Here is a 72,089-nt window from a genome sequence, read left to right on the forward strand (position 1 = left end):
GAGGTGTGCATTCTGAAAAGGAGAATAATTTGTAATTCCACAGTAGGGAAGCCTGACAAATATGACCTGATTCAGGTGATCAAGATTAACTAATATCAGTAATGATAAGGTATGTTGAGGGCAGTTATCCTTGATATGATATGATTAAAATGGTACTTTATCTGTGGGGTTTTCCTCCCAAGAACATATATCTATAGTGTAATTATGAGACAGATCTCAAATGAAGGACATTCTATAAAATACCTGTTAGGACTCTGCAAAGCTGTTAAGGTCATAAAAAATATGGGAAGTACAAAATACTGTCAAAATCAAGAGGAGTCTAAGGAGGTATGACTATTGGATATAATGTGGCATCTTAGATGGGATCCTGGAGCAGAGAAAAGACATTAGGTAAACATTAAGGAAATCTGAATAAAGTCTGGACTTTAGTTAATAATAATAATATTGTATAGCACTATAAAATTATGTATCAATATTTTTATATAACAGTATCGGTTCATTAATTGTAACAAACATACCATAGTAGTGTAAGATGTTAATAACAGGGGAAACTTGGTGTAGAGTATATGGGAGCTATCTTTACAATTTTTTTCTGTCAACTTAAAACTGTCTAAAAGAGTTCATTTTTTTTAAAGGTAATTTTTGGAAATGTCTTCTAGGGTAGAGAGATGGTAAATTCAGGCTGATAGCCACTGTCTATCTTACTCTGGAGCGTGAGAGGAGGTACTTCACCTGTAGGAAAACAGTATGTACTGAAAGGTTTCAGAGCCCGTGGTATATTATTCAGGTTCTTGATGTTCACATGAAGAAGTGAAATGGCCTCTTAATTACCTCTGCCGTCTGCACTCAGTGGTACTGAACTGGAGTGAAGCCACCATGTTGGCAGTGTTTTGATTTTGTTACAGTAATTGGGAGATGCACAACTGGCACTTAGTGGGCAGGAAGTAGTAAATGTTTAATGTGCTGAAATGTGTAGAACAGCCTCATACAGTGAAGAATTGTCCCATATCCTGCATGACTTTCTAAAGTGGCTTTGTCTTTTTTTTTTTATAACTCCTTACAAATATGTCTATTTATGTGTCATAAATGTGACTAACATGCTTCCATGTTAGTCAGAAGAACATTTGTTCCTTGAGTTAGAGACTATATCATTAATAAACACACATACACAAATAACTTACTATGTTATATGTTATATATTTTATGCTTTAGGTATTTTTTTTTTTTTACAAATAGTTTATTGTCAAATTAGTTTCCACATAACACCCAGTGCTCATCCCCACAAGTGCCCTCNTTCTGGCTTGTTTCTTGAGGTAGCCATTAGACGGCTTTCTCAGTGGCTTGTTTCTTGAGGTAGCCGTTAGAAGGCGTTCTCAGTGGAGTCTGCGTCCTTTCTCTCCCAATCTCTTGGGTGTGGTATGGTTTCTGATGGCTTCAGATCTTTTCCGTGTGATGCCTGGGCGCGAGTGCAGGTACGGAGCTCCCTACTTCTCCGCCATCTTGCCCCTCCCCCCAAGTGGCTTTGTCTTTTATTATGCACTGAATTTTCCAAGAATGTCATATCATATAAATTCAAGGATACTGTATCCTGTTTTGTCCAAAAGAGTTGTTCACCTCTTTGGAAAATTTACATCTCTGATTGTAATGTGGCTTTTGATATTTGAGTCACCAATCTAGCACGCTTGAAAGAAACATTTGTTTTTATGGTGTTTTACATAAAAGTAGCATAATAGTACCATTTATTATCCATAAGAGACAATTTTCAGGGTAGAAGGGGTGCTTTTAATAATTATGCCAGGGAAATGGCATAGACCAGAATTGTCCCAGAAAAACTGGGTTATACATGTGAATCTGGGAAATGTAGTTTTAGGTTTCTAGCTTCATAGTATAGGAAGATATACTAAAGTTTGATTAGAATAGAGAACAAACTGAGGACTGATGGGTGTGGGGGGGGGAGAGGTGCATGGAGGAGGGCACTTGTGGGAATGAGCACTGGGTGTTATATGGAAACCAACTTGACAATAAACTATTTGTAAAAAAAAAAAAAATGAATAGATGTTTACTGGGAAAATCCACATATCCTTTGTGATATTTTTGTCTTTTTGATCTGTCAGTCACTAAGAGAGGTGTAATAGCTTCCCTCTGTAATAGTGAAATTGTCAAATTTTGTGGTTTCTTTAATTTTTGCCTTAGATCTTTGCTTTATATCTTACATCATGGGATTATACCTTCCTAGTGAATAATCCTTTTTTTGGCCTAAAATGTATTTTGTCTGATAAGAATATCTCATCGTTCTTTTAATTAGTATTTACTTGGCATATTTCATCTGTTTAACTCTTTCTGCATTCTTATTCTGTATCGTTTTCTGTTTTTTTATAGTTAGCATATAGCTAGATTTAAAAATGACCATTTTTGCTTCTAATTGGAGAACTTAATCTATTTCCCTTAAATCATGATTACTGTTTGGTTTGGGTTTGTTTTTATCTTATTATATGTTTCTCACCCATGTTTTCAGTGTTTATTTCTTTTTGTTTTGTGTTGATTAACACCAGTTGCCCTGTTTTTCTACAATAGTTTGGAAATGAAATACTATATTCCAGTGGCTTTAATGGTTACCTTAGAAATCTTAACAGATATATTTAATTTAAGAGTGTCTAAAGATAATTACTGTCTTTATTCTCCTTATATATAATACAAGAAATCAATGCCTTAACTTCAATCTTCTTCTCTCTCTTTTATTATAAATTATTATTGCTGTGACTTATTAAGTTCTACATTGATCTTTTAGCCTCATAAATGGCCATAATTTTTATTTATATAGTCAGTGTTTATTTATGTTCACTCGGTGTTTACTAACATTTACTTTTTTCTCCTGTCCTTCTTGCATCTAAGATCTACTTTTTAGGATAATTTTCTTTCTTAAATACATCTTTTAGAAGATTCCTTAGTGACTTTCTGCTAGTAGTATACTGTTTTGATTGTTTTTGAAAATGTCTTTATTTCACTCTTAGTCTTTAAAGTAAATTTCATTTGGTAGAGAATACTAGTTTGACATTTATTTTCTCTCAACACTTTAAGGTTATCATTTTTATTGGTTTCTGGCTTATGTTGTTGCAATTGAGAAATCAGCTGTCAGTGTAATTTAAATTATTTACAGGTAATCTTTTTTTCTGTCTGCTTGTTTTAAAGATTTCTTTGCTTTTAATATTTACAGATTCACTGTAATGGGTCAGGTTTGTTTTTTTCATTTTTTCTTTCTTACCTCCATTGGGCTTTATTGTACTTCCTGAATCTGCAGATTTTTCCCTGGAGAAACACTCAGTCATTTTAGAGAGAGAGAGTGTGCATGCATGCATGTGTATGAGTAAGGGAGGTCCAGAGAGAGAGGCGAGAGAGAGAATTTTAAGCAGGTTCCACACTCCGTGTGGAGCCTGATGCAGGTCTCAATCCTATGACCCTGGGATTATGACCTGAGTTGAAATCAGGAGCCGGATGCTCAACTCACTGAGCCACCCAGGTGTCCCTATCTTCCGTATCTTTTAACCTCTGGCAATTTTTTTATCTCTGTATCTCCACGTTGTATTTTGTGTGTTTTTCCAACCTATATTTTAAATCTCCTTCTCTTGCCATTTTATATAGTTTCACTCATCAGCTGAATTTAAAATTTCAATTCTTGCATCCTTTTATTTGTAACAGTTCTATTTTCCCAATCTAAATTATTAGGTTTGATAAGCTTTCTTTTTCCTAGTAATGGTCTCAAAACATTGAAAAGTTTCTTTAAACACATTCAATATATTTATTTAATGTTCTGTATCTGATCATTATAATATCTGTGATGTATATGGTTCTGATTGGGCAATTTTCTCTTTCTTCTGATTCTTTATCATGGTAGCTTGTTTCCTTGTATGTTTGATGATTTTTGATTTTGAGCTGTTGTTTCTGGAAACTTTGTGAAAAATCCTTGTAGAAGCTTGAGTTTAAAGTGTGTTCCTCCAGAGAGGATGTGCTTTGATTTTGTACAACTAACCCAAGACATTTAAAGTGAAGATTTCAACTTAAGTTTTTCAGCCTACATACAGTATGAATATTTGTTTCAACGAATGTGAACTTGCATTTAGGGTGTTATTGGGGAAAAAAATCTTTTTCCTGTTCCATCCAGAATCTAGTTTGAATTACCCAATATCTTTTTGGAATACCAACTTCTGTCATGCTTTTCTTTTTTTCCTGAGGACTACCCTTTTGGAATCCTGACTTTATGCATTGATCTCACATCTGATCTAACCGTACACAAGCCCAGACTTACCCTTTTGTTCCCAGAACTAATTAAAATCCAGGGTCTAAGCTACAAGGAATTGGCAAGTTTCCCCAGGATTCTAGTACTTGCTTACCCTATATATCTGAACTGTTGTATGTGGCTAGTACAGAAACCTATGTTGATTTGGATTGCATGAGAGAGAGATGAGATTTTTTTCAATGTAACTTGCTCAAGTGTAACAAGTGGAGGATAGGCTACAGGCAGGCATTCAGCTCAGTATAAGGAAGACTGCTCTCAAATAAAGTGAGCTGGTCCATGAGGTAGTGAGCTTCCTGGTCACCAGAAGGATTCAAGGATAGGCTAGACAGCCACCTACTGGGGGTGCAGTAATGGGAGTTAGGTATGAAGGGTGTACTGGTTTGGACAAGTGTGCTGCCATCCTCTCTTTCAATGTGCTCAGTGCTGGTTTGCGTGCCACAACCAAAGCTGTGATATACTCAGGAAGAAGGCTCCTTTCCCTGGCCATCTGAAAGTTTAAAGTAATGTCTTGCCAGGTCTGCTGTCTGCCCGTAAATGGCTCCTGGACACCTGGCAGCAGAGCTGTCTGGGCCTGACCGTCTTTGCCAGAGCATGCGATGCCTGGACTGCCTGGGTCTGCTGTTCACGTGGTCACGTCTCTGGGCTCTGTCGGGTGGCCATGGTTTGTCTTGGCCACAGTGATGTCAAGGGGGAGGTGGACTGGGGGCAGGATGAGTGAGCAACAGGTGTTAGCAGGAGTCTAGACAGAAAAGTATCCTTATACCCAGAGGAGCATTTGTTTAAAATAGCTCTTTCCCCAAATATTCTTCTGATGGCACTGGGCCCGTCTGTGCTGTGGTTTAAGATCATTTGGCAACTCTCATTCTTGCAATCAGAGAATGGCTTCTGGGGCTATAAAATCATCAGTGAGCTAAGCCAATTAGCTCAGCCAGAAGAGGATTATACACACCAGCTCTGGTACCAGGGCAACTTGACACAGCTGATTTTACAAAGTTTCTGTTTTCCTCCAGGGCAGTCATAGTTCAACTGGGACTAGGCCCTGGCAGGTGATGCCTTTGGGTACTTTTTTAATTGCCTGCGGAGAAACTGGGTGAGAAGTATTCACACTCTCACGCTTGGGGTATTAAGGAAAGGAGCACTGTCCTGCAAATGTGGTCAATTAGTTAGTTTGTTTGTTTTTCTTCGTCTTCTTCTTCTTCTTCTCCTTCTCCTCCTCTTCCTTCTTTCTTCTTTCTTCTTCTTCTTCTTCTTCGTCTTCGTCTTCTAAGGATTTTTAAAATTTATTTCTTTATTTTTGAGAGAGAGAGAGGGACAGAGAGAGAGAGAGAAAGCACTTGTTGGGGAAGGGCAGAGGGAGAGAGAGATTCCCAAGCAGGCTCCATGCTGCCAGCACAGAGCCTGATGCAGGGCTCAATCCCATGAACCATAAGATCATGACCTGAGCCAAAATCAAGAGTTGGACACTTAACTAACTGAGCCACCCAGGCGCCCCAGTGGGGTATCTGTTCCTATGAAGAGAGTAGTAAAACTTTCCCAGTTGGGGGGTAGGGAATTGGATGCTCTCACAGAGCTCAGTCATGAGGGACTAGAATAGGGTCTATCAAGAGTGATGGGGGTCCTATGAGCACTAGATGGAATAGAAGCTGATAATGAAGTTAGCACCAAGGGGTATGCTCTGTGTTAGTGAAAATTAGCGTTCTGGGTTACATGTGAGATTGTGGATAGATAATATAGTGTTATTCTGGCATGCAAAGGGCAGTGAGTGCATAGGTGAACTTGAAAAGCAAGGGCTCAGTTTGTAATTGGATTCTGCACCCCCTCCCCCAATCCCTCACCCTCAATAGTTTTCTTTTTTTGTTTTGGTCCTTGCTATGATAGAACCTTCAACTGTGCACAGAAAAAAAAAAAAGATAAAAGAGTATAGAGAAGTCCACCTACCTAGAGAAAACTACTGGTAACATTTTGATGTATATTTTTCCAGATCCTTTTCTTCATGTATGTGTCTATGTGCTTCTTATTACAGAAGTGGAACCACACTCTTGTGTTATCTGCTTTTCCACTTCTTATATGATTCACTCAACTGATGTTTAATGAATGATTACTATATCCCTGGCCCTGTTTTAATCCTTAGCGGTACATTGATGAACAAAACAAAGGCCTTGCCTTCATGGAGCTTATGTTCTAAGATCTGTAGCAAGCATGTTTTTGTGTGTATAGATCCATTTGTGGAACAACATTTTGGGAAGCTACATACTATTCCATGATATAGATAGACTTTAATTTATTTGTCTACTATTGTTGAAAATTCAGATGGTTTGCAACTTTTTTGCCACTATAAACGATGATTCAATGATCATTTTTATAGCTAACATCTTATTTTATCTTTATGAGAGATAAAGACTATAGTGAAAAATTAATAAGACTGAATGTTCCCTCAGGTGGAAGGAATACATGTGTGCTCTCTGACTGTGACCTGCAGGCAATTAGTCCCAAAGACACTTGAGCCCAGAGGGTATTGCTGATAGACTTGGCTGACTGCATGGCTTGGGTTGGGGCAGACAAGCCAGCTGACCCAGGTGAACTGCCTGGCAGCCCTTGTACTATGGATTAATTAAGGACATGTAAGAATTTCAGGAGTCCTTAGAGGCCCAGCTACTTTCTTGTGGTTTTAAAAAATAAAAGTATGCTGCATCATGGTGATTAGCTACCTGAAGCCATACTTTAGCAGCACACACAGACGAGTTGGGTACAGCTGGCATTTGGGCATGTGCAGAAGGACCAGCTCTCATGGAGGTCTTTCTTAGTGCTGAGCCCATGTGTGCACAGTGGGAGATGGAGAAATGAGAGGGAGTGGACCCTAAGAACTAAGGGATGCTTTCTCTGAGCTCCCTTACTTTGCAGATAGGCACTCTCAGGCTTTAGATTATCTACATGTTTCCCTGGTATGCTCTGATGCTTACTGAAGGGAGAGTGTTCTTTCCTTTGCTGAACAGTTGGCTACTGTCTTATAAGCCCACAATACTGGAATAGTTTTAAATCTTTCCTCCTTCACACCCCTTCTCTTCACCAGACTTTCTCCCAGACAAAATCTCTTGAATTTGTTGTTCAAGCCCCAATTCTCTCTCCCTTGAACAACCGCATGAGCTTTCAGGGGCATCCTCGTCCTGCTTCCTCCCCGTCTACTTCCAACACAGTGACCGAAGTTATCTTTGTGACATGAACTTTGCATCTCATCCCTGCCAGGTTAAGAGGCTCAAATGGTGGGGCACGTGGGTGACTCAGTTGGTTAAGCATCCGACTTTGACTCAGGTCATGATCACTGTTCATGGATTCAATCCCTGCATGGGGCTTTGTGTGAACAGTTCAGAGCCTGGAGCCTGCTTTGGATTCTGTGTCTCCCTCTCTCTTTGCCCTTCCCCCGTTCATGCTTTCTGTCTCTCTCTCTCTCTCTCTCAAAAATAAATATACATTAAAAAAAAAACAGAAGAACCCTGAATGGTTTTCCATTACCTGCACAGTGAAATCCAAACTCCTGAGAGACTGACAGACCTTCTAAGTAGCCATAGCCTACCTGTCCAGTTTTGTCCCTGGCCATACCTCACACGTATTTTCTAGCTGTGAACCACTTGTAGCTTCCTGGGGGTGACATGTTCCATCAGGCTTCTGGACCTCTGCACATGCTGTTTCCTTCTGCTAGGGATGTTTTCTGTATTCTTGGTCCTGTCAAGGCACCCTCTTCACTGTGACCCATTGCATTGTGTCCATCTTTGTATTATAGTTTATCATGCTGCTCACTTACTTGTCCAGTTATCTCTATCCCCTCCTGGATTGTGAACTACTTGAGAATGAGGACTGGCTCTTATTCATTTTTGTATCTCCTATCCCACAGCAGTGCTCAACATGTATTTGTTGCTGAATGTAGGAGGAGTTGATACAATCTGGACTGCAAAATGCTGTCTTTGATGTGGATCAAACCAGAATGAATGTGTTCACAGTACTTAGTTCTGGTTTACATTTTCAGACATCTTTTTAAAGATCTTTATTCTAAAGACAATCTTGTTACATAAAGGATATTTATTAGATAGGGTTGGTTCTTAGATATGCCTCCTCAGACATGATTTGGTGTTGCAAACACACATACACAGTTTTTTTCAATTACTTAGTGATAAGTTCAAACACAGGGACTTTGGGGCTCGAGAGTGTGCCCTTGACTTCTATGCTCTAACGCTTGGAGGTGGGGGTATTTTGAGTCCAAGAAAGGGAGTTGAAAATGGAGAGAAAGGGAAATGTGGAAAAGACCTCTCATGACTTTCTGTGTGTTTACATAGAAGTTGAACATAGGCAATTGCTTTCTCTTTCAAAGTCTTAGTTTCCGTATTTGTCAAATGTGAATAATAATATTCTCCTTATAAGACAGTGGTTACGACTAGATAGGATAATGTATTATATAGGGTAAATGTCAAAAAAAGTAGCAATTGTATTTTTTTCTTAGAATTCCTGGCTTTCTCTTCTTCTACGTGCTTAGGAACCCGTGAGTGGGCCCTAACAGAGGAATCTCTGTTAGAGGAAAACTCAGGACTATAACTGATGAGAAGTAGACAGCTATCAAATATTTCTTCAGGAGTTTCTGAAGACCTCCATGCCCCCTATTCCTTTTCAGTCCTCTTATTTCCTTCACGAAATCCTTCAGTCGGATTTCACCTACGACTATGTTTGCAGTTAGTATTTGTGGGTTGATACTCTTACTAGAGTTAACAGGGTAAAGCTTTTACTTTATACTTCATTGGGATTGAGTTTTGGGTTCCTTTCCTGAAAGAGGTTTTTTGTGTGGTTTTTTTTGTTTGTTTGTTTGTTTTTTTCCCTTGAGCAGGAGACCTGAGGCTAAGCTTGGGGAAGAAGTATCTGATGAGGAGAAGACTGAAGAAAGGAAATAATCGAATGAAAAGTTCTGCAGAAAACTACATTGGATATTCCATCCAAGGTTGGCTACTGATCTTTCTTCTTCCTGATATCTTGTTTGGGGTTGTCTCTTGAACTATTTCCTTAACATTTTAGTTCAGTTCTTTGATATAATCTATTGGTCAATTTACTTCCCTCTAGGTGTGTGGGGAAGAGGTTTGTTGGGGGGAAAGGATGAGGAAGAAAAGCCCTTCTAGTCCTGACTACACATTCTGGAGACAAATTGCTGAGCTCATTGGTAGACCTGGGTCAAGGCACAGCCTAAGGGGCAGAACTGATGGGAGATAAGATGACTTCACAGGCTGGGGGATATGGTTGAGAATTTCACTTTCCCCAGCTGCTTTTTTTCTTTTTAAAATTGTGGTAAAATATACATAACATAAACCTTAACATTTTAAAACATATGGTTCAGTGGTGTTAAGCACATTCATGTTGTCATCCAACCAACACCACCATCCATGTCCAGACTTTTTTCATCTTCCCAAAGCGAACCCCTTTGCCCTTTAAACAATAATTTCCCACCCTTCCCATTTCCCCCAGCCCAGTCCCTGGTGACCACCATTCTATTATCTGCCTCTGTGAATCTGACTACTTTAGATACATCATCTAGGTGGAATCATACACCTGCACTGTTGTGATTGGCTTATTTCACTTAGGAAAATGCCTTTGTGGTCCGTTTGTGTTGTAGCCCCCAGCTGCTTTTGGCAGCTGCTTTGGGAATAGGAAAAGGAGTAAGTTGACCACTGGCAAGTGGGTTTAGGCCCTAGGCCTGAGTTCAGAAAGGGGTGCCTGGATGATCATTTCCCTTTCAAGAGGATTAGTGATGGCCATGTTAGCATTTCCTGTACACTCAGAAAAAATCTGCTGGCCATTTGTGTTGCCTGCTGTCTTCCCCTTTTCAGGGGCTATTAAAATCCAAAGCAGCCCAGTCTTCCCACTGAAAAGCCTCTGCAGGCTTGGAAGTGAGGCTGAGCACTATTGGTAGCCAGGACAGGCTCTGCTCCTGTTTAGGAACTAGGCCACAATTTACCATGTTTGTTTCCTATTCACATTTTGAAATGGCCTTTCCTTGCCTCCAGTGGCTTCCGCCCCACCATACAGCGAGTGACTTCTGTGGTGGGCTATAGGGAGACTGCCACTTTCTTTGCTGGTCATGCTGACAGCCACGTGGGGATATTGGTAGAACTGCCTAGTGACTGCCAGTCTCCTGGACTGTTGCCTTGTCTACTGCTTGGAAGTCTTGTCATGTCTGATACGGCAGCGTCTGATTTCTAGAGGAAAGTTTCCTCTGGGATTTGGATGCAATCTGGGCTGTCCTGTCCTATCCCCAGAAAAATCTGAGCAAGCAACAACTGTAATTAATACTTGGTGGATCATGCCCACTGGAGGGTTAACTCCTGACACCCCAATGTTCTGAATGAGTGGAACACATGATGTCCGTTGGGTGCTAGCCATGCTTGCTAATGAAGAATTCACCTTACTTATTTTGGCCTTGGGGTTAGTCAAGGATAGAAGCCCAGAAATAAGGTAGTGCCCTAGAAGCTGCCTCTTGCAGCTCTGATTGCTTTTCTTCCTCCTCCTCCAGGGGATTCAACTCACTTCTAACTTGCTTTGATATATTTTAACTTCTGAGTATGACAATTCTTAAAAAATTTTAAAGTATAACGCATATAAAAAGGACACAGATTGTAAGTGAACAGGTTAATGAATTTCCCCATGTACAACCCATGTAACATACAGATCAAGAAATAGAATATTCCCAGAGTTCCAGAAACCTCCTCATGTTCCTTTCCAAGAGAAACTACTACCTGACTTGTAATACCCAAATTAGCCTTGCCTGTTTTTGAACTTGAACTTTGCCTGCTTTTGAATCACCAGTACATATATTTTTGTGTCTGGCTCATTTTACTTAACATTATGTTTGTGAGATTCATCTACTATGCTTTTGTATGTAGTTGTAGCTCATTCAATCCCACTGCTGTCTAGTATTCCACAATTTATTTGTCTCTTCTATCAATTCTGTGCTGAGCCATACTGGAGCCTGAGGTAAAGGCAAAAATCAGTAATACTGATCCCGCCTCTTTAAGAAAATGTGATATCTTGCTCAACATGGGTGTTTTGTATAATTTTGATTGAAAAGAATATTGCATTAAAATATTGTTTATCTTGACTATGAGTTTTTTTTGGCACCCCTTTAAATTTTGCTCTTGAGGTAAGTGCTTCCTTTACCTCACTATAGTCCCAGCCCTGTCTACTATTGATGGACATAGCAGACTGTGCATAGTGTTGGCAACTGTACATTTTGGCAACTCTGAATCGTGTTGCTCTGAACATTCCTGTATGTGGTTCATGGTGAACATATGTATGCATTTCTGTTAAGTATATACCTAGGAGAGAAATTTCTATAGGCAACTTTGCAAAATTTTTTTAATTCAAGTTTTCATTTTTTACTGAGAGAGTGAGAGCATGAACTGGGGAGAGGAGCAGAGGAAGAGAGAGAGAATCCCAAGCAGGTTCCATGCTCAGCACAGAGCCCAATATGTGGCTCAATCCTATTACCCTGGGATCATGACCTGAGCCAAAATCAAGAGTTGGACACTCAACTGACTGAGCCAACCAGGTGCCCTTACAGGCAACTTTCTGATGGGAAGATTGAATGTAGGGCTAGAGGGCTTTTATATTTCCTTCCACGTACCAGCCTTTCCTATCAAAGTTGTTTTGAGAATGTATTCAGCCTTAGTACATGAGGCCAAATATGTCTTGAGTAGGTGAGGTTCAATGGTGGCAAGAGGACAAGCATGAGACTCATTTGCACGTGTGTCCATCAGAGCCGAGGAAACCAGGAAACATACAATGTGTGAGTATTTTGGAAAGTATGGTGTGAACCCCTTACCAGGGAGAGTCTTTCACAAACAAGTTTCCCTGAGGCTAATTGGTTGAGTTTTGGTATCAGTTAGTTCCAAGCACTAAATTGGGTATCTTTTCATTTTTTCATATTCTATGCAAGTCACTGTTTATTGAAAGTTTGAGGGAACTTACTAATAAACCCATTTATGGGCGCCTGGGTGGCTCAGTTGGTTAAGTGTCCGACTTCAGCTCAGGTCATGATCACGTGGTTTGTGGGTTCAAGCCCCGCATTGGGTTCTGTGCTGACTGCTAGCTCAGAGCCTGGAGCCTGCTTCAGATTCTGTGTCTCCCTCTCTCTCTGCCCTTCCCCTGGCTCATGCTCTTTCTCTGTCTCAAAAATAAATAAGCTATAAAAAAAAAACACATTTATTAATGTAATCATTCAGGGGCGCCTGGGTGGCTTAGTTGGTTAAGCGTCCGACTTTCGCTCAGGTCATGATCTCGGGATTCGTGGGTTCAAGCCCTGCGTCGGGCTCTGTGCTGACTGCCAGCTCAGAGCCTGGAGCCTGTTTCAGAGTCTGTGACTCCCTCTCTCTCTGACCCTCCCCTGCTCACGCTGTCTCTCTCTCTCTCTCTCTCTAGAAATAAATAAAACATTTAAAAAAAATTTTAAAAAAAGGAATGTAATCATTCAATATGCATATTTAAACATTTTCCCATGGATATGAATCTATTCATGTTTGCTATATTTTTGAGTTGACATTTTCTCAGAAAAGGTCCACTTCATTAGGATTTTCACATGTGTTAGTACATTATTAATTTCTTCTCCCTTAATAATATTCTTCTCTCTTCTCTCCGTATTCTGATGTTTCTGTGTATGTGCGTGTCTTAGAGTTTTTTTCCTTTTATTCTTGAGTTAATAAAGGATATTACCCTTTGCAAATATTTCTCAGGGTTTTTGTTGTTATTTTTAAAAATCTGTTTTTGACCAACAAAATTCAGAAATTTTATTTGATGAAGTGTTTTAATTTTTTTCCTTTGTAAACTTCTTCCACTGTTTCCGTGTTTTGAAATTCCACCCCTATTCAACATTAAATATTTATCTATTTAAAAGTTTTCTTAAATCTTTAAATTTTTAAAAACATTTAAAATTTATCTTTGAGAAAGACAGAGTGCCAGCAGGGGAGGGGCAGAGAGAGAGAGAGAGAGACAGAATCTAAAGCAGGCTCCAGGCTCTGATTTGTCAGCACAGAGCCTGATGTGGGGCTCAAACCCACAAACTGTGAGATCATGACCTGAGCCAAAGTCGGTCACTGAGCCACCCAGGTGCCCTATTAAAATTTTTTTTATATATTTTTTAATTATTTAACTATCTGGAATTTTCTTTGATCTAAGGTAAATATTTATTTTTTTTGCACCAAAATTGCTAGCTATTTTTAACATTATTATTATTGTTAACTTTCCATACTTTTGGTTTATATGATTCCTTTATTATATACTAAATTCTTACACATACAGGTATTTATGATTTAATGCAATATGTCTTCCTGAAAAACCTCTCATTCTACTAAATGGTGCACTAAAAATTACAGGATTTATGAGAAAAAAAGGTGTAGAGGCTAGTCACTAAAGACCTAGCATACTTCATAACAATACCGTTGTAATCTTCATGAAAAGTCTTTGTAATGGCATTTGTATCCATTCATTGGCAGTCCATCATTTTCACCTGCAAACTTTAGGGCTTTAAGATACATATATTTGGAGATATTTACTACAATAAAGACACATTTTATCAAAATTAAAATATGATAAAGGTGTTCCTTAAAAAATCAGTTTTAGGGGCGCCTGGATGGCTCAGTCGGTTAAGCATCTGACTTCAGGTAATGGTCTCACGGTTCGTGGGTTCAAGCCCCACATTGGGCTCTGTGCTGACAGCTCAGAGCCTGGAGCTGTTTCAGATTCTGTGTCTCCCTCTCTCTCTGACCCTCCCCTGCTCATGTTGTCTCTATCTCTCTCTCAAAAATAAATAAAATATTTAAAAAAAATTTTAAAAACCAGTTTTATTTCTTCCTTTTAAACACAAGGGAAATGACATTGTAGTTTCTGCAGCTTCATCAACATTGCCTTGTTGTAGAAGACTGGTAGGTCTGGAAGCCATCAAGACAACCAAGAATCTCAATGAAAGAAGACATTTCTGCGGAATTTTCAACTGTTTTCTGATGTCCTACATATATCACTAAGACTTTCCATTTTGTGTTTTATTTTGTCAGAAGATGTCTATTTTATTGTCCTCCTTATGCTAATAACCAGCTCCTAAGTTTTTAAGTTATAATGATCTTCTCTTTTATTGGTTCTTTGGTTACTGCTCTTCACCTTCATTTTAGTTTATTTCTTGGGTGGCTGTGGTCTTAAAAACTTTTTAAGTTACTCAGCTTAATGCTCGATTCATTTATTTTCAGGCTTTTTTGTTTAATTAGTATTACACTATTATGTTAGGTTTTGCATACTAGTATAAAGGCTATGGATTTGCTTTGAGCACAACTTGGCTATAATTTTTTTAATGTTTATTTTTGAGAGAGAGAGAGAGAGAAAGAGAGAAACAGAGTGCGAGTGGGGGAGGGGCAGAGAGAGGGAGATACAGAATCAAAGTAGGTTCCAGGCTCTGAGCTATTAGCCCAGAGCCCGATGTGGGACTTGAACTCACCAACTGAACCTTAGCTGAAGTCAGACACTTAACCACTGAGCCACCCAGTTGCCCCATAATAATTTTTGATATTTAGTATTCTCACTAGTTCAAAAATAGTCACTGTGCACCCCCTTTTCGACTCCATATTACTTAGGAAAGTTTTGTCTTTCTTTTCAATTTGTAAGTGTATAATGCTACTTTGCGTTGAATTTTTTGACTCATTTTGAGCATTACTGCTTTCTGAATTTTATAGTCTTTGCATGCTAATTATACTTACATTTTATTACGCAAACATAGACGAAAAATTTGAACACATTGTTCCTAAGACTTTTACGTATACTTACAAAAGGATAGAGTGTATTTCAGAACTGTCCTACCAGTCACTCCTAACTTGCTGGTTGAGGGTTACTCCTGTGTATTATCCTGCCTGGTGGGTGGAACGTGATCCCCTGGCCCACACATGCCTTTACATGGTGAGATGCAGGACACTGTTGGAATGTAAGGAGAGAGTCTGTAGAAGGTCAAGGGCATATTTGGAGAGTACCGATGGGGTCTTCTAGGCTTCCCACTGGTCCCAAACTTTGAGTAAGAGACAATGGTTAGAATTGGCAGCAAAGAGGTAGGACATTCTGGACAAAAGGAACAGAAAGTACAAAGGTTCAGAGGTAAGAAGGAAGTAGGATAAAATCAGTAACTTATGATGGTTTTTTGAATGTGAAGGGGTGTGTGTTCAAGGGAGAGGGCAAAGAAGAGGGTGTTTAGAGAGGTTACAGATGGGACGCAGGCCAGAATACAAGAGCTTTGTATTCCACATTAGCCATTTTGATGTTCATTCAGATGGCAAAAGGCAGTATCTGAAGAGTCTTAAAAAGAAGAAGGACGTGATCAGATTCACATTTGTAGAAAGATTACTCAGAATGCTGGGTGGAAACCACATTGGAGGGTGGTAAGATTGAAATCATGAAAGCCAATTAGGAGGATGTTGCAGGAACTCAGGTGAGAGAGGATGTACCAAGTTAGCCCTAGCCAGGATGGAGAGAAACACGCAGGAGATGTAGTGAGCAGGACTTGGGTGGGAATGGAGAAGTGGGAGGTAGGGGAGGCAGAGTATGAAAGGAGAGGTTGACAAAGGAGAGAGAAAAATAAGGAATATGATTTCCAAGTTGCTGACTTGGGTATCTGTCTTTCTTTGAGAGGGGAATATAGTGGGAGGACAAATGTGGGAGGTTTGGGCATTTTAAGTTTGAAGTGTCAGTAGGGGATTCTAGGGGGCGATATTTAATAAACAATACGATAGAAGGTCTTTAGTTATTCTGACAGAGCTGATGTGCAGATTTAGATGCAGGGGAGGTCAGCCCGAAGATAATAGTTGAAACAGTAAGATCAAGTGTGATGGTCCCGGGAGAATATATAGAATGAGGTTTATGAGAGGAAGAGGAAAAAAGCTGTGGAAACATGAATCCTAAAAGGGCTGCCATTTCAAGTGTGTGTTGCTATTTCATCTGGCCGTGAATGAACCTCCTGTCTCCGGTCAGAAAATGGCACACAGAAAGGTGGGTAGCAAGCTGCATGCACGTGCGTGCCTGAGGCCAGGTTTTCCTGATTAAAGCTCTCCTTGGGTTTGTGGTGTTGCATCTGTGGCTTTCCTTGGCTTGACCTTTTATTTTGAGAGAACGCTTTTGGAGTGACTGATCTTTTCTTCTCATTTCCCCTCTGGTTCAGCCTTATGCTATAATATTTATGTTGGCCACTTGCCTTTCTTTTGCCAGTTGGGACTAGTTGTATCCCCATAACCATATCCCCTCTGTTTTAGAGATAAAAAATGGAAATGCCAGGTTGAAAACAGAGAGTTTGCCAAAGATGTGCCTTTCTTTTGCTGACACGAGAAAGATGGCCCACGTATGACAGATCAGCCCATTCCTAAATCTACTTGCACGTTGGCTGTCTTGGCTGTGGGGCAGTGAGAGTGGTTCCCTGCCCCCACTTTGTGCTTCAATAATACCTTTTTAGCACTTCTCCTTGGTTAGTGAAATTCATTTTCCAACATGAACTGCAAATTGTGAATTATTAATAGCCTCCCCAAGGTATTCCACTGGCTTAATCCATTCCTGCCCTGTGTAAATTGGTTTTGATTCTTCTCATTTAGAAGAAACTTCTGCCATCATTGAGACCAATCCATATTTGCATTAATGCATGGATCTCTTTCCCAACACATCCTAAGCTGCCCATTCGATCTTTGGAGGAGTCTGTTGAAAATTCCCTTTTCCCCACTGACTATGGCTTTGTTTTGTACTTCAGAGTCATGCAGAATAATTCTCATGCCTATTCCAAAAGACAGGTTTTAAAATATTTAAATTCATATGTTTAAACTCCCTAATGGTGGTGACTTCCTGTCCCCCCCTGCCCCTACCTTTGAGTTCACTGTTCTCTCTACAAGATTTACAAGTGGCATGTACAACTGTCTTTTTGGAGTTAATTAAACCAAATTTAAATCTTTTCAGTTTAAGTTCTACGCTTTGAGGGACAATTTAATAAATTAAAATGATCACACTTAAAACTCTATTTGGGGCACCACATTTCTATGAATGCAGCATGAGATCCATTTGTTTTTTGGCAGCCAATTCATACTCTTGCCTTTTATTCTATTGACTATCAAATAAAACTTCATATTCATGAGAACTACCAACTCCCTTATCTAGCAGTTGTGGGGAGGATCTTCCATTTCTTCTAGTTAAGTGACCTCTTGCTAGACCTAGCCCATTGTTTCAGTTTATCTTGTTTTGAATCTTCATTCTGTCTTGCAAACTATTAGCAATTAAACCTCAAGATTTTTTTCATATACATGCTTGCACACAATTTCCTCTTTCAAATCATTGGTTAAAATAAAAGCTGTTTAGAAAAATGTCAAGGAAGGAACTGCAGCAAATTGCCAGATGTCTTTGTCTACATTGACATTACTCTGTTAGTCAATACCCTTTGGTTAATATATAACTCAGCTAAATCTTAGTTGGTTATGCTGTATTAATAAACAACCCCCAAATCTTAGTGCCTTCCAACAATAAGAGTTTATTTCTCACTCACAATTTATGCTGACTGTTGCTCAGTCATGGCTCTGCTCCATTTGTCTTCATTTGCAAGGCCAGGAAAAAGGAGAAATCCCAATCTGTGATTTCATGTCAAAGGGAGAAAAAGAGGTATTGCTAATCCACATGCAATGGCCCTTAAAGCTTCTGCTTTGCATGTGGATGTGCCACATTCCCTCACACACAACTGGCCAGAGCAAGTTACAAAACCAAGCCCAACATCAACAGGATAAGGGTGTGTACTCCTTTTATAGGAATGTTCTAGAAGTATGACAAAGGGTGGCAGTGAATCATTAGAAATAATCAGCAATCATGTAGTAAAGATATTTAACATTTATGTGCCAGTTCCAACTTTTTTATATATCTATGTTAATTCCCACAACAATCTCATGAGGCTGGGTTAGTTACCTCTATTTATCAAACGAGAGGTAAAATGCATTGTTACTGCATGTTAAAATTAGGACTTAATCCCAAATATGTCCGCAATGTCCTTTCCACTACTGATGATGATGATGACCACAAATATGACTTACATTTACTGGATATAGTTCACCTGGGAGGTACTATTGTGAGTGCTTTATTATCTTCTCGGGCAGGATAATTAACTGCCTTAGTAGATAAACCTCAAAATCCCAATGTCTTAATACAATATAGTTTATTTCTCATTCATATAATTTTCCAGTGTGGGCTGTGTAGCCCTTCAGGGTAGCTCTTTTCTTCAAGTGATGACTTGGTAAACTAAGCTATTTCAGTCTGGAACATGTGATCTCCAAGGCTGCTGTTGCAAAGGGAGAGGAGAGGGAGGGAGGTGACAGGGAGAGAGGGAGGGAGGTGACAGGGAGAAGGGGAGAGAGGTGACAGGGAGAGAGGGAGAGAGGTGACAGGGAGAGAGGGAGGGAGGGAGAGAGAGAATGGAGGAATCCAGTGGATGTTTTTAAGGGCCAAGGTGGGAATTGGCTCACATCTTTCTCTTCCACTCACCTCCCATTAGCCTATATTAGTCATAAGACCTCATCTGGATCCATGAGGACTGATAAATTACCAAAGCACTAAGTATTTGCTGAATATTAATAGTGCTTGTCACAAAGGTAAAATTATTATCATCCCCATTTTTAAAGATGAGAAAACTGAGGTGGGGGAAAATTAAGTACTTTCCCCTGGGTACATCTATAGTAGTGAAATAGATGGAGTTTGAACCTAGACATTCAGATTTCAGAATCTGTACTCTTAGCAACTGACCTAGACTGCCTCTCATCTTTTATCATGATTAGCTAGGTTATAAATATATTGATTATGCTGGAATCCAGCCACATTTATCCATTTTGTCAGAAACATCACAAAAACCTGTTAGATTCTTCTATTGAAATCTTGATACCCTGGAGATAGCATAATCATTATGCTATGGAAAAAAAACATGCAGGGGCACCTGGGTGGCTCAGTCGGATGAGTGTCCAACTTCAGCTCAGGTCATGATCCGCCAGTTTGTGGGTTTGAGCCCCGCGTTGGGCTCTGTGTTGATAGCCAGCTCAGAGCCTGGAGCCTGTTCCAGATTCTGTGTCTCCCTCTCTCTCTGGCCCTCCTCTGTTCCTGCTGTCTCTCTCTCTCTCAGAAATAAGTAAAATATTTTAAAAAATTAAAAAAAAGTGGGACTGGCTGGGTCCAGCACTCCTCCTGTGATTTTCTATGAATCCTCACTAATTACTGATTACGATCCAGCCATTTTGTTTGCAGATTTTCACAAAGTAGTATGTGACCTGTCAGAGCCAGGGAACATAACTACTTTGAATATCTAGGTAATAACTCCTGGCTCTTCATTTATCATAGGTTTTCATTTCTTCTTGGTCCCCATTTCCAGAAGATCTCTTTGATAAGCTGGAAGCAAAACTGAAGCTAAAGAGTCATGGTTTCTGACTGTCCTTCATTAGCCCAGCAAGAATCTCAGCTTTAGACTGTAGTCTTCCTCGAAGCTAGATACAAGCTTGCACGACCAAACAATTGTGGCGCCAATGCTACAGTGTTCTTTATTTGAAGATCTGAGGATCTTCCAGGGATAGAATTAGCAGAAATGACAGAAGGACAGACTACTTGGAGGCCAAGAAGTTGGTCCAAGGAGGATGGGCCAATTATCAAAAGGGGCGATTTTGAGCACAGTCCCCCATGTGTCATTACAGTTGTCCTCTGGCCTAGCCCTCTCCCTAAATTATGCCCAAGCCCAGGGTGAGCAAGCAAATCTGAAAGGGCCATTTCTTAGTAGTTTTTGTGGGTCTTTGAGAATGCAAGCTGTGAGCACTGGTGTTATCAGTAGGAAAGATATTGACACAGGTAATGGCTTTTTAGGCAATAGCAGTACCTGCTGCCTTTGGTGAGAGAGTCTAACCTAAGAGTCTGAGACTCTCTACGGAGAACCAGAGCAGGAAAGGAGAAAAATGGCAGTTACAGCAATGAAAACTGGATGACTTGGTATTATCTCTGTTTGGACTTGGAAGTTCCAAAAGCCATATGAAAGGAACTTCTGGTGTGTGTGTGTGTGTGTGTGTGTGTGTGTGTGTGTGTGTGTGTGTGTGTCTGTTAAAAGTCCGACAGAATGGGTAGGGGTAAAGCCAGAGGAAGAGTGTTTGTGTCCATTATTATTGCCTGTTTGCCTGTTGTTATTTCCATGTTTGCATGCAGTGGGAAATACAAGTTATATTAGTTTTACTCCATTTGCCCCAAATGACACTTACACCTTTCTTGATCTTCTGAGTGTAAACGTAAGGAAAATGGTTGCTTTTGTTGTGCTTCCAAATGATGTAGGCCTCAGGTCACTTTTGGCTTCTACTTCTTTCACCAGGTATTTTAGTCTTTTGGCCAGTCTTTCATATTCATCTTTGGATGTGTCTTGTCTTCATCTTCTGAATTATGTCTACAGCCCTGATATATTAGCAAGTTCTTTTTATATCCATATTGTCCTTGGTAGTTATCTTTTCTCCCATTTTTCTCTCTTATGCTGTGAATTTGCTTTTCTTACTCCAGTTTTTTTCTTTTTAAAAAAATGTTATCATTGAAGTATAATTGACATACAATATTATATTAGTTTCAGGTATATAATGTATTGACTCAACAATTCTATACTTAGCGCTCACCACAAGAAATCTAGTTACAATCTGTCACCATACAGTGTTATTACAATAGCATTGACTATGTTTCTCTACACTGTACTTTCATCTTCATGACTTACTTATTTTATAACTGGAAGTTTGTACCTTCTAATCCCCTTTATCTGTTTCACTCTGTCCACCGGCAACCACTCTGTATTTAGAGTCTGTTTGCTTTTTTTGTTTGTCTGTTTGTTCTGTTTTTAAGATTTCTTGTACTAGTGAACCCTATGGTATTTGTCTTTCTCTGCTTTATTTCACTTATATTGCTCCATCTTCCAAAAGAATCAGTTTTAAAATATTTTTCTCTAAATACCAAAGTATTAATTTTATATTGTAGAAAATGTGAAAGTAGAGAGAATTGTAAATAAGGAAAAATTACCATAACTCCCAGGGATAATTAATGTTAACACTTCGATGTCTTTTCAGTAGTTTTTCTGTACATATCTATACAAACACTATATATGTGTATGTGTGTGTGAACATATGTAAATAAATACCTATAGTTACAAAATTGGGAACATAACATACATGACCTTTTGTAAACTTTTTCACCTACCAATATATCATGATTCTTTTCCCATGTTATTTATTCTTGCAAAAACATTATTCTTAATGATTAGAAATATTTTGGGGCACCTGGGTGGCTCAGTCAGTTAACCGTTTGACTTCAGCTCAGGTCATGATCTCATTGTGAGTTTGAGCCCCACATCGGGCTCTGTGCTGACAGCTGCTGAAAAGCCTGTAGCCTGCTTCAGATTCTGTGTCTCCATCTCTCTCTGCCCCTCCTCTACTCACACTCTGTCTCTCTCTCAAATATAAAAAAAACATTAAAAAGTTTTTAAAAATGATTACAAATATTTTTTAAAAAAATTTTTTATAGTTTATTTTTTTTTGAGACAGAGAGAGATAGGGCATGAGCAGGGGAGGGGCAGAGAGAGGGAGACACAGAATCCGAAGCAGGCTCCAGGCTCTGAGCTGTCAGCACAGAGCCCGATGTGGGGCTTGAAGTCACTGACAGTGAGATCATAACCTGAGCTGAAGTTGGATGATCAACTGACTGAGCCACCCAGATACCTTCCCTGCATTCAAATTAACACAACAGTTTTTAAAATTTCTGCTAATTGTCCAGGTGAAAAATGGGGCCCTATTGTTATAATTTGCATTCTTTTGATTGCAGGCAACACTGAACAATTTTTATGTTTATGGCTATTTGTATTTTTCTGTCAAGAGTTGGTTGTTTGTACCTCGTCATGCATTTGTAATAGTCTTGTTGGAATTTAATTTTTCAGACATTTCCTAATCCTCTTGTTCCCTCTTCTCTATCAAGAGTCTCAGACAATGTGATCATATTGATGGAAATATGATCTGAGGATTTGGAAATTTGTCTTCCTAAAGCCTATGGCACATATCTGACTGTACCTAGCTGCTGCCTCCCCAACAGTCACACAATTAAGTGGGTTTAATTTGCATCCTGACTGATGATATCGGAGTGGTTTACCCCACTCCCTCATATCACAATTAGCATGGGGTTGACATCATTTCCCCAGTAATGCCAGAAAACTGAATAAGGGAGAGGAAGGAGGAAAATCCTTGAAAGAGGTTGGATGTGAGGCAGTGAACTATATCTCAGCAGGGTACAGGAAGGGTCATAATTTGTGGCCCTTTGAGTGTGTGCAGGAGCATGCACAGAGCCCTAAGGATGTATTTGCAGAAAGCCAGCTGAGGCAGGCCTCTGTTAAACTGAGCATGATATCATGCTCCAGGGAATTTTGATCAGAGACCAGGATCTTATTCCAGAGGTGAGGACAGAGAAAAAATTTGGAGCTTAGATCATGATGAAAACTTAGGCAAGGAAAGATGGTGGACAAAGAACAGGACTCAGATCCTGAGTTAGAAATAGGGCATCTATTAGACTAAGGTGGGCCTGGGTCTATTCCTCTAAGCAGCCACGAACATGTAGAAAAAAGGTTTTCCCATTTAAACGAGGAAGCCATGGTCAGTCATGTTGAAGGGACAGTGGTGGGGGAAGGCTGAATATGAGGCGGGGGGAACCAAACAATTAAAAGTTGGCTGTAATTGAATGGAGTGGAGACTAAGAGCAAGAGCCTCTTTTGAACTCTCACCCTCCTCCCCGTGAACTCCCTCCTCATTGACCCATACCCTATGTTTACTCCCATCTCACCCTCTTTTTCATCCTTCAACACTCATTTTATTTTAAAATCTCTTAAATTTTTTTAATGTTTGTTTATTTTTGAGTGAGAGAGAGAGAGAGAGAGTATGAGAAGGAGAGGGTCAGAGAGAGATGGAGACACAGAATCCGAAGCAGGCTCCAGGCTCTGAGCTGTCAAAAAAGAGCCCGAAGTGGGGCTTGAACTCACGACCTGTGAGATCAGGACCTGAGCTGAAGTCGAACTCTTAACTTACAGAGCCACCCAGGCACCCCCAAAAACTCATTTTATCTTAAATTAACTTCTCTATATCCTAGACTTCTTACAGAAATTCTCTTCACCTTTCACTTTAACTGAAATTTATTCTTCCCTAGAACCTGCTTCCTCAGTGGCCCTTTTGAGGAAATACTTTATATTCCACACATCAGTAGGCCAAGGGAGGTGTTTGTATTTCTTCATGTCCCACTAAACCATTTCTCTTGGATCCTCATGTAAGAGTCTCTTTTCCTTTGAAATTTATGCGGTCTAGCTATGCTACTTCCCCTGCTCCTCATCATAAATATTGGCTTACCCAACATTTACGGGGACTTTGGAACCTAGCGTATAGGTTTATTTTTCATTCCATTTCCTGATTGCCTTCAATTTCCATTTCCATATCCACCTAAAATTATTTAGCCTCTTTGACTCTCATGACGTTCACCTCTACCCTACTTAATGTGCTCACCATTGTGGTCTTCTCTACTTCTGTCACAGGATACTGAATTGCAGGAGAGAATTGCACAATCATACAATTGATCTAATGGCCTCTGACCTTAACTGGGCCTCACCTCAGCTCATCAGCCTTTTCCCTCACCCCTGCTCAACTTCCTTTCCTATTTCCTATGATAGCTATTCCAAATCCTCTCACCGTCTCAACAGTCTACTCTAATCCCTCCACCTTTTATCTAAACAGATGCCCCCTTTTTTCCTATGTCAGAGGGAAAATTGAGGTTTTTTCTGTTGTGACCTTCTTCATTTCTCTCCTTCCTTCCTCACGTGCAAACTCATCTGCACCTAAATTTCCCCTTATCCCTCACTCTAGTATCCAAGTAAAATGTTTTTTTCTGAATTTGAAGCCAATTCTCCTTCTGTGCTTTTATATCACATATCCTCTTCTCTCTGGAGCTTGTCCATCCATTATCCTCACTCCATTCTATATATTTATTCCTCTCTCTGCTGATTCTTTCCCTTGGTACATAGATAAGTACCTGTATCCTCCTTCTTAAACATTCCTCTCTGACTACCACAACTTCTTCCTTCCCATTCAGACTTCTTCAAGTATTATTCCTGTTATCTTCACTTCCTAATCTTCCTGTTGCTCCTCAAATTTCTGCAGTCTGACTTTCTACCACAGTATTCTGTAGAAGCATCTCTTACAGAGATTACCAGTGATCCAGTTATCAGATTCACTAGGTACTTCCTGGACTTAGATAATATGCTCTTTCTTGTGTAGTTGACAGTGTCAGTCATTCTTTTCTCTTGACGTTTTTTTCTTTGGTTTCCATGTCACTTTCTCAACTCTCTTGGTTCTTTCCTGGGAAATTTTATTTCAGATGCTCCCGGAATTTCTGTGCTTGTTCTTCTTTTGCCATTCTACACACTTTATATTCAAGGCTTTTAGTATCACTTATATGTTGTTGACTCTAGACTTCTTGAGTGTGTGACCAGAATACTCAGCTGCCCAAAGGAAAATTCCACTTGGATGACCCTACAATGCTCAAACTGGAGATGGTACTTAATTAATAATTGTTCTATGAACTAATGTCCAGAACTTGATTCATCATTTCCCTATGTCTCTAAATCCATTGTTCTCCCTGTTTATTAGTTTTAGTGTGCATAAAATGACCATTTATTTCTTATAGTAAGAGGAAGTGAGACTTCTGTACCTGAAAAAGGCACTTCCTACTGAAGGAAGGATAGAAAAAGGTGAAATGAAGTGTCTGTAAAGTATAGTTTTAATTATTCTATGAAGATATTTCCCTTTTTGTTTCCACCAAAGTGGAAGTTTGTTTTTGCTATTGTCTACATCTTGTTCTGCATCACATAGATATGAGAAGCCTAGGTTCCTTGGTCTGAGCAGGTGTCCTCATTTCTATAATCCAGTGGTTCTCAAATGTTAGAATGTAAAATGTTCACCCAAAAAGGGTTTTTTGTTTTTGTTTTGCAGAGCAATGGACCCAATCCATGAAATTCTAGGACTCAGGTGAGGTCCTGGAAATCTGTGTTTTTAGAACCTTCCAAAGTAGTCATGAAAAAAGTGGTTCACAAACCACATTTTGAGAAACACTGTTCTCTAGCATGTTGGAGCTGCTGTGTGCCATTGCCACTTTCTTCAGCTATTAAAGATCTTTGTCATGGAAAGATCCATTAAATGAGATGCCAGTGAATTTGGGTCCTGTTCCTGTAAGATTTGTATGTGTAGATCAAACTGCTGACAATTTTTACATGTGTCCAAAATAGCATTTCACTGAGCTGTGTTTGTCCTGTAGGACACCCAGTTTGACTCTTTGGAGATAGAATTCATTACAAATTTTTAATGAACTGATTTGTAAAACTAAACCATAGTTCTTAGCTTGTTCACCAGGAGAATGGAGCAATATTTTTTTTAAGGTGACCAAATATGCTTTTTGGATTTTGAGCACAAGCAAACTATTATCTTCCCATTCTGTTGTATAAGAGCAAAACAGAAATGTGGAAGCTTTTTCTTGCTGAGTGTTTTCACCGTAGGCTTCAAAGACATCTTCCCCAGAACATACATATGATTAGTTAATCAATAACAGGTGCTTGTTTATTCTGTGATTTGCTCTTCTAAGACCAGTGCTACATATTATTAGTATCCTGGCCAAGACAGTGTTTACATTTCTCTGAACCTTTGTGTCTAAAAGGTTTTTCCTGCTTGCTAGTAGAGCTTCTATCTAAAAACAAAGGAATTATTCACAACTTCTTGTATTTTTGTGGGCTTTATAGGCAGGAACTTTTCAAATGCAGTATAGCTCAATAACAACAATGGCATTAAGGCAGGCAATGCTCATAAACTTTACATAACCTCAAAAATGACAACACACTGAGCCTTTAATCAGCCTCTGAGATTTCAGTGTTTCTTTTTAGTTGCTTTTCTTTCCTTCTCCAAATGAAATAAGACTTTCCATGTTACTACTTCTTATGACTTTGGTGATATTCAAATGACAACCAGTCACTTTTGTTATTTGGTAATTGTGAATAATTCTGTGCTTCACCCGGGATGTTTCAAAATGTTGTACGGCTCCAGAATGTCTTCTGTTTTCTGCCTCCAGCAAAGACCTTTCAAGGGTCAGCAGGAGGGGACTGCAGGGGATAAATGTGCAATAGCATAGATTACTGAGGTTTCCCATTCATTATAGGATTTCCCATTAGTGGTGTTTCAGGCAATGTAGAATTGAAAGGTCAAACATGATTGTTGTTTGAGGCATGTAATTAGGAGCCAGGCAGGAGTTGTATGTATGTAACTCCAGTCAAGGGAATACACTGCCCTAGAATAGTCTAGTGGTTGAGAGAACAGAGTTTGGAGTGAAAAAAAAGGGATGGGTTCTTATCCTGACTTTGCCACTTAATAGCTGGAAACTTTGGGCACACACTTAACTGTTCTAAGCCTCTATAAAGTTGGATTAGCAGTTCTTACAGCCACTCTATGAGAGAAATGTTATCAGTTGTTTTTTTTTTAATAGTTTATTGTCAAATTAGTTTCCACATAACACTCAGTGCTCATCCCCACAAGTGTCCTCCTCCATGCCCATCCCCCCTCCCCCCCACATCCATCAGTCCTCAGTTTTTGTCAGCATTCAAGAGTCTCTCATGGTTTGCCTCTCTCCCTTTCCCCCACCATTTCCCCCCTTCTTCTCCCCCTTGTTCCTCCGTCAAGTTCCTCCTAATCCTCCTATACGTGCAAACATATGATATTTGTCCTTCTCTGCCTGACTTATTTCGCTCAGCATAACACCCTCAAGGTCCATCCATGTTGCTACACATGGCCAGATTTCATTGTTTCTCATGGCCATGTAGTATTCCATGGTATAGATAAACCACATCTTCTTGATCCATTCATCTGTTGATGGACACTTAGGCTCTTTCCATGTTTTAGCTATTGTGGAGAGTGCAGCTAACACCATTTTATTCATTTTTCATCCAATAAATTGCATCAGCCAGCCACTGTATTAGAGGCTAGAACCAGAGTGGTGAGAGTGAAAAATAAAATCACCAACCTCCTGGAGTTTATATTCTAGTTGGGGCGAGACAGACAATAAATGAACTAATGTTCAAGGTAATTACCTATTATGATGTATGTTGTGAAGGAATGAAACCAGCTGATGTGATAGACGCTAAGCAGAGCAGGAAGGTCCATGTAGATTGGTTGGCAGCCTGAACTAGGAACAAAGGCTGAGCATAGCTGGGTTGGAGCACATCAGATAGAGTGTTCCCTGTGCTAAGTCCCTAGAGCCGTCTTCTATTTCTCATAAAACCCTTCAAGGCAGACAGAATTAGTACCTGTATTTTTCAGGTGAGGAAATTTGGGTTTAGAAGATTGAATGCACTGCCCAGGGTCACAAAGTCATAGGTCAGTAGGGCTGGGATTTGGAGTCCAAAGTCCAAGCTTATGACCATGATAATGCCAGGGAATATGCTTCTGAAAATATTTTAAATATTTATTTATTTTTGAGAGAGAGAGAGACAGAGTCAGAGTGTGATCAGGGGAGGGGCAGGGAGAGGGGGAGATACAGGATCTGAAGCCGGCTCCAGGCTCTGAGCTGTCAGCACAAAACCTGATGCAGGGCTTATACTCATGAACCGTGAGATCATGACCTGAGCCGAAGTTGGATGCTTAACTGACAGCCACCCATGCACCCCAGAGATGATGCTTCTTAGAGGAGGGAAGGAAGCTGGAGACCACCTAGCTCATGCAGCCATTTATGAGGTTGGGGGTGGGGGGGAAGCCAACTTGGTTCCTGACTTGGGTATCTGTCATTCCTCAAGATGGAAATAGAGCAGGAGATAAATGTGGGAGGTTTGGACATTTTAAGTTTGAAGTGTCAGTAGGTGATTCGGCGGGGAGTGGTGGTGCTATATTTAATAACAGGATAGAAGAGTCTTTAGTAATTTTGACAGATTTGATCTGCAGATTTAGATTTAGGGGCGGTCAACCCAAAGACAATAGTTGAAACAACAAGATCCAGTGTGATGGCCCTGGGAGAATATATAGAATGAGATGGTGAGGACATGACTGGAAACCTGGTCTTCTGCTTTAATATCCAGTACTTTTCTCATTGCTCACCATCATTAAATGGGTTTGTGGTACAGGTCTTAGTGATTAAGCCAGTTTCCCCATTTTATTCTACTTTTCCATAAGATAACAACTAATCTTTGAATTACTAAAGCATACAATGATTTCTTGAAAGGTACATCAATTTGACATGTTTTGTTCTAATACACATTCTTATTTTTGTTTTTTTATAAATGCCTCTATGCACATTAAAAAGACAAATGGAATCAGTGTATGAAAGGGCATTTAAAAAAAGTCTTTTCCTGCCAGACATATCTCCCTATTCCTCACCTCAAACATTCTCCTAAAGGCAACCATTATTAGCATTTTGTATGTGTCTTTCTAGAAATATTCCATGAATATACAAACATATATATGTATGTATCATGTTTGCATAAGATATAATGGACCATTTTGTACATAATATCTGTACCTTGCTCTTTTTACTTAACATTAGATGTTAAAGCTTTTTCCTTGTCATCAATATAGAGTTGACTCATTTTTTTTAATGACTACAGAGTATTCCACTGTATGAGCAAACCTAAATATATTCATCCCATCCCAACAAATCAGTATTTAGGTAGTTTTCAGTCTTGTGTGATTGCAACATGCTTCAGTGAACATCTTTGCAGAGAGATTTTTGTGTGTACATGCAGGTCTATCTGGAAGATACACTTGTAGTGAAATGTCTGTGTCAATTGGTATACAGATTTTATATTTTGATAGTTCTGCCAAATTGCTCCCTGATGGGTGGGACAAGCCTAACAACATGTGTAAGAGTATCATCTTCAAGCTGGACAACTGGTTGATGAGCAGTCCCTTTTCCCGTGAAGCCAGCCTAAATTTCTGAGTGAGCTTTTGGGCAAGCGTTCAGATTTCTCTGCTCTGGACTCCCCTGGGCACCCTTCTCTTCCCAAAGTGTTTAAATCTGAGGCTAGAGGCACCTCAAATGCAGTACCTGAATTCCTCCTGGTTGATCCTCTGTACTTGATTTTAGAACTTCCCTGGGCCCGCCTCTCTACCTGGCCCCGGTTCCTCAATACCTATTTCTCTGTGTTATATCCTATGAGGCATGACTTCGGGGAACTGTCTATCCTTTGGGTCCTCTCTGGCCTTGGTCTGAGGAATGTGATTCCTCAGAAAAGGAAAGGAAGAGAGAGGGATGAAGAGAGGGAATGGGGGTGAAGAGAGAGCGAGAGAGCGAGAGAGAGCAAGAGAGACTGGATGTCAACTTTTTGTTTTTGTTCTTACACCTCTTTGTCTTCTGGGTATGCTCTCTTTAGATTTTGAACTTTATTCATATTAAAAATATTTTTTTTTAATGTTTTATTTTTGAGAGAGGAAGACACAGAATCCAATGCAGGCTCTGGGCTTTGAGCTGTCAGCACAGAGCCTGACGTGAGGTTTGAACTCATGAACTGTGAGATCATGACTTGAGCTGAAGTTGGATGCTCAACCAACTGAGCCACCCAGGTGCCCCTTGGGCCACCTGTTCCTGTCATTTTATTTTATTTTATTTTATTTTATTTTATTTTATTTTATTTTTTTAATGTTTTATTTATTTTTAGGAGAGAGAGAGACAGCATGAGCAAGGGAGGGTCAGAGAGAGAGGGAGTCACAGACTGAAACAGGCTCCAGGCTCTGAGCTGGCAGTCAGCACAGAGCCCGACGCGGGGCTTGAACCCACAAACTGTGAGATCATGACCTGAGGGAAAGTCGGATGCTTAACTGACTAAGCCACCCAGGCGCCCCTGTTCCTGTCATTTTAATCCATTCATCACCAGGGTCTTGAGGATCAACTGTGTCACTATCACCCAGCTTGCTGCTTTGCTTGATGCTATTTAAATCCATAGAGAATGGGAGTTGGAAAAGACCTGAAAACTGCAGAATCTAGTGACTTCCAAAGTGTTCTCCTTGGGAAAGGATGGTGGCCCATGGGAGGTGCCTCAGCGGTTTCTGAGGGGGTACTGAGGGTCATGATTTGCAGTGTTGGATTTGTGGGTAGTGTCAAGTTCTGGGCCACTCAGTTTTGTTTTAACCAGAAAGATTTAAAAATGATTATTTAAAATTTATTTATTTTGAGAGACAGAGAAAGAGACAGAGTGAAAGAGAGAATCCCAAACAGACTCTGGGCTGTTAGCACAGAGCCGTGCACAGGGCTCCATCTCACAACTGGCTGTGACATTGTGACCTGAGCTGAAATCAAGAGTTGAGTGCTTAACTGACTGAGCCACCCAGACACCCCTAACCAGATCTTGATATAGTTTATATTATTGGACTTTACTGTAATATTATGTTTAAAAAAGGATTCTGCTGCCTAAGAAAAAAATGGTTAAAAAAACACCCACCAGTTTAGTCTAATTCCATCTTTTAGATATAAGGAAATGGGTCTGGAAAAAAAAGGTGACTTATCTGAGGTCATTCAGATATTTAAATGATGAAGGAGGAATATGAACTCTACAAATTGCCAGTTCAGTGTCCCGTCTGCTGCAGAGCATGAGCTAAATAAGAGCTTGTAACTAGAGCTTAGACCCCCTCATAAACCAATCAGGTGATAGAGAGGCCTGCATCTTGAGTTTAAACTTAAACCAAACCTTTGTTGAAATTTTTTCACTCCTTAAAAATGTAATTTTCACTTTTGCACTGAGCCCATCTGGGAATAAATGTGTCGAAAGACTCTCAGAAAAGCTGTTTTCACTGTACATATTTCTTTCCATCTAGAAATTCCAGAAGGACTTGCCATATAGTATATCTCAGGAGAAAACTGTTAAGATGTATTTTCTGGCTGTATTCAGCTGACTTCACCCATCTCCCCTCCAGAGAGCTTGGAAAAGACTGAGAAGCATTTAGGTCTGTTCCAGAACTTGCTTCAGGTCTGTTTGAGGTATTAGAAGTCAGTGACATGGAGGGATTCTTTGCTTGGTATTTTATTTCTAAAATCTTCATTACTGAGGTTATTTGTTCTAGAAATGATGCACATCTGTTGGCCTTTAGTGCCACAAGATCAGGTCTTTTCCGAATCATGCAATAGGGAGTGTATACAGGAAGTACAGAGAAAACAGACACCAGAGGCAACAAAGTATATGCACAAAATACATAGGAAATATAGACCCAAGAGGCGACCCTTAAGTTTATATTTCCAAGTCAAAATAAGCACATCTGAAAAATGGATTGAAAGTGGAAACATACGAATTGTAGAGAGAGTAGAAGCTTTTAGTTTGGAGGTTGTATTGATAGCAATTTCCTCTGTATTGTAGTCTTTGCTGAGATAGAATTTTTTTTTTAAAGTTCGCATTTTCCTTTGCTTTCCTCAGTCTTTCCTAGTTATAACCACTCGAACCATCTTTTTAAAAAAGTCCCTTTTTGTGGTGTTTGGTTACACCCTTCAAATGCTCATTGGTATTTGTTTCTCCCTTCAGGCGTCATTTGGCCAAGTTCTGCATATTTAATTCTTTTGCTTTTCCTCATAAATGAATATTTCTGGTCCTTTGATCCTCCCCTTTCCATTCAGGAGCAAGCTGAACTGAGCTATTGATGGGCTCAGGCCTCCTTCCTTTCAGATGACAGGAGGAGTGAGGGCAAGTACTTAGTACACCGCTTACCCCAGTACAAGTGCACAAATTTCTTTTTGCAAGACATAGAGGAAGCTGTGGTTTTGAAAGTCATTTGGATGGAGTAATGAGAGATTTGCATGGGGAAGCAAGGAGTGACAGAAAGTTATATCAAAGGCTTGGCTCCTCATATGGGGCCTTCTGGAATTTCCTTGCTTTGGAATCTCTCCCTATTCCAAATGGGACTGGATAAATAGATCTTGAAAATCACATAGCCTGTACTTGTTTACCCTGGCTGCTTTCATTTGATCACTTGGATATTAGAAGTATGGTGGGATTTGGTGTGGGTCACTGTCAGAGCCTGGTTTGATCTTCCTCCTTCATGAGAGCATCAGAAGGATTGGTGAATCCATCCCACTGAAGGGCATTCAAAATCCAAGTGCAAAGGCACACCTTGATGATCCTCATTTACATTTGATTTTTCAAATGTATGTTTGCATGAAAATCCATACTTCTCTTTTATTGCTCTAGCTGAATTGGATGTATTTATGGAAGCACATTACTTATTATGGAGAATCTTGGAGCACAGATACAGAGTCTAGTTCAGGAATTGTTCTGGGGCATTAGGATAGATGATAAATGCGGTTTCACTACTTGTGATGGAGAATTTTCACAAGAAGTAAACAGAGTCTTGTTGTTAAAAGAGCTGATGTATACATATGCTGCTCACTGCTGAAACAACGGTGGGGACTTTACCTGGGTCTCTGGGCTGATGTGCTGCACAAGGTTCTCAGTGTGCTGACTGGAGTGGGGAGTGAGATTTTGTCACCTTTCCTTTCTACTGTTAACAGTTATAATGTAGCAAGGACTGGACTGAGGTTAAAGTAGAACATTTAGGAGTAAAAGAAAGAATCACACCAGGACAGAAGCAAGTCAATGAAGACTCAGGGATCAGAATTTCTTATTAACCAGAAATAACCACTTTTAAGTCCAGAGATTTTTTTTTTCAATCTGGAATGTTTCCTGTGTTTTCTCTGGTCTTCTTCCTAAGGATTGAGGCCAGAGCTATTTAAGGAAGATGGGGAGAACTCCTGGGCCATGGTGGGGTTTTCTGCCAAAATGTCTAATATGATAAAAGCATGTTTAGTTGACATATAACCTTGGTTTCCTCACTGTGTTCGTTCATTCCATAAGCTTTTGTGCAAGCACATGTTGATGTGCTTTTTGTAACTATTGTATACTAATGTGCATGTCTCCTCTGCCTGTCTCTTCTTTAGTTGGGTTACAGCCTCTCACTTTTCCACTTTTCAGGTGTTCATTCATTCACTCATTCATCTATTCAGTCATTCAACAAATATTTATTGAGCATCTAATATGTGCTTGAGATAGATTCTTGCAGAGGCAAGTGTGAGTCATAGACCAATGTCTATGCCCTTTATAATCCAGGAAATGCAGGCCAAGCTCTCACATGGTCCCCTTCAAGCCTCTTCTCTAGGGCCCAGGTCAGGGTGGAAAGTGCACATTGCACTGGTAACAATCTCCAAAGAAATCCTCTCTCCTGACTTGCCAGCTTCAGTTTCTTGAACGGGCTAGAGGTGGGCTTAGGGGCCAATCTCTACCCCCTTGTAAGTCTTGCAAGAATGGTCTAGCATCTTTAAAACTATGGTTTTGCTTTTTGGGGGACTCTTCTAAAACTCTGAGATTGCAGGAAGAGAGGAAGAGTTGTGCTTAACATCTGGCCGCACTTATGTGCCCTGCTATGTGAGTATGTGGTGCTGGAGAGGTCGGGGGTAGCTCTCTAGGAGAGCAAAGAAAGAAGAGCACAGAGAGGGACAGGGAGAAGGGAAGAGGTCACAAAGGTGAGAGACTCAGTCACCAGTGCCACCAAATCTTGAGTGAAATCAGATGCTCTTTTATTATCTTTTAGCTTTCTTTTCTCTGCATTCTTTATCCTGCCTTTTACCTGGCTCCAATTCATGTGGGTCACGTTGCTGCTCCCTCTGTCCTTTCATTTTCCTTTTCATTGGCCTTCCACGTGCCTCTCAGGGCATAAGAGCCTTTATTCAGCCTCCAAGACAATGCCAGTGCTCTCCGGGGGAAGTCTGGCCTGCACGCAGGCTGTGCAGGTCAAGTCCAAAGGTGGTCGTTCACCTCTTGTGGCTTCACAGGCAGGTGACTTGCTATTTCTGACTCTCAGTTTTCTCACCTGTAACGAAGGGCATGATAAAGAGGCCCAGTGAGCACGACAGCTTAGAATTAAATGGATGATCCAAGTAAAGGCATGTGTTCAAGTTATGTATGAAGGTTAGTTTTTTTTTTCTCTTTTTTATTCTAGTATGTCATTTCCAACATAATTCATATATGCCCTGTTGTATATTTATCTCATTAGATGAGACAGGGTCAATTATTAACCTCAAAGTATAATTTCCTTTTCATCTCCTCCAACCATAATTCTGTATTTTTGAGTTTGAATAAATTCATGTGCTGGTCTTCGGCTTTACATTGCGAGTTCCCTGAAAGGCTGGGCCATGTCTTTGCTACATTCAGCTGAGTGCCTTTCCAGTTGTTGAGAACCACCCCTCCCCCACCATCTCATTAATTATCTCTGCATACAGGAAACAGGATTGATCTGAAGCCACTGCAGGGACCGTCACTTCAGTTAGACCCAGGGGCTGGGAGACTCTATGCTAGGATTTGCTTCTCCAGACCATTTGGATTTGGTTTTTGCCTCCAGGCCCATTCTGTTGTCAGGAGGATGTACATAAACAAACAGAAAAAGGACATGTGAGAAGGTGCCAGTGAGGGACACGGAAGAGGTGCCAACATTGGCATCACAAAGGCCAGGCTCTTAATTGGCCCCGAAACAGAATCGAAACACAGCCCTCAGTCTTTTCAGGGCCACAGCTGTTTTGGATCAGAAAAGCTGTCAGTATGTGTAATGGATCATGGAAACTCTTCCATGCTTGCCTGTTAGGGAAAAGAAAACACTTTTCCATGTTATGTCTTAATGGACATTGTTATCAGCTCTGTACATGCAAGGAAATCGACTGCCAAGATCAGGACTGATTAGATATGGCCTATAAGATGAGATTAGTGTCTTACCACAGGAATTTTTTAGTGTTTTAATGGAAAATGCTTGGTGACTCTGTTACCGATGACAGGCAAGCTATACATGGTGAAGATTGTTTAATCATGTGGGTTTTTTCCACCGTGAGTTTATTTCTTCACTAAGGATGGGTTTCGTAACTTGTTCACTGGTGTCCTCTCTGTGCCTAGCATCATACCCTAATGGTAGTAGTTGCTCAGTAAGTATTTCTCGAATCAACTAAAGAAGTGTTAATAGCATTAATAATTAATAAATATTAATTAAATGACTGAGGAAAGTCTGAGAAAAATCCAGAATGTTAAAAACCTGTTTTTTTCCCTCCTCACTAGATTAGTGCTATTGAGCACATTTTACCAAAATTACTTCTGCCTTCAGGCTTGGCAAAAGCAGATAAAATTTTATTAGACCAACAGGAATAGGCATTTTCTGTCTGAAGTAGAATTGGGTAAACAGTCAGCTGAGAGGTGACGTGCACAAGCAGCCAGCTTGGAGAGAAGGACATTAGGCAAGAAGATGAGGCCAGGAGAGGAGCATTGTTCTTGACTTGGCTAGGGCACCAAAGTGGTCTCAACAGGGCCACTTATTTCCATGGGAGTAGCTGGCGAGAGTTTCCTTTCCAGCTATAGCTTTGTCCTGTGTCAGCTTAGGTGCAGGTAGAAGGGAAAAACAAGGTCGGATTCAAATGGTGCTGGTGGGCAAGGCCTCAGTGGCCAGGATCAGGGGAGTCTGGTCTATTTGAACCTTCTCCCCAGTATCGTTTTGACGTGGATTAAGGGAGAGGAAAGGACAACAATATGGAGAAACCATTGTCTTTCCTGAGGTTAGGGATTGTGAGGAGTTTAAGAAGGCTCTGAATCACTTGCTCAAAAGTAACCCAGTTCTGAAGGAAATTAACCCTAAATAACATCCTTGTCCATCAAAAGGAGGACCCCGACGATAACAAACAAACAAAAAAGTGTGTAGAGAAAGGATAAAGCAAAACAAGAAAGTCAAGACAAAAAAGTTCAGCCCCCTTTCCTCCCAACCTTCTAAAACTGCTTCTGTGTCTAAGGGAACACACAGGTTCCCACAAACCCTGTCCACTTGGAGGAGAAGTGAGAGCAGCCAGGAGGTCTGAGCCTGCCTGGCATCAAGTGAAGGCTGGATGTACAAGAGGCTGTGATGTGGCCCTTGCTTGCCCTCGGCCTGCATCTCCCCAGGCCAGTTTTGATTTCTGATCCAAAGTACATGGGTCCTTATGTGTCATATTTCATTGTTGAGATCCAAGGGCTACATTTAAAATTTAGGTATTATCTGTTGAAATAATACTCCAGCTAGAGTGGAAGAAGAAACCTGGGAAATTTGCTTGGGAGCCCTCACCCTGTTCTCACTGAATAGCAAAAATTCTAGAAGATCCTGCCAAGGATTACCAAGGGCCTTCCTTGGCAGGGTTGGGGAGAGAGTTGAGGGTGGGGTGGGGAAGATTTAATGGAAAAGTGTCATATCGTGGAAAGGAATGTGGGCTTTGGAGTCAGGCCTGGGTTCAAATCTCATCTCTACCCCTTAATTAGGGTGTGATAGCTGACTAGTTCCTTGCCTGATTGTGGCCTAAATTCCCTCACCTGTAAAATGGGTAATAATAACTACCTTATGGTGTTGTTTTGAGAATTAATGTGATTTATTTATTTAACAAAAATTTTTTAATGTTTTATTTATTTCTGAGAGAGAGACACACACACGCAGTGTGAGCAGGGGAAGGTCAGAGAGAGAGAGAGGGAGATACAGAATCTGAAGCAGGCTCCAGGCTCTGAGCTGGCTGTCGGCACAGAGCCCGACACGGGGCTCGAACCTACCAACCGTGAGATCATGGCCTGAGCCGGAGTCAGACACTTAACCGACTGAGCCCCCCAGGTGCCCCAAGAATTAATGTGATTTAGAAAGGGCCTATAATGTGTCAGTGTTGGGCTTATTATGCCCTTCCTACTGTGTTGGTTAAAAATGATACAATGACATAATTACTTAGATTATAAATGCATATGGGAAAACAGAGAGGGAAGAGTGACCAGGCCCTTTGTAGGTGATAGCCCCGATTGGAGCTGGGAAGTAGCCAGAGTGAAGCCTGCCACACTCTTACGTTCATCCCCCAAATCCAAATTCTCCTTCTGGCTTCCTATAATCACCCAAATGCCACCACAGTGGCATGATGGCCCTTGGGTAGGGCAGAGGCCTGGGAAGTAAACTTTTTGCGACCCAGGCACCCTTGACCTTTTCTGGAGATCAAGGAGATGTAGTTGCTCTTCCTGATGGCCTAAGAGGAGGGGCACTGGGAGAGAAGGCATCACCAGTTCTGTCCTTTACCCCCAGATGTGATAGGACAAAAGCCCAAGGTCACACTTGCTACTTCAACAACAACAACAACAACAACAACAACAACAACAAAGATGGGACTTTGCTAGAGTCCCAGACAATTAACATGATTCCCATCAAGTCAGGTTTAATAAAAATGTCCATGGCCTAATGACTGTGCCAGGACATCATGCCAAGGACATTCCATATGTTAGATCTCACCCTTACAAAGGTCCTACCAGGTAATAATCATTCCCATTTTTCAGCTGAGGAAATCAAGGCTTGGGCTAGAAAGGGGCAGATCCAAGATTCGTACTCAAGAGTGTCTGATGAAGCCCTACTGAGTGCAGCAGAATTATCCTTCCTCAGTTCTTTTCATGAAATATTTCCATCTTCTCAAAGCTCTTATCTCAGCTAGCTCTCTGAGTAAATGTAGCTGACAAGCTGCTTCTTGTTGAAGTGATAAAGACTGTAAGTCACAAGTCACTCCCCTCGCTGCACTTCTAGACAAGGCCCTTGGAGAAATCTAGGAGGTGAGCTAAGAAAGGTGGGATTTCATAGATTATGGAAAAGAATGGGTTGGGGAATAGGGTAATATCGAGCTGTAGTTTCTTCCTGGTGCCTAGTGGTAGTGCCTGTAACTACCTATTTATTAGATCATTGTGAATTCTTGGGATTATTAAAATGTGAGTTAGCTCATTAGTTTCGGATCCTATTTTCCAAGTATTTTTACAGGAAGTTTCCTTTACTTGTTCTACTTTAAAGTAGACTGACAGGGGGTTTGCTCTTATTTGATCTCTCTGCATTCCATTCCGCAAGTGGGACAACCAAGAATGTATGCTCAGACTCTGCCTCTGGTTCTTGGGGTACAGGATCCTTGATGCCTTGCCCTCTCCTCAACCTCCATCCATTAATGTGAATTACCAACCAGGTGTTACATTGTGAGACTCAGAAGATATGGCAGGTATAAGACAAGTTTTTTGGGACCAAATGGTTAGCATTTTGCTCAGAGATTAGGCAGGGTAAAGGAAGTGGTTAATGCAGGGGTGACCTACTGGGGCCAGTCAGAAACCACACAAGGGCTTTAAACAGAGAAAACTGAAAATAAGGAATGGGTTAAACATGTTTTAGAAAAAGCAAAAAGGGAGCACCAAGGTAACACAGAGGTAAGAATTGCACAAAGCAGCTGGCACTCCCAGGGCTGGGGAACAAAGGGATGGGGTGGGGTTGATCCGAATCTGGAGGCTCAGAGAAGAGTCTCACAAAGCTGGCACTCAGACCTGAGAAGGGGGTATCATAGCTGCAGATACCTCGGCGGATCAGGAGGGTAAGGCTGCTTCTGAATCGGGCACAAAGAAGCAAGAGATTGGAACCCGCTGTCCCTTCTGGGATGAGGGGCCAGTGTGGGGTGATGCTAGCAGGTACAAGAAGCAAACAGGAAGGCGGGAATGTTGAATCTCCTGACTTCTACCTTGCACTTTCCTTCTAGCGTCCCCTATTGGCAGAATTGAATATAGAGTCACCTGGCAAAAGACAAATCAGATTTGTAGCACCCCAGCCTCAGCATCACTGAGCAGAGTGTAAGGGGCTGGGTTTTGGAGCTGAGAGACAATATCTGGCACATAGGGAGAATAATGATGTATGGTCGCCAATAAATCATTAACTAAAAGGGGCTTCAAACATGGTGTTTGAAGAGTAAGAGACTGTCTTTAGTGAAGTGTTTGCTACCTCTGTATGTCTGGGTACTTTCACTGTTGTGGATATTAACCAAGTTTGTGTGTGTGTGTGTGTGTGTGTGTGTGTGTGTGTGTGTGTGTGTTTAAGGATTAGGAAGAGGGCTTGGCCTTTGTCACGTCTGCAGGAGTCCACTCCATCAAGCTGGGAATAAACACTATCACTCTCCTCTGAGTTAATGAGACTCCAAAACAAATGTTTTCCTTTAGATTACACCTTGTAATTCATGATTCAGCCCCAGAAAAGAAACTTTAGTGTATTGGGAAATGGGAGCAGAAGAGGGTGTACTCAAAGAAACTTAATGGGGGCCAGAGCTGGAAGGATTTGGAATAAGGACAAACTCAATTGCCAGTAAACCTCAGTTAAGCTTCAAGTCTCCAAATCTTAGAAGAAAGCTCATGGCTTACAGTTTTCTCATCTTGCTTACATAGTTCCAGGAAGACAGGCAGCTTACAGCCCAGAAAGCTTAGTAACTGAACTTTACATAACACCTGGGAACGTAAGAGGGTATGTGTGGGGAAGTGATGATGGAGCCATTTGCAGGTTGAAGTTAGCGCCTGGAAATTGTTCATCACCTGCTCAGCGTGCAGAACCAACTGGAAGCTCAGTTGATGGTGATTATGCCAGGAAGGTAAATGGGAGCACAACAAACACCATGTGAAAGGCATTGTGATTGTTGAATGAGTCAGAACTGGGGTGCTGCTTCGTGTTCCTCGCCTGGGTCTTGTTCGGTTCTCCCTTGTCAGACACTGGCTAAATGGGAACCCACCATAAGAAGAACACAGTATAAAACTGCAAGTGCACTGTTTGGTACACTCCTACATGGCACCGAAATAGATAAGTGCTGATCTCATAAACAACATTATCTGCTGGCAGTGTAGTTCTCTGGTGCCGAAAATGATCAGTGATAGAGAGAAATCAGAGTAGCCAGAAAGTTTTCCAAGGAGTAGACGGTTCATTTTATTCTGTCTGTGGGATTACTGTTGGCAGCCCCTAAGGGTTAAAAGAGTTGAATGCATAATTAAATTCATTTATCAAAAGACTAAGGAGCTTGGGCTCTGGAGTCAGAAAAACCTGGTTTCATTCTCTTTCCTCCCACTTACATGTGTGATCTTTTTGTAAAAAAATGTTTAAATGTTTACTTATTTTTGAGAGACAGAGCATGAGCAGAGGAGGGTCAGGAGAGAAAGGGAGACACAGAATTCAAGGCAGGCTCCAGGCTCCAAGCTATCAGCACAGAGCTTGATATGGGGCTCGAACCCACAAACCATGAGATCATGACCCGAGCCGAAGTCAGATGCTAAACTGACTGAGCCACTCAGGTGCCCCTTACATGTGTGTGATCTTGAGAAAATGATTTATCTAAACCTCAGTCTCTTCATCTTTAAAGTGGGGATGATTATACTCTTTCTCTTGAAGAGCATTTGTGAAGACCAAATGAGATGATGCAAATGTGATCAGAGTTCTCAGTGTGAAATAAGTGCTCAATAAATGCTTGCTATTCTATATTTATCATTACCATTGCTATTAATATTAACACTTGATGAAAACTTACAGTATCCTGGTGGCAGGCTCTAGAGATAGAAAGAAGAATTAGACCTGGTCTGTGCTTCCAGAGTTCACAACCTCCTGCAAAAAGGTGTTCAAGAGCCTTAATTTAGGGAAAATGGCCCAGCTTGGGTGGTGTTGTGTGGACTCACCCTGGGAGATTTTAATGCATGAGAGCAACGGCAGGGCCAAGGAGGAGTAGAGCTGTGGAGAAGGCTGAATCAGGAAGGGGGGCTGATCACGCAGAACTGGCTGGGGATGGCAGAAGAAGCTGGAGGAGAGCATTTGGAGACAACATCCTCTTTTCCTCTTTCCCTACCTTCGCCTTCCGGACTTAGGAGCTGGATCAGCCTAAGGGATACATGGCCTCAAACTCCCAAGTTATATAAATGATGCAGTGGTTATTGAATTAACAACAAGGCCTCTGTTAGATGTCATTATGAAATGCTGTGAATTGGTGTCATATTGACAACTCTCTTGCTGTTAAATGGCTATCTACTTGTTACTGAAATTGATTATCGAGGATAAAGTGTGAAATGTGTTGATTGCAAAATTGTTGGAAAGACCACACCGACAGAAACTACCCAATCCTCGGGTTAGGAATGAGCAGGTGGGCCTCCTCGGGGTCTGTCAGCAGACCTTGCTAGGTCCCTTATTGCTCATGACAAATAACCTTTCAGTATCTCCTGTGAAGAGAAACAGGGTGGCCTGGTTCTAAAAGGCCCCTTGAAAGATTTAAATGTGCTGCCTTGTAGATGATGAAGCATGGCAGGACCCTGAAGACCACAGAGGAAATAGCTGCACGCTGCCAAGATTTAATACACATACAGGTTATTTTGGGCACCATCTATACCTTCCTTGGTAAAAGGAAATAAAGAATCTGTCAATTAAAAGAGTTATTAATTTTTCTGTCTTGTAACAGAATATTAAATCTCGGTTCACATATGTGTTCACCTGACTGGGTTCTATGCAATTGCTAGTGTTCAGCTGTCAGCATTTCCTTATCTTTAGTGAGTCCCTTGCAAATTTTGTGAGGGTTTTTAGGGTTGATAGGCAATCACTATTCTCTTTCATGTTGTTACAGAAATTTGATAAACCGCTAGATTTAAAAGCCCTATGAAATACCACCCCAGCAAAAGGGAGATCATGGCTTTGGGGGTATAAATTTTCTTTTTTGTACAAACACATTTTTTTTTCTTATATGGAGTCTGCTATTTTTGGTTGACATGTGCAAACAGATGAAAGAAAGCTTAATCTTAGGTTAAAAAAAAAAAAAGCCACTAAACGGTTTATACTTTAGTGAGCCAGTAAAATCCAGAAGTTTTCCTTCTGGATAAAAACTCTTTCCACATAGCATATATTTCCAGAAATAAAAAAAAATTGAATCATTTTCCCTGTGTTCTTTCTAAATTGGTTTGGCTCTTGGAAAGGGAGTGCCATTTGTGAGGTTTATAGTAAATTCATTCATGGGACACTGGAACCTGCCGTAAGGTACCCTGGAGTCCATGCATGAGGAAGCCATGGATAAAATGCCTTATAATTCAATCATTTTCAGATCTTATTTTAGTGCTTTGGTGACCAAACACCACTGACAGGAGTTCATTAAGAGGCTTTTATAAATATGTATGCTCAAATGGCAGGTTTGCCCATGAAATGGAGAGAGGCCTTACAGAAAGTCAAGCTCTGGGATGATATTAAAATTCATTCAGCACATCACACAGTTTTACCATATATTTCCATTTGCTGTGTTTTGAATAGCTTTGGATTGATTGATTGATTTATGGAGTAATTAGACTTAATTAAAAATGTTTAAATATTAATTAAAAATTTAAAAATTGTTTCCAGAAAGCAGTAGTTGATCTAAAAGAGGATGCTATCTCTAACATTAAGGAAAATGACTATGTTGCCTAGGACGTCAAAAATTCACCCACTGCCAAGCGGGCCTGGCTTAGAGCAGATCTTTTTTTTGGAAACTTACTGTCCCTGACTCTTCTGATATCGTCTTCTCTCTCCTTTTCTCCTCATTTGTCCTTCCTTTCCTGTCCAAAATCCCCTGTGCTGCCCTGTAGGGCACTGTCTGTAGGGTCTATGTCCCTAGAATTGTCCATTTGAGTTAGTTTATTTTCCCTCAAATTTCTTCTGCTTAAAATCCCTTATTATAGGTAATCTGCTTCTCTGTTGTTGGTCTATAAATATTCTGTTCCTTGGTATTGACAAAGTGGGGAAGGGGGCTAGTTTGGACTTGGGAATGCAGAGATACGGATATAATGATAACAGCAAAATCATGGTTATGAAAACTACTAATTCCTTCCTTAATAGCAGCCTTATTTCAACATGTTTACAATGACACCTGAACATACTCTGCATGTACAAGAGTGGAAGTGGTGAATATATTGAGGTGCATTTATACTGTGGAAGGTGGTATGGTTACTAAACTTAAAAGTTAGATGTACATGTATTGACCAGAAAAGATAACCAGATTAAAAAAAATTTTTTAAAGGTAAATTTCAATGTCACATGTATAGAATATATTAGGGTAAAAGAAAAAGGGAAAGTGTCTTTTAATGTGCATTTTGTTTTATGAATTTGTGTAAGTCCAGAGAATAGTGTGAAAAGATGTTGACAATTTCTGGGAATGAATAGAGGACTGAGAGAAAGATTATGAATTTAAAAACTCATCTCTGTGTTTTTTACTGGTAAGAATAAACATACATCTCTTTTGTTATTAAAAATCTAATTTGGTTCAGGGGCACTGGGTGGCTCAGCCAGTTGAGCATCTGACTCTTGATTTCAGCTCAGGTCAAGATCTCAGGATTGTGGGATTGAGCCCCATGTCAGGCTCTGTGTGGAATGTGGGCCTCCTTGAAATTCTTTCTCTTCCTCTTTCTACTTCTCTCCCCAACTCGTGCTTGTGCATACTTGCATGTGCACATACTCTCTCTTAAAAAAAAGTCCAATCAAGTTTAAAATGAAACCTAAGATTTAATGAGTTTTTCCTATGGGGAATCACTATGCTGGACTTTAATAGACTATAAGAATCCTAATAATTCTATTGGTAGGTACTAATAGAGTTTCCATCTTATAGGTGAGGAAATTGGAAGCCTAGAGAAGTACCCTGTCCAAGTTCACAGAGTGACAGAACATATTCTATTATATATCCATGTGTCTGGAAACTGGAGATCCTCTGAGGAGACTTTGTGTAAAAGCACCAACAGACACTAAACTTTTATTTTCTCTTTAAAAATTTTAAAAACTATTTAAAAAATAAAATTTTATTTTATTTTAAAATAAAATTATTAGATAGAATTTTTAAATAAGACAAAATATAAGCTTAGTTTAAAAGTATTTACTATTGAAGTATAATTGATGTACAATATCCTATTTCAGGTGGATACCATAGTGATCTGATATTTTTATGTATTACAAAATGATCCCCATGATAAGTCTATTTACCGTCTGTCAGCATACAAAGGTAACACATTCACTACCTTCCCTGTGCTTTACATTACATCCCCATGACTTATTTATGGTATAACTGAAAGCTTGTTTCCATGTAGTGTATCTATACAAGGGAATGTTATTAGGCACTAAAAAGGATTGCAGTACAGATACATGGTACACGATGGTTAAACCTTGGAAACATTATTCCAAGAGACAACATTTTGTATGATTCCATATATCTGAAGCATCCAGAATAGAAAACTCCAAAGAGACAGAAAGTAGATTGTTGGTTACTTGGCCTGGGGAGGTGTGTGTAGAGGGGCGGACAGGGGATTGGGGAATGACTGCAAATGAGGAGAGTTTCTATTTTGCAGGGGCAGAAATGTTCTAAAATTAAGTTGTGATGATGGGTGCACAATCCTGTGAATATATACTAAAACCCATTGGATCGCATGCTTTAAGTGGTTGAATTGGATTGTATGTGAATTATATCTCAATAAAGCTATTATAAAAAAAAGCTCCATTAATAAACAGCCTTTAATGGACAGAGGTTCTTGTATACCCTTCTACCTAGATTGTCCTGGATTCACCTGGCACAGGACTCATTTCGATCAGATTGCTCCGATTTCTAGGCTTTCAAGGAAACTTGAAGGCAAATGGCAAAGGAATAAATACTCCCAAGGTTTTCTTTCTTTCTTTCTTTTTTTTTTTTTGGTGGCTTTGGTGTTGTATTCAAGAAGCTTGTATAGCTCTCTCTACGTCCTTATAATGATCTCCTCAATAGTCTCTTTTTAAAATCAAAGGCTGCTTCAATTTTGATGAGGTTGCCAAATCTCTCCTGGAGTTGTGAGAAGTCCTGATTCTGGGGATTATCATTAAGTCTTTCTTCAGCCACATATTCCCCCCCACCAAAACTTCAAACAAATGTGGTTTCTCGGATACTGTCTTTTAAACTTGTCATTCTTTGTGCTTACTCTTTCCTCTGACTGATTCAATAGCACAGGTTCAATTGTTAGTTTTCAGTTGCCCAAACACTATTAACAACAGCAATTGTGTTTAACCAGTAAAACAGTTACAGCTACAGTTGTTTTTAAAAATTAAAAATAAATTACTACTAGAAACAGGTTAAAATTACTCTCAGATGCTTTCTCTTATGATAGTCACTGTTGCCATTTGGGTAACGACTCACAGTGTCACTACTGACATGACTGGAAAAAATGAAAACCTCAATATGCTGATTAGGATGACTTGTAAAAAAATGCAACAAATATTAATTGAGCACAGATTATGTTTAGGACATTGGGAGTTTTATGCGAGATAGAAAACCTGTAAGGAACTTAAAATCTTTTAGGGGAGATCAAGCTTGAGGGACTATAAGGTTGAGAAACAAAGGAAGGGTTAGCAATAAATACCCCCAATGCTAGAATTGTTAATTGTTCAACATATAAGAGGAGTCTTTGTTAATTCATTCATGAAATGACTGTTTATTCAGCATGTCTTGTGTGCAAACTCTTAGGGGTGAAGTGGATACTTTGTGGGTTTGGAACCCTGATGAGAGTGCCCTCCCTCTCCTTTTCCAGGAAGTAACATTGAAAATTTCTAAGCCTCAGTGGGTTTACAGCTCATGAGAGGACAGGCAGGGTGCAGTGACTCTGCTATGACTCTACTCCACTTCCTTAGACCCAGGTATCAGATCTCCTGCCCTGGGCCCTGCCTTTCAAAGGTGCCATATTAGCCTTCTCTGTGGGGGGAGGAGTCTGTGGGAGCTATGGTGAGGTGCCCAGCTGGCATCCACACCACCTTGCTATAGACACTGTGGGTTCCTGGGCCCTGGTCTTCCCTGCCGTGATGGCTCAAGTCAGCTTATAGGACGTGTGCAGGTCAGCACCTGGGTCCATCTATGCTGCTGATGTGAGCACATCTGGGAGGGAGTAGGAAGGACAGTGTTGGTGTCAAAGGGCAGCTCTTTGTAAGTGATGTGGTCAGAACTTGGATGTGTAGGTTGGGGTACTTGTAAGCATGCATATAAGGTACATCGTGATACAAGAAGGGGAGTGGGCCATAGGCAAGGACTGACCCTTCCCACCCACCTGGTTATGAACTGGAACTTGGAAGAGTTCAAGAATTTTAAATTTGAACTTGGTCTTCCAGTTCACCATGAATATAATTTGTCAAAGTAGGTAACATAGGATAAGCCTACTTTAATAGTCTATTTCTCTTACTCTGGGCTCTGCACATGTGAGGAGTGAGTCTTCAGAGAGTGGTAAGTCTTATCATAGAGAGAGGAGCGATACAATCTGATGAGACAGCTTCATTGGAGGGCTGACATCTGCATTAGGCTTTGAAGGGTTTGTTTAATAAGTATTTTTCCAGTTCTTGCGTTGTGGTAGGGCACATTCCCAGGCACTGAGATACCTAGAGAAATCTGCTGTTGTCCTTGCCAGCAGGGAATGTGCAATCTAATAAAGGAATGCGATTGGTAAACAAAAGCTGCCAGGAAGTAAGGTTGGCACCAGAGTAGAGATTCTACAGCACATACCATGGACATAACAAGGAGACTGATAGATAGCTCTTTCTGGGAGGTAATCTGTCAAGGCTTCACAGAAGTCTTTGATTTGCTTTCAGATTTGGGTCTTTGATTTGGGTCCAGAAGACTGAGTAGGAGTTTTCAAGTAGATAGGAGGAAACCATTCCAGGCAGAAAAGAAAAGCATTCCTTTCTGGTGTGATATGTTTGGGGAACTGCACATAGTTTGGTATGGGTTATAATGTAGGCCTTATATGTGGAGAGACTGATCAATGATATTTGTACATCTGTGTATGAAACAGCTACTTTGGTCAGGCACTAAGAGTTCTAGACTAAAGCTGGTTGGAGGTTAGAGAAGGTAGATAGGTTTGATATTTTATATCATTTGATATGATAAAGAGTTTGCAATTTATGCAGAAGTCTTTGGGAACTATTATAGTTATTTAAGTAGGAGACTAGAAGAAAGACAAGATAGAAGACTACTGCAATAGTCCAGGCAAAAGATGAGGATGGCCTAAACTAAGGGCACTATCAATGGTGGCTCAGAGGGGAGGGAAGAGAATACACATGACTTTTCCAGTTGATGTAGAATAAAGAGGCAAGGCCAGAATTAGTACTTTCAGGCTGTAGGGACCAGCGTTGTGCATGGTGATGGCTATATTAGGCGAGGATGAACACATATTTAGTTGGAGTGAGAATGGTGAGTATTAGATTCTGTTTTGGACATACTGAGTCATTGAAGTCAGATAAGCATATAGAACTGTCTAATGGGCATTTGGAATTATGAATCTGAGCTCAGATAAGACTTGTGAGCTGAGGGACAACTGGGTGGCTCAGTTGGTTAAGTATCTGACTCTTGATTGCACCTTAGGTCATGATCTCAGGGTTGTGAGATATAGCCCTGCATCAGACTCCACACTGACAGTATGGAGCCTGCTTGGGATTCTCTCTCTCCTCTTCTCCCTGTCCCTCCTCCACTCAGGCTCTCTGTCTATCTAAATTATTTTTAATTTATTTTTGAAGGAAAGGCAGAGAGAGAGAGACAGACAGACAGGACAGAGAATCCAAAGCAGGCTACAGGTTTTGAGCTGTCAGCACAGAGCCTGATGCTAGGCTTGAACTCACAACTGTGAGATCATGACCTGAGCTGAAGTTGGCTGCTTAACCGACTGAGCCATTCAGGTACCCCTAAATGAACTTAAAAAAAAAAATTGTGAACTGAGTATGTAGATTTGTGAGGGTAAAGCAATAGAAAAAACCCATGGGACTGGGTGGAATTGTGCATTTATTAAATACCTAGTGCATACCAGGAATCAACTGTATTAAGTTCTTGGGGTACACCAGTTAAATAAGGAACCATTTCTTTCAAGTATCTTATGTGGGATTCAAAGGGTGGGATGGAGAACAAAATTGTGTTCTGTAGGGAAGCATGAATCTTATTCTTTTCTTTTTTTAAGTAGGCTTCGTGCCCAGTGTGGAGCTCAGTACAGGGCTTGAACTCATGACCCTAAGCTAAGATCAAGAGTCATATGCTTAACTGACTGAGCCACCCAGGCACCCCAAGGATCTTAAATAAGTATTTTATTTTTTGTTTGTTTTCCAGATACAAAGAAGTTGGACATATAAGAGGAAAGGAGGATTTTATGAGCTAGAGGAGAATGTTTACATGGAATGACTGTTAATACTTGTAGGATAGATGGTGATGTTCAGAGAATGAGGCATCAGTCTTAATCATTTAGGACATGGAGATAAGGTCTTGTGTGAACTATGGGAATGGTTGCTGATGTTCAGAGCAAGAGAGAGTGATGGAGTCCAGAAGGTTTATGAACTGTGAGATCAGGGGTTGGGTAACCCAGAGTCCTAGAAGACAGCACAAGTTGAGGTACATTCATCCTCACTGGGCATCATTGGATAACCACTGGAGATGAATGGGGGATGATGTCAAGGAAAGGTATAATGTGGCAAAGCTGACTGCTATGAGTTTCCAAGGCAGAAGTGGTTTCATTAAGAGCAGCAAGGATCAATGTTGGGCTGGGAAAAAGCTTACTTTACTATTTGTTTTCAGAGTATTTCTTGGAGGTGACTGTAGGGACTTGGGGGCTAACATTCTCAATATGATTCCACGGTGATGAGGACATCCACAGGGATTAGTGGAAAGAGTTGGGAGATAGGTTGATTTTGGGGATTGAGTCATTGGGTAGGAGGCCCACAGCAATATGGGGTGAGGGTTTGGCAGCGGCCTTGAATTTCAGGTGGTGACAGGTTAGGGGGAATGTATAGTTTCAACCTGGCTCCCATCTCTGAAACATTGAGAATACTATCACATAGTGATAAAACACAAATATGGCATTCTGGAATGGGATTTTGTGATAAAGTTTTGTTATAAAACTCAGATAATGGAGTACCATTGTGGCAACCAGTCTGTTTCTTTTGCTTGTCTGTGTTAATCTGGGTAGAACTCCCTTGAAAATAAATGCTATTTTGGTAATGTTGAGGGCTTCATTTTCCATTCTCCATCCAAAAGGACATAGAGCATTCCAGGAAGACAAATTGTCAGAAATGAAAGTATGGAGGTGTGTCAGTTTTGGAAATGACCAGACAGGGGTCAGGGATTTAAGAGATGACGATTGAAACTGAAAGAGGTGGTCAGTCCTGGAAGGGCCTTGAATGCCAGGCAGAGAATTTGATTTTATTCTGCAGAATAAAAGAGTAATGACATAAATAGCAGTTCTGTGGTTTAGAAACGTAGAGAAATGGGAGCAATGCAGAGATGGGACAGCCAATAACAGGCAGAGGTGTCAAGTGGCCCCTCGGTGCTATTGGCTACTACTGATGAAGAAAACATGGTACCCGCCTTTGAGGCAATTGTAGTCCAGAATGGAATAAAGAGTATCCACAAATAGTTACAGGGTAGGATGTGATAATGGGAAAAGAGATTTAAAATACCATCCTGCCCAGTGGAAGGGGATCAGGAGATTCTTCATAAAGGAGATGGTCTATGCTCCCCTGATGGGGAGGTAAGGTTTTGATTTGCAGTAATGAAGAGAGGAAAGAAGATATTTGGAATGAAGAAATTGCCTTGGCCCAAAGTCTAGAGTGCATTTGAGGGAAGAAAGAACAGTCATTCTCTAGTTTGTAGCAGGAGTTCTTTACCTCTTTACCTTCTTTGTGTGTGCCATAAATCTGTTAGACAGTCTAGTGAAGCCTATGGCCTCCTTAGTATAATATTTTATATGCATAGATTAAAATAATAGAACTGAAGATGAAAGCAATTGTATTGAAATAAAGTCATCAATAAAATAAATACATTTATAGTATAGTAATATATACATTTCATTAGCAACATAATAAATAACAAGGTCTAGGAGCAATCTAACAAGACTATAATTTCACATTCATGAGATTAAGTGTTACTTTGGGATATCTGCAACAACTGTAATGTGATCTGAGAATATCAGAGATCTCAGTTGTTGACAAAATTATTGGTATTGCTAATAAATACTATGGTTTGGTGCCTATAGTAATCATTGAAGAAAGTGTAAAGTTTGAATGATTATTGAAAATAAAGATAATGTTTTTCCCCATACAAATTCATGTACTCTGAATTTCATCCATGATGCCTGGGGAATCATGGTCCCCCATGAAGAACTACTATAGAGAATGGGTTTCAATTCTCTTGCACTGTTGGTGGGAATGTAAACTGGTGCAGCTGCTCTAGAAAACAGTGTGGAAGCTCCTCAAAAAATTAACAATAGAACTATTCTATGACCCAGGAATAGCACTGTTAGGAATTTACCCAAGGGATACAGGAGTGCTGATGCATAGGGGCACATGGACCCCAATGTTCATAGCAGCACTTTCAACAATAGCCAAATCATGGAAAGAGCCTAAGTGTTCATCAACGGACAAATGGATCAAGAAGATGTGGTTTATCTATACAATGGAATACTACTTGGCAATGAGAAAGAATTAAATCTGGCCATTTGTGGCAATGTGGATGGAACTGGAGGGTATTATGCTAAATGAAATAAGTCAGTCAGAGAAAGATACCATATGTTTTCACTCACATGTGGATCTTGAGAAACTTAACAAGAGATCATGGGGGAGGGGGAGGAGGAAAAAAGTTACAGAGAGGGAGGGAGGCAAACCATAAGAGACTCTTAAATACTGAGAACAAACTGAGGTTGATGGGGGGTAGGAGAGAGGGGAAAGTGGGTGATGGGCATTGAGGAAGGCACTTGTTGGAATGCACACTGGGTGTTGTATGGAAACCAATTTGACAATGAATTATGTTTAAAAAAAAAAAAGCATGGGCATGTTCCTGAGCCTCTCCAATTAGAATAAATCTCAAGACTTTTGGTGGGGAGAGAGAATGGAGTTCAGCAAAGTAATATAGTGCAGTGTGGTTCTAAGTCATGAGTTCTTCTAGGGCTTTAAGATAGTATTTGATTTATTTGATTTACAAAATTAAGGTTTATTCAACACCTTGTTCAAAGACCATGCTTACTGAGTAAACTAAGATTGCCCACAATGCTGTAGTTTTTCAGGCTACCGACATGTTTTGCCCTCTGTTGCCTAAGAAGACCTGTTGACAGTACTTGCAGCATGAGAAGAGCATTCTCCCCCAATTTGCAGGAAGGTATCAAGTGCAAGGTGTAGCACAGAAGTCTGAGTAGCTTAGGTGGTCGATGGCGCAGTGTGGTCTTCTAAACCTGGGGGAGGAGGTGTGGAACAGGAAAGGTGCTGCTTGTTTTTCTGGAACTAGGTACTGTCCTTGGCCTTTAGCTATTTGTTAGTTGGAAAAATCTTAGTAAAACACAAGTGGAGCAGTTAGATGGAGAGACGGAAGGACAAAATAAGCAGACGGAAAATGTGAGCCGGGCTTTGGAAAGGCTTTTTTTGGTGGTTAGGTGTGTCCAAAGGGCCCTGTCCTTAGCACTGAGATTTTCCTCAGTGCCTGGGGCTTAGTGTGGATGGCTGTCTTTTGGTTTGGAATATTACAAAAGCTGTGGATACGGCTGCTTACTTTAGAGACAAATAAGCTCCCCTTTGTTTTCAGTGAAGTGTGAACAGAAGGGCTTTACATATGTGCAGGACTCTAGTCACAATCTGACCACGCAGAAAGGGAAACCCTGGACACTGGTAGCTCCTGAGACAGAGAAAACAAACCTTTTGAGTCCTGCGGTCCTTCTACTTCACCCTTCCTTCCCTGGGCAGTTTGAGTCTACAGCAATGTGGTCATCATTGTGCTTGTGAAATTCACTGATTATTCAATTTATGATTGCTGTCCCTTGTGCCTCCTGGCCCCTGGGGACACCTGGCATGGCTTTGAATTCAAAGTCCTCAGGGCATCCTGACTAGGCTGCTTCATGGTTCTTGTCATCCCCCATGCTCACAAAAAATGTCAACTGTCCCACTCACTGCACAGAGGACTGATTCTCTCTGCAAAGGCAGAGAAGAAACATCTGATGTTGTAGCCAACCATCTGGCTACCTTTGGGGACTGAACATGCATATTAATGTAATCTTTTGTTTATTACCTAGTTTGCTCTCAAACATGTAGGTGGTGTTAATTGCAATGTTTGTTGAGCAGCCTCCCCTCTGCAATCCGTCCTTTCAATCCCAATTGTTGGGCGATCACCACCACTAATAGGCTTCTAGTTGAGTGTACCGGCGAACACAGTGGACTGCCTGTGCCTGGTCCTCTTGGATGATGATCAGTCAGTCAGCTTTTCTGGCTCTTTAAGATGTGAAGATGAAATATATTATTAAAAGGTTTAATTTTCTAAAGTGAAGAAATTCAGTAGTTTCTTAAGAAAGTGGAGTGCATTGATGGAGAAGTACCACCTGAAATTCATTTACATAAAAGGTAGAAAAGATTTACGTAGGTCAGGTTTTCACTGGACTTCTAGCCAAAATAAAGTCCTAAGACCAATAGTTTGGCCTGTCTTAAAGGGCTTGTAGTCACTACTTTGCAAAATCGGTGCACTCAAATACCACATGGCCCATAAATACCCTTTTTCTGTCTGCCAAGGATATGAATAAGCCAGACCGACAATCTGGTCTTGACAAGGCCACCTGTGTTAGATTGACTTCTCCTTTTTCTTCTTCTTGTAACACCTGAACTACCAACTACAAATGAAAATAGCATCTGATTCCACATAGCAGAAAGTCAAGTAGAGGGATAATGTCTGATTAACCGGTTCACCATATACATGAAGATGCTCCCTAATTCCTCTTTCATCTAGAACAGGAGGATGTCTCTTCAAACATGAGGAGTGTCTTGGAAGAAGGTACAGAGATAGGAAGGGAAAACAAATAGGAAGAAGCAAAAGAGGAACTTAGGATAAAACCCTGATATATGATATTCTTCTGCGATTTTTCTTTAACATAAAATGATGTGTGATAAATGTCCAAATGGAATATTTATAATTCCTGATCCTCATCTTTAGGCTATGGAGTTGAGTAGGATTAGAAAAAGCTTATGACCCAGAATGGGAGGGGAAAAGAAAATGGGAAAAGTCAGGGATTTTTAGGACTCCTTAAGGAACATAAAGTTTGAATCTCTCCCAGAATCAACATTTTGAAAAATAAACAGAGCTTTATGCTTAGCATCTTTTTTTCCCCCAAGTATACTATGTGCAAATACATCTTCTATTTTATTTGTTTGTAATGTCACAATGATAGGTAGCTGGGTAGCCATTTGTGTTTCCATGGGTCTGTGATCAATGCAAATTTCTAAGTGTCAGAAATGAAACACTGTGGTTTTCTTATTTTACCCTTACTCTCTGTGTCACACAGGATACATTGAGACGTATATACTTTGAGTAGCTTAAATGGAAACCAGGCTGGCAAAGATGTAATTTTGTGACTTAACATTGTTTTCACATTTTGCAAGGGCAAATTGAAACACCTGAGGCAAGTAATATGGAAACATGGATTCACTCTCTACAACTGGGCTTGCTGGAGATGACTTTTAGAATAAAGATGTAGATCAATTATTTAACAGTTTTTGGCCATTTTACATCTTGTTCCTAAATCCCCTAACATTGTGACTTTGCCAATAGTTTTTATAAAATTTGTTTGGAAATTAAAACCACTTACTTTTTTTCCATTGCAAGTAGAAAATCTGAAGCATGTAGCCGTTATATTGCAAATAATAGACATCTAATAAATGCTTGTTGCATAAATGCCAATCTCAGCCCTGAAATCTTGTGGCTTTCTCCTGATTCTGGGCATATTTACAAGCATACCATATATTTTTATAATAATTACCTTTTCCACAAAGTATGTTCACATATATTCCTCATAGCATTATTATTACTTCTTTTAGACTAGGATATTGAGATTCAAAAGGTTTTAGAGGCTTATAGTTTTAAATCATTGTTTTGTCCATCATTTCATCATGAAAAATTTCAAGCCATTTCTAATGTTCTTTCCTTCCTGAAGATCCAAGTTTCCATCAGTCTGATGAACTTCCTTCTGAAAAATTTTGTGGTTTTTGATGCATTATTACTGTTGAGTTATCTTGGTGATATCCTAGACATTGGTGAAATTAGAGGATAAGGGTATTTAAGCTTAAAAGAATTTTGAAGGAAGTGGTGGGCAGGGTATTATACAGCTCTGTATATAACATTTCTTATTTTACAGGGCTACTGTGGTAGATTCTCTGTTCCTTTTGTCTGAAAATGTCTTCTTTTTACGTTCATTTTAAAAAACTTTTTAATGTTTTATTTATTTTTGAGAGAGAGATAGAGTCATCATGAGCGGCGGTGGGGGGGAAAGGTCATAGAGAGAGGGAGACACAGAATCTAAAACAGGCTTCAGACTCTGAGCTGTCAGCACAGAGCCTGACACAGGGCTCGAACCCTCGAACCGTGAGATCATGACCTGATGAGAAGCTGGACGCTTAACCAACTGAGCCACCCATGTGCCCCTTTACTTTCATGTTTGAAGGATATTTTCACTGAATCTAAAATTCTGGGTTTACAATTACTTTTTTTCCAGAACTTTAAATATGTTGTTGTTGTTGTTCTTCATCTTCTTCTTTTTTTTGGTTTGTTTACAATGAGAAACCAACCATCGCTTGTATCATTTGAATTGAATCATACATTCCCTGTATTTAATTCTTTTTCTAGATTTTTAAATATTTTTTTTCTTTTAGCAGTTTAACTATAATGTGTTTAATCATGGTTTTTATATTTCTTTCATTCTGCTTGGGGTTCATCAAACTTCTTGAACTTGTAAATTTATGTCTTTCACTGAGTTTGTGGAATTTTGGCTCTTAATTTTTTTCAAACTATTTTTTATTCATTCTTTCCTGTCCTCTGGAACTCCAGTTACCAGTAGGTTTGGTAACTGTTATTTTGATGTTTTCCCATGGGCACCTGTTCATTTTTTCCCTAGCTTTCTTTCTTTCCTTTTACATTAGGAAATTTCTCTTGATGTATCACTGATTCTTTCCTCTCTGTCACCTCCATCTTGTTATCAAGGCTACCCAGTGAAATATTTTCCCCACATATATTTTTAAAAAGTTTATTAATTTATTTAGAGACAGAGAATGTGAGCATGAGCAGGGAAGGGGCAGAGAGAGTGGGAGAGAGAGAATCCCAAACAGGCTCTGTGCTGGATCCCCCAAACCCTGAGATCATGAACTGATCTGAAACCAAGAGTTGGATGCATAACTGACTGAGCTGCCCAGGTGCCCTTCCTCAGATAGTTTATTTTTCAGTTTTAGAATTTTTTATCTGGATTTAAAAAAAAAAATCATTTCTGGCTGTGTGTTGACCTGCCTCCTTTTCATCTTTTAAAAGTACACTTCTTTATGTCATTGAACATAGTTAAAATAGATCCTTTAATGTATCTGAACCATCTCATAGTTGGTTTCTCAGGATTGTCTTTTCTCTTGAGAATGGGTTGCATTTTCTATATGTGGAGTATATAATTTACTCTGCTATTATTTGTCTTTTGTTATTTGTTTCTATTGTTATAGGTGAAAATATGAAAATGAAAGTTTGATCATATTTTCTCTAGGAACTTTCCATAGATGGTGATCAATTTGGATGAATCTTTCCATATACAGGCTGACCTATTACGTAGGAAGTGAATTTCCTAGAATTAACATTTTGTCTTTGTACCTGGTATATGATACAAGTCTCTGCTTCTTTGGAAAATAACTAAAACAAGAATTTTTTTATTCATTATTCATTATTATGTTTTATTCTTAGAGTGATATTCAGACTCAGTTATTCAAAGCATGAATAGTACTCTGCTTGAAAGTTCAGTTGGTTAAATTTGTTATTATAGTGTTTTTCTTTAACGGTAGAAATAACTTCTTTCTCCTTCTAGTAATTATGTGCCCTACACATAGTAGGTGTTGAGTAAGGATATGTCTAACTCCTATGTAGGAGGATGGAAAAATCCTATATAGTGTTCTTTGGCAGTATATTATTTTCATTTGAGAGTTTATTGAATTCATTTCCTTTAACTTTAAGCTTTTTGGTTTTAGAATAATTAAATATTGATAGGCATGTTATGACAAGTAATATTGCTCCTTTATTTAATGGTCTTTTTTATTTAGTGTAAAGATGGAAAACTTTTAAAAAATATTCTCATGTACTTTCCCAGTAAGGAGGAAAAAATCCCTAAAACTTTATCTAAACTAATAAGATCTTTCTAATTCAGAATGCTATTTGAAATGGAGACTCTTAAACTTAGGTAAGGATATTGGCACATAGTATTCATGCCATCAATGCCTACCAAATTGAATTGTGTGGTTTTGGATGCATTATTAGTGTTTAGCTATCTTAGTGACATCCTAGACTGTGGTGTCTTCCAATTGGTGAAATTGCAAGATGGGGGTACTTAAGCTTAAAAGAACTTTGAGCGAAGTAGTGGGCAGGAAATTAGACAAGTCTGTGCATGAAAGCTCTTTCTCCTCTTTGGATTTCAGCCCATTAAATTGGATATTTTGGGGGAAAATATTTGTTTAGTAATCTGTTTTAAGAGTTTATACTTTTCATTGTTTTGCTGTGACTGTCATTTCCATATTTATAAATCAGTGAGCTGTATTGAATTTCCCCCCCATTCAACTAGATGTTCTTCCTTCTGTCTAAATAAGGGTATTATTGGAGATTGACAGAATCTAGTGCTTTGCTTTTGCATTACATACAGTGCTGTGAAAATCTCAAGGCTGGCTAATTACACTTTCAGTCTACCCTAGGCCATGACTGTCACCCTCCCCTCTGCTTTCCCTTATTCTCATTCACTACCTTATAGTTACTTAGGAATAAGGAGTTGCTAGCTTTATTGAAAGCAAGAGCTGAACTTTATTCATTTTATCCCAGTGCCTAGCTCAGGACCTGATACAAAGTAATGATTGTTATATAAATAAATCACCATAATTGTAAAAGAAACAACAGTTGATATTTTCATTGTCATTGACCAAATGAGTGAACTGATGTATAAAGTAATGATATATGGGATCTTTCCTAATGGGATTGTGTAGCTTACTGGTGGGAATTTTACCCAGGTCCCAGGATTGGAAACCCCATGCCAGGAACCACTGCCCTAAGCATTGTGCTTCTCACGCTGCTGTCAATCTGTGAGAGTGGTCATTTCCTTCCCAGAAACCAACAAACATAAGCAAACACACATTACCCTTTAGACTTGAATTACTCAGGGTAATTCTATGCATAAACCAAGTTCTTTGGATGTTTGCATGATTAAGAAGAAGAAATGAAAACTCTCCTGGTGTTAATGAAGTATGGCAAAGAAAGATGTTTATGAATAATGGTCAGTCTGCCTAATGTTTGGTCTGCCTAGAGTATCAGGTCTGATTGTGATTTGGCTAAATTGAATGTAAGACTATTTGAGCCTTTTAGCTGTGTGTGTGGAATGTCAGCAAGGTTGAGGTTTTTTTAGAATTATTCATGAAAAAATCACATCACTTTCAGCATTCTAGGACAAAAGGAGCAAATTATCAAGCAAGAATTAGTGCTATCTTTATAATCTGCCAACATCTTTAAGCAACACTATCACAAATGTGTGAAGTAGGTCTAAAATTATTGACATTAACACCAATGAAATTGCAAAGTAGGCATTAATAATCTTTAAATAACATCAGGACATTTGTAGACAGGGCACAAAGTTGGTTCCTTAGCTCTTCCTTTGGGTTTACCCAGGAGCCTCCTTCTGAATGACCTGCTTTTGAAGCAGTAGTTCTTTACTGAAGTTGTTAGATGTACTGATAGCAACTGCTTCACAATCCTTGAAAATAATGTCCACTGTGAAAATGAAGTTGCCATAAACAAGAATGTGTTGATTCTTATTTCTAATGGAATTACAGAAGACTAAAGAGAAGGAATTAGAGATGGAGGCAGTAAATGAAGCGCTCCTAAGATAAGACCACCTTAGAAGGGTAAAGGGAGAGAAAAAAGGATGATCAGAATTATAGGGCTGTGGAATTTTGGAGCTAGGAAATACCTGAGATTTGGATTGGTATACATATGGACAGTAGAGTTGTTAGACTTTCAAAATTTTCTGGTAATGAGAATCTGTTAGATGGTAGAATTCCACTCTCAAATATATGTAAGTCTGAATGTCTATCCTGAAACCTCTAATCATGTTTGGAACAGTGTTCTAGAGGATTTGTGCTATACTTTAAATCATACTATTTTGGTATGCTTCATAAAGTAAAAAAAAAAAAAAAAAAGCCTATCACACCTTTATTATAGAACCAAGCCATCCCTAATTCTTCAACAACCTTTAAATTTCAGAGTGAGTTAATTGATGCTGATCTCTTCTTCCAGGCAATGGAAGACAATACTGAAACAAGAGTGCATATGGAACAAAGAATAGGGACAGGAAGCCCAGGTCGTAAAAATGATTTTCAGGAAGTCTCTGGAAAGTTATCTAAATTGCCTACTTCTACTAGTCCATGTAGAATAAACTATGAATAAGCCACATTTCTGAAGCACACATCTGTATGTTTTGTTACAGGCTTCAATCTTCACATCATTTGTACTTGCTCTTGTTATTTGTTCCTAATGATTTTACATGGATGGGGTAGTCTTTCGATACTCCTCCCGACCATTCATTTCACATATCTCTTTAGGAATTACAATATCAAGTCAAACGTCTGTCTTTTTATCGATTTTGAGATACGACCTTACCCTAAGACCTAAGTTGGCTCTCAGAATGCAGAATTTTGCATTACAGTGCTGGATATCACAGCCAGTATTGGACAGGTATGGCCAATGGTATCATTGCAAAATCCATTGGTTTAACTTCCTGTTGTGTGACTAACTGCTAAGAATGGATTGCATTTTTATGCGTGAAATTTTAGGTCTTCCTGTGACTTTTGTGAGTGGTTTTTCAAAGATTTCTTTGGTCTGTTTCCATGCGGTCTGCTGTCAGAGTACCAAGAGTTGAAGGCTTGAATTTCATATTGGGAGTCGTCCTTAACCTACATATACCAGAGGAACTTTTTTCCATGAAAATATTCTTCAGTTCTTTTCATTTAAATACATCAATTGAGGAAGATGGTGGCATAAGTAAAAGATAGACATAGACAGGTTAAGTTGTAATGACAAACTTAAGTAAGTGTGGACCTCCAGGTATATCTTTGCTCAATTCTTCCCATCAGGAGGTGTGGCCTGTTATAGATAAAGCTGAATCGTGTTTCTCTTCTTTGATGTAAACACTGATGCTATGCGTCACATTCTGCCAAAGTAGCTGCATACTACTTAACAGGAAAAAAAACAAAACAAAAAACAAGAAGCAAACACCTGGCCCTTCTCTGAAAGTCAAGTGCCATTCTCCAAAGTGTTAAATGGCAGTTATTAAAGGCTCTCTTGGAGGAATCAGAGAATCTTTATCTGGACCCCTGGCCTCAGGCACAGTGCAAACCCAGACACTTAACAGCCAGGAGAAACCATGGAGAGTGAGGGTGGTGATGTGTGTGGGAAGAATTGGCTTTGGCTGTTGTCTGTTTGGACTGCTCTAACATTGGGACAGAAAAAAACACTCAAGTTTCTTCCCACCTTGGTCTCATTTTTTTGTACATATATTTCTTTCTCCCTTAAGAACAATTCTTCTCTAGGGCTAATTTAAGCAACACCAAATGCACTGAGCATAATTCTTTCTTCTAAAGCAAAGCTCTTCAATTGAAGAATGGCTCATTTAACTCTGAATATCCTTTTGTACCTGTATTTGCTAAACTGATCTAATTACTATGAAGGCTTTCAATCCTTCTTGGGCAGATGAAAGGCTTGTGGAAGCAACCAAAGCTGGCTTGACTGTTTTTGCTTCCCCTGCTTAAATGGGATAAACTTCCAATCTGTAGAGCTGAAATTCATGATATGACATTAACTCTTCTGAACAGAGTAGGATAGGGATGGTGCTTAAAACATTTTTCTAAATGCCAACTGACCACTATGCAGCTGGATCAGGAAGCTTCCTGGTGATATAATGGTCCTGAGGATAAATGTGGTCACTGATCAATAAAACCCCAATGTAGGGGAAATAACAGGAGGCCAGTTATAATATTAGCAATGCTCTTTTCAGCTTCTTTCTCATTTCTTCTAAGTTTGTGTGTTTGCGTGTGGTGGCCCTCTATTTTCTCACATAAAAGTTCAGTGGAATAACTGTTCTCACTAATTGCTAATGGGCCAAATTGCTGATGCTCACAAGGAGAGATTCTGGTGACAGATAATTAAGTATCTAAGTAGTTGAAAATGTCAGTAGAGAAAAATGACATCTTCACCTCACTTCATTTTTCAAACTGTATTAGTTGGGCTTGTTCTTTTTACCTTCATTCATGTCAATGAGAAAAATCTAGAGAAACTGAAAAGAAAAGTTTCCTTGTCTCCAGACTTTCTTCGTTCTTGATTAAGTTCTTAGCTAAAAAGGGTGCAGAGAGGCTCTGGGGAAGTCAGCAGAGCTGGAATCCCTAAGACTTTTTCTCTCTAGGCCTGCCAGTAGCCTCTGCTGAGTAGTCTTTTTGAAATAAGTGGTGCTTTCTTAGGGTGGTTCTTTTAGGCAGTGGAAATGAATGTCTACCTACGGTGGTGATTAGGGGATGTACTCCAGAGTGAAGGAACACACTCACAATGAAGTACTCAAAAATTCAGAATAAATAAAATGACTTGGTGCCGGGTGCTATGGAAGTTTTAGATTTAAAGGGAATCCTTCTGTGATTTTTTTTTTAGTAAAATATTGAATCTTTTTTGGAAGCAAATTATCACATCCCAATTTATACTGTATAAATCTGGAGTGCCACATGGAGATGTGACTTTAACTGGAACATGCCTTCATTAAGCTAGCTCAAAGCCAATTCTTTTCCTTCCCTGGTTAGAAAGGAAACTCCATGAAAGTAAAGTCCTTGCTGTTTTATGGACTACTGATGCTTGAGAGCACATAGTAGGTACCCACTAAATATTTGTTGAATAAGTGGGACAAGTGAGGAGCCAGATATAGAGCTGATATTCTAAAATATGATCAAAGAATCAAGATCCAGAATTTCTTGTTAGTGCTAATATTTAAAAGAAACCTCTCTCTTTGGGTTAAAATGGAAAGAATTTGGTTGGAGATGTTAACGTAAGAGATGAGTACTATTTTACCTTAATATACTGTCTCTTGGCCAGTGGAATCCTTTATGCATTTATGTAGACCACAAACAATATCTAGACAGAGAAGTGACCTCTAGCCTGCTACCTTGGGGCGTTGGGTCACTCCTTTTGGTTGGCTTCCCTTTTCTGTGTCAGAACATGGTTGTAAATTCATGCACAGGTCATGAACTGTCAGTGTGTACATTTATAGCACTTCTTGTTCATTGCCATGACCTTTCCTTGTCAAAGTTTAAATGGGAACTGATATGGGGTGGGGGTGGGTGGGTGGAGTGCCATTAAATGGAAACATGGTCCTGCTGTATCTCTTACTTACAGTAAAGCTGGAGATGCAGGCCCCATACCATGACTTCCTTGTTATGTTATATTTGGGGAAAACCAGAGCCACATGTTTGAGTGGCACCTTCTGAGCTCCTGTTTCCAAATTCAAACTGAGCTGACACGTGGTGTACATGATTTCAACTTAGGAGCAGATTTCACTTAATCCACAGGGCATCTGAGTTACATGAGTACAAAATGAGAAACAGACGTGACTGCAGGTGCTTTCTGCCTGCTCTTGTATAACTAACTCAAAGGTGTCTTTGATTTCAATAAGAAATTTGGCAGGGAGCTTGTCCATAAAGCACTTAAATTGCATTGGTTTTTGGTAAAAGGGCTTCTCTCTCCCCCACCTCACTCTCACCACACACATTCAGACACACATATAATTCCCATTTGAAAGAGTAGAATGACAGTGTTAAAAACAAAATTTAAAATAAAGGCCAACCTCAGTAACCTGTAAATTTTCCATTTTCCCTATAAATGGCCATTGGTTTTCTTGCTTTGGATAGCCTGATTTTAAATGGGTAATAATTGTCCAGAATGGTTCCAAATCTATTGTGTAAATAGTATGGCTTTTAAATATGTTAATGAATAAATATTTAACCACAAAACCAAAGCAACTTCAAAGAAGTCAGTCAACTCCAACAGGGACATAACACATTAAAAAAAATAGCCTAAATAATGACTTGTTTAATAGACCATACCAGTCATGGCTCAAGAAAAAGTATGCTACCTTTTTGCCTGGAAATGTTTCTAGCAAAATCCTCATTTCCTGGACCAAACTTCTGTGTGATGGATATGAAGCTCTCCCTATTGTTGCCTCATGGGTTGTGACCTTGGGAAACTCTTCTTGGGTTCTTGAGCTTTAGCATTTAGTAGGTGCTGGGTAGATGTTTGATGATAATAGTGATGAATAAAGCTCAATTTGGGGTCTGGATGGGCTGAGTATAATTTACAGCAATATGGCCTATTTTGGCCATTTGTGGGAAACAGAGAAAGCCTGTTTCACCTTCTTAGCGTAGGCTTGTTGACCTTGGGGGCAAGATACATTATGTCTCAGGCCTTTAGTTTCCTCATCTGCAAAATGAGAGGATGGTCCATTTGACCTCTGTGGTCCCCCCTGGCTATAATTTAGGGTATGACTCTGTGGGAATTTTGGGTTTTACTGTGTTCATTAAGAATTTTCTACAGAATAATCCACAACAACTTAGATTTTTCCATAGCCTAAAGGTACTACACTTATTATATACAATTTTCTGACTTGGATACCCTGAATCAAGGTTGTCTGAGTTTGGTTTCACCAGTTGTGCACTGCACAACTCCAGGGGGCACCATTCACATAGACTGTGAAGAGAATGGCACTCCCACTCCCCCAAGTTATGCAACGTTGCTGCTCTGCCTTAAATATACAATACATTTTCTTTCTGGCTAGTGAACAGATTCATGTTGTTAGATTTTTTTTAATGCCTATGTTTGTTGGAATTCTGCCAACTTCTTCCTTCAGACTTCTTTTCCAAGATTTCTGCCTGATCCTCTTCCCAAGCTTTGATTAGAATGAAACTAATGCCTAGTTTAAAAGGTAATCATTCTCAGTCAGATGGGTTTTTCTCTGAAAGTGAGAGAGAAAAGATCCAGGATTCGGGCACCATTTTCTTTGCCTCCTTTCTGGCATTGTGCATGCAGAGTAGGATGGCATCAGATGGCAATAGCACATCCATTTTTGGTGGCTTGGGGGGTTAGGTAGCTTTTATATTTTGTATGTTTTCAGTATAAAAAGGAATCAGCAATAGATTGTTGCTTCTTAAAGCTCTGCCCAGTGATTTGGCCACTAGGACTTTTCCATCTTACATGGTGGAGAGAGTTTGATCTTGAACCAGGGATGATCCCATTCCTAAGCAGGCTTCAGTTTGGTGGCCTGGGGAAGGCGCAAGTGGGATAATAACTGACTGCTTCTCTGCTACTCAACTTAGAAGAGGCAAAGATCACTGCAGTTTGCTCAAGTCAGTCCTCTCCCGTGCGTGGAGCAGAGCTGGGCTCTTTAAAAAAACATTATTGCTTAAAAATAACAAGTAGGAGCTGAAGTGCTTTTCAGGGTAAAAACTAGCTCTTTCTTACTGAAGGCAAATTAATATTTAAAGCCTGGATTCTGGGCTTCGAAGTGTTCTCACTGACTTCCTGGACTTTTTACCACCTGCTACTCATGAGGGTTCCTTTTTGGCAACTGTATTCCCCTCTAGAGCATGCTTCACTTTGCTGGTAGTGCTTTTGGCTCTAGACACATAGCTCTAGGGTGTGCAGTGTGCAGAAGACAGAGTTAACTTCTCCTTGCCTGTCCAGACTGTTTAACTCACACGATGAAATTATTTGACCCTGAAAATTAGACCTGCCCTTAACAGCCGGCTGTATATACAAGCTTCTAAGAAATGAGCTGGCCATTGCCTAGTGGTCCACATCACCTGAGAGTATTGAAGTCAAAACATGGGGACGGAATTCTGACTAGTCAATGTCTTCTGATGTTTACATGTTGCTCCTGCTAGTGTTATCAGTAATAGTAATGGGATTTTAACTGCAGCAGGGATACTTTTTATTGAGACCCTGCTTTGTATGGGCTACTTTGGATACATTATGAACTAATCCCTACCCAGACCTGAGAGACCATGATATTGCTATCTCCATTTTATAGGAGATGTTGAATCTCAGAGAGGGAGAAGCCATTTGCTCAAGCTGGGGTCAGGCTTCAAGGCCAAGTGTAAAGCCTAGCTCCATCCTCCAAGCCATGTTATGATCCCATCCATCATCCCAGTTGGAAATGGAAGATTTCTTGCCACCTTCTCCCATGTGACCTGCTCTTCCTGGCCTTGCCGCATTCACTCTCAGGTTGTTTTGTGGGTATGCTGATGGCCTCTTCTTTCATCTTTCCATGAGGTTCCTTTCTGTGGCTGCTTTCTGATTATGCAGCCTTGAGAAAGTTACTTACTTCTCTGGCCTGAAGTGTCCTCATCTATAGAATGCATAAAAAACTGTATATATCTCATTATAGTTTTTTTCAAGGCTTAAATGTGACAATGCCTGTGACACCTTTAGCACAGTGCTTGACACATGGTAGGGCCCCAGTAAGGGACCTTGTAGATTGTAGGCACTTAGATCTTGTAGAACTGGTGCCACATACATTCCAGTGCCTGTCACTTAGTGCCTCTCCTTCTGTACTACTGCCCTTTGCGCTGCTCATGCACTAACTCAAATTCTCATGACTTCATGCTTTTTCATGTATTGCAGCTGGTCCTCAGTTTTCTTCTCACATCGGTTCCTTCCTTTTACAGTCTATCCCATACATTCTGAAAAATTAATTTTACCAAAGCAAAGCTCTGATCACACTACTTTTCTGCTCTGAAACCTTCGATGATGTCAAACTGCCCATTAACTTAGGCAAACAGTGTGCGGGAATATCTGAACTGAAATGTCCAGATGTGTCTCTTCTGACTGCCTAAATGGACCCTCATTAGATTAAAGTTTATCCTAGACCTATGATCACATCTGCCCTGTCATCTCTTCTTTCCACAGAAGCTGCCACACCCGTAGCCCTTGCCGAGCAACATGCATGAGTGCAGCTTATTGAATCAGTGTCGGCCCCTGCTCCAAAGGCTGCCAATTCATAAACTGTTAGTGATCTATAATGTCTGACCCAGCTCTAAAAGATGGACTGGTACAGTTAGATTTTTGTCTTGGGAATATCAAATAAAGCCTAGGAAGAATTGTTGAGCTAACAGAAAGAATGGAAGCCAAAAAATCATGAGAAAGACTGATGGGGACGTGGCAATCCAAAGCCATGTGTAGATGGAATAAAGGAGAAGCAGAAATGATACGCAAGCAGAGTTAGCATGGCTTAGCGCATGTTGGTTCTCAATAAATACTTGATGAAAGCACGAATATAGATTTCAGTTGGAACAGGAGATGAAGAAGCAGATAGACAAAGTGTGTTCTAATAGTGTTAATGGTGGACCACATGAGGAACCCTCTACGGGAAGATCTTCAGGGCCCCATTGAATTCAGGGCTCTCTTTCAACTTTGGTCTCTATGAGGCTAAGGCCCTGCCATGGCTTATGTTTTTGAATTTCAGAGACATGGTACTTTGTCACTCCATATGTGTCCTCACAAAGATTCCCTTACTTGCACTGACTTGAGCTGATTTCTGTTTCTAAAAAACCAAAGGGCAAGATTGAAAGACCACTGTAATGGGAAAAGCATAGATTCGACTTACTCTGTTGCTATTTCTTAGCATCAGTCAGTAGGTATTTATTGAGTGCCTGTTCTGCGAGGAGAGGGGGATATGGTGGTAATCAAGAAAATCTGCTGTCTAGATGTTTATATTCTGCAAGAATGTTAGGCAATAAGCATGTAACAAAGGAGTGAAATAGTTTGAGCCACAGAAAAGTGCTGTGATGAACAGGGGAGTGTCAAGAAGAGTCACTGTGGGGCTGCTCTAACCAATGATTGGCTTTCTGAACTGAGTCCTAAGGGATGAGAAAGTGGTAGCCATGTAAAGATCTGTGGGGAGAGCAATTTGAGCAGAAGGAACTATAGGGCAGAGACAGAGCCAGGAATGAGAACAGTCTGTTCAAGGAACAAAGATGGCTAGCGGTGCCTAGGTGGCTCAGTCACTTAGGTGTCTGACTCTTTGTTTTGGCTTAAGTCATGATCTCATGGTTTGTGGGTTCGAGCCCCACATTGAGGTCTGTGCTGACAGTGCGGACCCTACTTGGGATTCTCTCTCTCTTTGTCTCTCTCTTTCTCTCCAAATAAGTAAATTTTAAAAGAAAAGAAGGAGGGGCGCCTGGGTGGCTTAGTCGGTTAAGCTTCCGACTTTCGCTTAGGTCATGATCTCGCGGTTCGTGGGTTTGAGCCCCACGTCGGGCTCTGTGCTGACTGCCAGCTCAGAGCCTGGAGCCTGTTTCAGAGTCTGTGACTCCCTCTCTCTCTGACCCTCCCCTGCTCACGCTGTCTCTCTCTCTCCTAGAAATAAATAAAAACATTAAAAAAATTTAAAAAAAAGAAAAGAAGGAAAAAATGGTCAGTGTGACTGAATGGAGTGAAAAAGGAGTGGAGGGAGAAGGGAGCAGGGATGAGTTGGCAGGGTGAGACTGAATAGGGCCATGAAAGCATGGGAGTAGCTTAGGCTTCATTTTAAGTGGAAAGAGGTGTAAGGTGATGTGTAAATGCTTAGAAAGATTATTCTGATTACTATGTAGTACATCTATTGACAATGGAAGAGTATAAGTATGGAGGGTGGTTCAGCGCTATTAAAATAAAACAGACAGGAGTTGAGTGTAGCATCAGCTAGGGTCATAGTAGTGGACATTATGGAAAAGAGTTGAATTAGTACTCTACTTTTGGAAATACAGCTAGTACCTCCATTTAGGACTAATGTTGACTCAGATATGGGGTATATGAGAAATGGAGCATTAATGGATCATGGCTAGATTTTGGACCTGAGCAACTCTAGAATGGTGGTTCAATACATTGAGGTGGAGAAAGTATGGGGCTGGGGATAGGACGGGGGAAGTATGGGCTGAGAGTTAGTAACATGCAGTGGCACTTAAACTTGAGAGACTGGGTGAGCTCTCGCTCTCTCTCTCTCTCTCTCTCTCGATAAACAGAAGAAGAGGGCCACAGCCAGGGCATTCTGGCTGACCTCAGGCTGGTCACTTCATGGTTTTGGATTTGTTTCCTCTTAAAATGAGGTGCATGGACTAGATCTCTAAGCTGCCCCTTGTCACCGTAATATTCTTAGGCTTTATAATGGAAACAAGGACAAATACATAAATCATCTGAATTTGAACTTAAAATAATATACTGTTAAAGGCAAATGCATTCAGTAATGGCTTCCCTAGCCAAACAGCATTCTGAACTAAGGATCAGGCTCACTTGGTTGTAAGAAGCTGAAGTTTTAAAAAATGTTTTATTTTATTTTTGAGAGACACAGTGTGAGGGGCAGAGAGAGACGGAGACACAGAATCTTAAGCAGCCTCCAGGCTCTGAGCTGTCAGCACAGAGCCTGATGCAGGGTTCAACTCATGGACCATGAGGTCATAACCTGAGCTGAAGTTGGATGCTTAACTGACTGAGCCACCCAGGCACCCTGAGAAGCTGATTTTTATTATGTTCTTTGTTCAGGAAGTAGCATGAAAAAGTTACTTATGAAAAGTAACTGGTTTTGTGCTGAAATCAATTATTGGGGAGCAAAGGTTGCAGTTATAAAGGAGACCTTCCTACCCGTTAACCTGGGGTCTCACTTGCCTAATTATTTGAATATTATTTATGCATCATAAAAGGAATCTGCTGAGCAAGAACAGCTTGTACTGACTACAGGCACATTAGTTGATCTTGCTCATTGGCCTGCACTAAATAAATGCTAAGGAACTAGCAGCAGATGAATTCCAGCTCAAAGGGATCTGTTATGAGAAGCAAAGTTGCTGATAGGATGATGTCTTCTTGCCTCTCCATAGGGAGAGCTGTAGCCCAGGCTTTGTGATCTGCAAGCCCATGTGCTTCGCTGGGCACAGAGCATAACTCAGGGCTGAGAGGAGCAGTTAATCTTAGGACTTGTGCAAATACTGGTAACACCAGGCCCTGACACTCTGCGATTACTCAAGGAGCCTAAAGCACTTCATAAACATGGAGTAATTTATTCAGGTCTCCCAATTTTTCCTGCAAGACAGTGCATTGCTGTCTTCCCTTCCTCCTACCTCTGTAAATGGGGGAGCACCCTGAATCACAGAGCTTAACTCACATCCAATCCCATCCCAAATTAGTTACCAGCTACAGGATATGAACATCTCAGTGCAAGAGTTGTCAGCCATCTTGCTCAATATTTCCCACTTTAATGAAAATTGTCCCAGTTACCTAGGAGACTCGGTACAACTTTGTAGATAGGCTAAAAGCATTTATGAGCTACAAAAGGGTTCAGCTGTCAGCCTGATTTTCCACCCTACCTAAGACTTACTGGAATCACTTTCATGGCTAAGCTGGACTCACATGTCTGGTTGTGCTAAAATGAAATGAACACTGTAAGGCATTTTTTTTTTTTCAGGAACCCTATGCCCTCACCATGAGGTAGCCACTGATCCTCTTGCCAAAAAAATCTGGGACCCACTCCTGACAAGATAAGTCAGACTCTGGGGATGGGATTTGGTCCCCCACAGTCTTTAAATGTTTCCCAGTTGATTCTTCTCTGCCACCAGCGGGACAACCATAGCTGGAGAAGAACGTACATGGATTCTCTACTTGTTTGCTGCAATCATGCCAGGAAACTTCTCTGAACTTTGCTTTCCTCATAAATGGAAGATGCTAATACTTACCTCATGGGGTTGTTAAGATCAAGTGAAATTAAATAAAATGAAATGTCTTATGGTGAATATGTAGGATTTGCTCCAAAAAAGTTTACTCCCTGTCTGCTTTACCTTAGCTATTGTGGAAACAATTTCTATCTATAGTATAACCGGAATGGGGTTTTCACTCATTCTTTTTTTTAAATTGAGGTATAATTTACATACAATGTTATAGTAGTTTCAGGTGTACAACATAATGATTCAATATTTGGATATATTGTGATATGATCACCATAACAAGTGTTATACATATTTCTAAAATACGATAGAAATCCTATATGTCATTGTCAGTTAAAATACTAGCACACAAAATGACCAAAACCTCTAATTTCAACTTACTGAAATTAGTCAGTAAGGCTAAATTGGTAGTTGGTATTGCCAGGAAGTCTCATGGTTAATCTTCATAAAGGGCAGCTTCCTTTGTTTCTAACTGGTTCTTAATTATCCATTTCATGAAGCAGAGGCCAGGATGAAAGAGCGCAGAAGGGAGGTGCTCGCTAGTAGAAAGGCAAGGCCAGTAGGGTTCCTGCATCCCCAGAAACGTCACTGGCAAGGGTGGTCTGGGGAAGGTGAAGGGTATGATGGCTCTTGTGTTCTCCAAAGCTGAGTCTTAACGGAAGCAGCCATGAGGTGGTACAATCTTACTCTAGCCTGCCTTATGCTTAATTTTATCCCTGGCCCCTTAGTTATTCCAGTGCTGGTGCCTCTCCATTCCTGGTGAGAAGGTACCCAGACTCCCAGTGCCTCAGGAGCTCAGCTGTCTCTGCTTGATAACAAGGCTCTGCCTGAATGGAAATAAAGCAGAGACAGCAAAATAGCATTTCCATAAAACCAATCACCTTCCATTCAAAGCCTTATAGGCTTTTAGGCTTTGTCCAGGGGGAGAACAGCCTAGCTGCACACTTGAAAACGTTGCTGTCCAGGGTAGATGAACAGGCTGCATCAGGCTCCAGAACCTCCTCAGCCACATCTGGGATGAACAGTCAGCGTGGCCCCTGCCCAGCTTTCCTCACCAGGCTGGCTGCCTGGGAGAGACTACACCTCTCTGTCTCTCTCTTTACAGAGGGAAGAAGCATGCAGAGAAGTGGGAGTCCTGCCTTGGGTTATGTCAGTGAGGGTCTCTGTGTTTTACAGATGATCTTAACACAATTCCCTGCTGCTCCTGCTATGGAGGGGCCCCAAGTGGATTTAGTTTTGGGCAGGAGCCATGGCACTGTCATGCTCTTTCTTGGAGCTCCTGGAGTTCTGTGAGGGTTCTAGGGTCATTCTCTGAGTACCAGGGCACAGCTATAGACACACTCCTCAAGCTGTACTTCCTATCATCTGTTCTTCTGTCACCAAGTACAACACTGAGGCAATTCCTCATCCGTTCACCCATCCATCCATCAACCCACCCTTCCCTCTCTCCCTCCTCCATCTCTTCCTCCCTTCCACCTCCATCTGTCCCTTCATCCTTCTCTTCATCCCTCCAACATTTATTGGGCATCTGCTATGTGCCTGGAACTGTGCTGGGTGCTGAAGGTCAATTGATGGGAAGACACAGCACTGCTGTCAACAGATCTCAGGCTTAGTGAGAGAGACCAACAATAAGCAGATATTGGTTGAATAGATATTGGTGGAATAGCATCTGGTGAGGTAAGGATGATCAGTTAGGAAAAGGAAATGTGATTCTAAATTTTACAGCAGGAGCCCTGGGTCAGGGTGGTGGGAAAGACACACTTCTGAGGATTTTGCTGAGGCTAATCAATGCCCTGGGATAACTGACTCACAGTAGGGACCAGATGCTTTGAGAGGGACCCAGTGGGGAATTGGGAGAATTGGGGCTTGGTAGTAACTCCTGGGTGGAGAACTATTGTGCACTCCTCCTCCAGAGAAGCGCTGGGGGAGCGACAGCAGAGGATTGTGCTCTTGTGTCTCATTACCCCAGGCTGCCCCCTTGGGGGGAGAAAGGCAGAAGGCCCGCCCATGCCATTTTACTATTTTGGAAGGAGAGAGGCTACAAGTGCAGGGATGATAGTGGAGGCTGCTTTCAGGGTTATATTTAGAGATTGACTCCTACATTCAAATAGAATCCTAACCAGGCTTTCAGGTGGGTGGAGCAGTTGCTTGGCTGGGCAGTCTTTCTTTGGATACTGGGAGCAGCTACTTAAACCTTGGTCAAGGAGGATCTTTAGTTTGTCAGCAGAAGGAAATGCAAGAAGGTATACTTTCTGAGCTTAAATAAGTCCCCAGCCTCCACTCCATCTGGAGAAGATTAAAATTTGTGGCCCCTTGGCATTTCCTGAGGAAGTAGAATATTTTCCCCCCAAAATGACAGATCTCTGGTTCTGTAATGAGTCATTAAGACTTGAGCATAAAGAAAGATGGACCTAAAAGTCATTTTGATTGAAGCCAAACTTGTTTTGATGCTTGCTTACAATGACCTTAGATAATTTTGTCTCATTACTCTGTGTATTATGCTTGCATGGGGATTCTGGGGAAAAAAATTGTTACCATATCTTGAGATATGGTCACTTGTCATTGTGGTTTAGGCTAGTTCCATTCCTCTTGAGGATAGAAATATGAATGGGGATGAGTATGAGATGAGAGGCAAAGAAAGGTGAGAGCCTGCATTCCACTTTCCCCATAGATGAGGGTTCAAAGGTGACACAGTGCCTCCTTTTCCAACTGTTACCTGACCCCTTCTTCCCCTTCGGTCTAAAGACTATTGGCTCATGCAATATCACTGCCCATCCTCTCATGAACATCTTCATTGATCAGCATAAGCAGAAAAATTAAATATAATGTTCACTTGTGGCAGCTCCTCTGGTCCTTGGCAGAGATTTTCCAGGAGAGAATGCAGAGAGGAGAATGCTTCTTCAGGACCACCATCTCATTTAGTGAACAGTCTCATTTACGGATCTGTGCAGCCCCACACTCCTTCCTTAAATTCATCCGTATGAGAGTTTCTGGTTGTTGTAACCTAAAAGCAATTTTGCTGTTAACAAAAGAGCCCCCAATGTTTTCCGTCTTCTGTGATG

This window comes from Crocuta crocuta, unplaced genomic scaffold (genome assembly GCF_008692635.1).
Source record: "Crocuta crocuta isolate KB4526 unplaced genomic scaffold, BGI_CrCroc_1.0 scaffold383, whole genome shotgun sequence".
Classification (NCBI taxonomy): Eukaryota; Metazoa; Chordata; class Mammalia; order Carnivora; family Hyaenidae; genus Crocuta; species Crocuta crocuta.